Source organism: Sinohyriopsis cumingii, chromosome 2, assembly GCF_028554795.1.
Source record: "Sinohyriopsis cumingii isolate HCF-2022 chromosome 2, ASM2855479v2, whole genome shotgun sequence".
NCBI lineage: Eukaryota > Metazoa > Mollusca > Bivalvia > Unionida > Unionidae > Sinohyriopsis > Sinohyriopsis cumingii.
This window is the reverse complement of record NC_142962.1, coordinates 37,730,990-37,803,078: the sequence shown is the minus strand read 5'-3', so window position 1 is coordinate 37,803,078 and position 72,089 is coordinate 37,730,990. Positions and strand designations below refer to the sequence as shown.

The 72,089-nt window shown below is 38.0% G+C and overlaps 1 protein-coding gene across 2 annotated transcripts; it reads right to left on the bottom strand.

Moving 5' to 3' along the window:
* Positions 1-44,540: 44,540 nt before the first annotated feature.
* Positions 44,541-67,340, bottom strand: LOC149804664 (cysteine sulfinic acid decarboxylase-like). 2 transcript variants are annotated; one of them, XM_089942917.1, is made up of 11 exons: positions 67,174-67,340; positions 65,836-66,049; positions 60,051-60,184; positions 56,440-56,530; positions 56,074-56,180; positions 55,435-55,553; positions 51,558-51,692; positions 49,964-50,145; positions 48,251-48,329; positions 46,910-47,161; positions 44,541-46,580 (listed from the first exon to the last, which is right to left on the bottom strand). In XM_089942917.1, exons 1-11 carry the CDS (start codon positions 67,193-67,195, stop codon positions 46,317-46,319), a joined length of 1,599 nt encoding a protein of 532 aa, XP_089799043.1. In that variant the 5' UTR covers positions 67,196-67,340; the 3' UTR covers positions 44,541-46,316. The 2 variants fall into 2 exon arrangements, with proteins under 2 accessions (XP_089799043.1, XP_089799044.1); XM_089942918.1 differs by lacking the exon at positions 67,174-67,340 and adding an exon at positions 66,378-66,591.
* Between the last annotated feature and the right edge of the window lie 4,749 nt (positions 67,341-72,089).

The following is a 72,089-nucleotide window of genomic DNA, read 5'->3' as shown; positions in this document are numbered from 1 at the left end:
ATATACATAGGCATACATTATAATAGGAGGCGAAGATGAAATGTAATTATGTCTACTAAGTATAAACAATAACAGGAAACTAGAGCATGCTGGTTCTGACATCAGGTTTCACAATTTCTGCATATCTTAAATTTTTTCCTCAAGCAAGATTTCAGTAGGAGTAATACCAAAGAGACATTTAAGGTGCATTTGGCAATATCTGTGCAACATCTTATGTTATTCATTTGATAACTTGTTGAAAGAAATGTGTTCCATAAACCCGTCAACAGATATCTAAACGCAGGAACAAACATAGATTTGACATAAATAACATTGTCGATCCATCTTTTAAATCTAGACAGCTTCCTTAATGTAAAGATTTTTCATTTACGGAAATTCATGTTGCTAATTTGGATATTTAACGTGTGTTGCAAGAGATATTTTAGATTCACCGTCTGGATACTATATATCCAAAAGTTCTTAATCTAAGATTATATATGAATTTTATACATATTTATTATGTCACTTCTATTGCTATTGGCGTGATCAATGACTGGTTCGGTTGGGCTAAACCCGCTTTAATGTATTTTGCCCACAGTGGTTTGGGGTATTTTTTACATCTAAAGCAGATGGGTTATTTTAACTTCCAGCGAAGAAAGCAGAAGCCGATCGTGTTGTTTTAAACACTGGGATATATCATTATGCGCCATAGCCGTTAAATGAGCGAGTCTGATATCGGGTGATTTACTATCCAACTTAAGATATTATCCCTACGCCGACCAACTCCGAGGTCCCTCCTTCATGTTAAGAGCAACAAATTTGGCCCAAAGACGTGGCCCCGTTACTTTCTTAATTTTCACGACTTAATGAAATCAATCCATTATATCCCTTGGAAGTAATTTTAAACTAAGCACAATTCTTGTATTAAAAAAAAGTGTGTCAGTATTTGTTTTTGCAAAGCGTAAAATCACGGTTGTCAAATCTTGATGTTCAGATGTGAGTAATCTTGCAATGTGTAAAGCTCTTCAGTTTCGGTGGTAATTAAATTCTGGTAGTTCGCAATTTGCAAATGCGTAAGTATAAGTGATCGGTTTTGAAAAACATCGGAACATATGCTGTTTATATCAGTAGCTACTTGATTCAATTTACGGGTTGTGTGACAGAAACAGTAATGAGTCATTACATTATATAATTTTATTTACGTATGAGAAAGAAAGCCCAATAAAGGCGGTACTCTTCTACTTAAAGAATAAAAGAAAAAGAAAGAAAAAAAAAACAAGTCACCCGGAGAAAAACAAAAACAAAACAAATGTAATAAAGGGTACGCACTAATGTCTGAAAACTTAACAAAACTATTACAATATATTTTCAGAAATCTTCAGAAATTATTGTTCATATCTAATTGAATACGATTCATAAAAGGTCGCGGCACTTATGACAGGGGCAGATTTAGATAGGATCTAGGGGTTAGAGGCGTATATTGCTACCCTTGTCTGTCCATCAGTCCTTGATACCTTGGTTACCTTTGCGTTTAGGTCATTTCAGGCATTGTAGTGATGCATGCGTGTTCCATGAAAACATTTGTAGTTCAGTTTTATAAACAGAAAGTATGGTCATTTCAGAAAGAAAAAAATGTAAAATATGAATCCCCCAATGAAAATTCCTGGATCCGCCCAAGCTTCATTTAATAAAGTTCCCGAACGTTTCAAAGAGACGTGATATTGTACATGAATGCACAACTTGATAAAGTCTTTTTTCTTAGTACTCGGATATCATCTTTATGCAACCCTGAGTCTCTCACAAAGCGGAGTAAAGGGAGTGGGAGTTATGCTACGGGACACCAGAGAGAGAGAGAGAGAGAGAGAGAGAGAGAGAGACTGCGAACATAATAACAAACATGAGGGCATGCCGCAGGTCTGCATTAATCTGACTTGCATCAAATAGTCAGTGCACAACTTGTCACCAGGAAATCACAGGCACTTGTATACAGACGGGATTCATTTTAAAACAATTAAGAAATTAGATCCATCACACACACACACACACACACAACTACAGAGAAGTTGCTGAGATTGGCGTTATTTTTTGTGGTGGGGATTGGTTTACTATTTTTAGAGGGAACAAGTCTGGGGTTTAGTGGACAGGCTGTCTGAGGGAAACGGGTGTACGTCTTAAAGCGTCTCATACTAATATGTGGGCAGTAGTTTTCCTTAACTCAGCGAGTTGTTGTCAGTGTCGGACTTGTTATTGTACATAATATCAACAGTTATTGGACCATCAGCCATATAATGCATGAATATAAACAATAAAATCCTACACAATGCACACTCAGTTATCAGTCAGTAACCTATACAAGTACTGAAAAACATTTTCGGGAGTATTTTGACCTGTGATTCCATTATGTTGTCTTGCGTCGTTGACATTTGATAAATCCGGAGTAGTCTAGGTCGCTGAAATACGCAACCTAAAGTCTTGCGGCGTAGAATGCCTAATTTCGTAAGAACGGAGTTAGCCTGTACACCTAAATTCGTTGGAAAGTGCATGGCGAGCTGCAACAAACGCAGTAACATAAGTTAAAATTCCCCTTGACCGTTTCTTACAGTTTCAGAAACAACAGATTACAAAAGGTCCGTGTGATCTTATGAATTCACATCAAAGTTGCATTTTAAAGTTGCATTTTAAAAAACCTGTATTAATAAGTAATTACGATATCCGCAGAGCAGGTGTGTCCAGCTCACCGGTATTTATCATGTGTAAAAAAAAAAATTAAAGAATATATGTCAGTATGTTCTCAGGCATGTAGAGTCGACATCTTTTGTATCATTCGGAGGCGATTCTAACCCACGACCTCCCGCTTCCGATGTGGACGCTCTAACCACTAGGCCACCGAAGCAGTCGAAGGGGGCAGAAGGACTGCGAACATAATAACAATAGTCGATGCACAACTAGACACCAAGAAATGACAGGTACTTGTTTACTTTCGTTTTTTTTTTTTTAATTTTAAAAATTACTAAATCCAATCCATCATTTGATTAAGATAATGCTCTCACGTGCTTACCTGTTTAAAACTACTTTTGGGACATACATAATCTGGTATCGAGTAAAAGGCGACCAAGATATAAAGGTAAATTATATGCGATAATTAAGCTTAAATGGGGCAATATAAACCGAACACTAATATAGGGACTTACAACAAAGAGTTAACCAAAATATCAACAAAACACTTTACGATATATACGAACAGTGAAAAACATAGTCCGTCCTTAATGAGGAGAAACAGCAATTATACATAATCCAAGTCATTCTCCCAATGCAGTAAATATATCTATAAGGCCACATAATTTTAATATTTCCTCGTTTATTATTTAAATTATTTCCTCCCTCAACACACACACACACACACACACGAGCGAGCGGCCCAAAAAAATACAGTTGCAGAGAAATTGCAAAGAAATTGCTGAGATTGCCCTGTTTCGGATATTATCCCTACGCCGACCAGTTCGGAGGAGTCTTATGTACGTTAAGAGAAACAACTTGGTTCCAAACACTTGGCACCATTACTAAATCAATTAAACTAATTCGTAAAAAATAAAACAATGAGCTTTTGCCAAGCGTATGAAATGTCCCTGCTTATTAAAGCACTCTGTTGTTCAATCTTCAGTCTCGGAGGTACATAGTTTAACAGGTTGTCAAGTTTTTCAGTTTTGGAGGTAATTATGTCTTACATCTGGACATAGTACACAATTAATTTTACTATATGTTCTCTACATTTGTTTCTCAGTACTGACCTTTCCACTGTGTGACAATCAATGCAAATCATATGTTAATCTAAAATACCTTCAAAGATGACTTCACGGTGAAGTTCTTGTCAAAGGTTGACCTGCTCTTGTTTTAGATGCTGGACTGTCAACATAGCAGCATGTAAACAGAACACAGATTTCACTTCCGGATCATCACCAAGGCCTTATTACTCACTGTGCACTGTCGCCAAAATACATACAGACAACACTACCCTGGGCTCATATTATCAAGAATAAACAGTTACCTTTAAATCCCTACCAAAAATGCATAAATAAAACTCTTCTATCACCACCAAAATGAGAGAGGAAAAAATGTTCTAAAAATAGACTAGAACTACATTCGTGGGTACTGAACTGGAAGTATTAATTGTGACGTAATTCCATCTATCAACCGGTGCAAAATATATACTAATGATAGTTGTAACTTAAATTATACTGAAGCGTAAAAAGGCAATTTTTTTTCCACCTGGCGCTTATGTGCTTCCATAAAATGTTATGTTCGTTATTTGAAATCATCATCAGCACTTCAAACGTGTTCATGTTTGTTTGTTGTTTCTTTTTTTGGGTGTGTGTGTGTGCGTGTGTGTGTCTTTGGTTACAATTTTTACAAGGAACAAACTTGGGTTTAGTAAACAGGTTGTCCGAGGGTAACGGGTGTACGTGTACAGGCGTCTCATGCTATTGTGTTTGCAGTAGTTTTCCTTCACCCAGCGATGTTTTGTTGTCACTGATCGGACTTGTTACTGTACCTCCCATCACCAGTTATTGGATCATCAGCCATATAATGCATGAATATAAACAATACAATCCTACACAATGCACACTCAGTTATCAGTCAATAACCTATACATGTACTTAATGCATTTTCGGGAGTATTATGAACTGGATTTCCTTCTGTTGTCTCGTATCGTTGATATTTTCTAAATCATGAGTAGTCTAATTATAAGCGGAAATACACAATCCAAAGTCTTGCGGCGTAGAATGTCCGATTTCGTACACTCAAATTCGTTGGAAAGTGTATGGATATCTGCTCCAACAGATATATTGTATACTCAAATTATAACTTTTGTTTGGAAAAAGTGATAACTACAAATATATACACCGATAAGAGGTAGCCAAACGAAAATCACAAGTTAAAATTCACTTTATCCGTTTTCTTCAGTTTCAGTAAAAATAAAAATAAAAAAGATCGGTGTGATCTTCTCGATACATATAAAAGGTTGCATAAAAAACTGTTAATAAGTTATTACGATATCCTAAAAGCAGGTGTGTCCAGCGTACCGGTATTTATCAGCTGTAAAAAGTTAAAGAATATATGTAAATAAGATTTCTGGCATGTAAAGTCGACATTGTGGAGAACGCTTGACACATGTGAGCGCTAGACCTTTTTTTTATAAGCTCCTCTCCCTCAGTACCCACCTGGCATAGTTCTGTTGGCTTATATTAAAAAAGATCTAGTAGGTATGAACCCACCTGGACATGATCTGTTTGATTATAGTAAAAAAGATCTAGTAAGTATGAACCCATCAGGCCATGTTATGTTTGCATATAGCAAAAAAGATCTAGTAGGGGTATGAACCATGTCCAGCTATTAACATATACGTACAGTTGTCATGTGACAAGGAAACATTAGATTACTTTGAGGAAAGAATGGGACAATTTGTAAATTTCAGGAACATGTAGGGAAAAACTAAATTCCTTTTGGAGGATAACATATAGCATAGATAAAAAAAAATTTAGCGAACAAAACAACCATGAGAAGTTTAAGTCCTAACAATGAAAACAAAAATGTTATGTCATTTTGCACGTATTTTGAGTGTGTCTTCTACCAGAGTACTTTTATCAAACATATACTAGTACAGTGCTATGTCTTAATGTTGATTGTAGACTTCGATCATAAATGCAAGATTTTAAATATGCATTATTGAACATGTATAGATGAAATACCAATCAAATTTAGTTAACATTTTTATCATTGTTCTAAAGGATAATGATTTAATCGATGAAGAATTATCAATATTTGAATCTACACACATATATATATATATATATATATATATATATATATATATATATACATATACATATATATATATATATATATATATATATATATATATATATATATATATATATATATATATATATATATATATACATATATATACATATATATATACATACATACATACATATATATATATATATATATATATATATATATATATATATATATATATATATATATATATATATATATATATATATATATATATATATATATATATATATATATACAGTGGAGCCTTGTTAATCCGGACACATTCGATCCCAGCGAATATGTCCGGATTAACGAGTTTTCTGGCTAATTGAATCATGCACATTTTTTATTTTACGATATCATCACACCGTATATATGTACATGTATATGCTAGCTTTAAATGTAATGTACTGTATATTCAATAATGGTTGAAATAAATTAATGAATACATCTATTAATTTGTATCTCTACTCGTCTGCGCTTGCTTGATGGTGTCGCCATAATATATGTAAAAAGTACAACGAATACAAACTGTTATCTCCCAGTTAAATGCGTAATGGTAAACTAATAAAATGCAGTCATTTTTATAAGTCGTATTTTACAGTTGCTAATGATTGAAGTCCCCATTTTATTCGAAAATGAAGCCCTATACTGTCCACAGCTTAAAAATGTCAACTGTATTTGCACAGCAAACAATAAACTGTGATTGTTACATACAATTGGTAAACAACAAAGAGGCTTAATGACACTTTTAATTTATTTATCATATGTTATGTCAAAAAGCGTGGACGATTTGATCCCAGTGTGTTTATTTAATTATTAACACCCCCGTCGGCGACTAGCTAAAACAGACATTGATTATACAATCGCTGGTTACAATATGGTCACGCTACTTAGTTATTGATAGTGGCCATAGATTCTCAAGGGCTTCACTACTGTGTTTTATGTATTATTCTTCTGATTGTATTTTCGCATACGATTTTTCGAATTTTCTTATTTTTGGACAGATTATTTCCGGATTATCGAGACAAGTTTTAATGTAATTTTACACTTTTGTCCCCGATTTTGATTTCCGAATCCGGAACGCGGATTTCTTGATTAACGGAGCAAATTAACGTTTAGGAATTCCGTTCCCGTTGAATTATGTCCGGATAGCGAGGTTTCCGGATAAACGGAGTCCGGATTAACGAGGCTCCACTGTATGTATATATATATATATATATATATATATATATATATATATATATATATATATATATATATATATATATATATATATATATATATATATATATATATATATATATATATATATATATATATAACTAGCAAGTGAAAATTTAGTCTCGCCTAGGAGGATTGCTGAGCAATATCGGGGTTACTCCAAGGAAGCCACTTGTAATTTTGCGGTAACATTTAGACAGGAAATTCTAAGGAATAACAAAGCTTCGTAAACGAAGTTTTTTTGGGAGAACAGAACTTCCGGTTAAGTTAAATCCCGAATCTCTAAGAGGCGAGACGGAAGTGAGACTAGCAGAGCAGTCGGAGTCGACATGTCTAGTCTGTGAAGAGAGTAGAGGAGGAGGAGGAAAAGGAATCGAGGAGGAGAAAGTGGAAAAGGAGGAGGAGTATAGAAAAGTCGAAGATCAGAAGGGATTTGGAGAAAATCGTGAGGAAGAGGAGAAGGAATTGGAGGAATAGGAGAGAAGAATACACAGATGAATAGAATACAAGGACAGGTGGAAAGCTACTCAAACTACTAATCAAATGATGCAATAGGCTATCACAGGGTCTAGCGGAATGAGAGTACCTGGGAAATTGTAATCATTGGACGATTGAATTGTCATTAAATTGTTATACATCGGATTTCACTTTTTTGTATTTTCATTCATTTGACCGTCAGCATTGCTGACTAGGGGCTCGGAGCTTTACATCTTTCACTAATTTCACTTCTAACCAAAATCGAGCCTGGGTGGGACTTCTATAATAATTTAAGTAAAATATTTGAAGCACCCCACCCACACCTACCACAGTGACGACATAACAACCCGTCACGTCACAGTGGGCGGCTTCGTCCGGGATCTGAATCGGACATAAATATTATCTTTTCGACCTAAAGTATTATTTATTAGGAAGTATTAGTGAACAGTTGTGAGAGATTTTCCATCCTGTGTATTTTGAATTTTTATTATTTTTCAAGTGGTGTATGTTATATTTTGATATTTGCATGATTGGTAGATTCCAGTTACTTCCAGTAGTTGTGAAGCAAAAAGCGGGCAAAATATCATACCTGAGCGAAGTTACTTATTGTGGGTTAGGAAGTGTAACATCTGTCAATTGTTTAGTAAATCGAGACAAGGAATAACTTACTGTTAGTATCATCGGAAAATGGCTACAGAAAGACAGATGATTAAAGAATATCGCGCTACATGGTCTCGGAGGATCTAGGGTTCGAGGGAGATCACTTAGCATCGTTCATAGAGGTGAGACTCAAAGAATGGAGGGCCGAAAAAACATTGGGTGATTAACGTCTCAACCTTTTTTGCAAGACGCAGCTCGCTAAGTTTACCATAACTTATCCGCAGAAGAATTTAACGACTACAACGCGCTAAAGAATGTCATTCTTTGCCATTATCGGCTGACCGCCAAAACGTACCAGAAACTTTTTCTGGACTTAACAAAAGAAAAAAGGCAACGGAAACCCACTCTCAATGACACACCCGTGTTTGAGGGTTATATGAGAAGTGGATAAAGATGGCAGAAGTCGAACGATCGTACGACGGGCTACAAGAGGTTATACTCAAGGAGCATGTCCTAAGTATTTACCGTCGCGAGTTGACAGTATTCCTAGCGGTGAGAGAGAGAGAGAGCACCGGACTCTCGAAGAGATCGCCAGCATGGCAGAGAAATACGAGCAGGCACACTGGAAAAGTGGAGGTTCCGAGGGGTACGGACCGCACCTGCCCCACTGAGTCGCGCCGTATGGCTGAGGAAGAGATGACTGTTAGTAACCGTCAGGGCGACGGGAAGATCGGAGGGGGATCTACAGGTAATGATGCCACCAAGATACCAGGACAGGCCTCACCTACGAAAACGGGCCCTGCAGGACAGAGAGGGCAACCGACGTGCTACAACTGCAAGCGCAAGGGTAGGGTAGACCAAGATGAATGTAGTCGCTAGGAAGGAGTGAGGCCCGAAGGCGAGCTGTAAACCACCAAACCTCGCATCCGCAACGGTCAACAGAGAAGGTTCCACCCTCTTGTACGACTCAGTGTGTAGAGTTCCCGCCCTTGTTGACATGAAGTATGCTAAGCCTGATGACTACACAGGATATGTAATTGAGGTCCAGTACGTGAACAGCACGTGTGACTCGTTGCCAGTGGATGTCATTGACCTCGATTCACCTTACGTGAACGGGATAATTGAAGATGCGTGCTTGGATGGACTATCACATGACGTCATAATGCGATGTAATTTGTGTTGCCACATCCGAAGCACAAAACCTGCACACTGTCACAGTTGAGTGCTGCTGTGAAAGCCAGGTCTAAGAGTCGACAGATGAAACCAGCGGAATCTTAGACTAGTATACTAACTTGAGAAAGATTAGAAGCAATCAGAATATAGCTTCCTGTTCGTGATGCTCTCGAACAAAAACTGCAAGAACGAAAAGAAGTACAAGTTGAATATGCAGAAGGTACAGAACAATTATTTAAACCCGTTACAAAGGTTACTGAAATAGTTGCAGAAGCTACTGAAGGTCATCTTCCTGCTCTAAAACAAACTGCTGAGCAAACTGAAGAAACAAAATAGCAAGAAGAACAAAACAGACAAAAAAGATTTTAAGAGAACTTCCGGCGAAATAGTTGCCGCTCAACCTCCTGGCAAGGAAGAAGTGATACTTGAAGGTATTGTTGAAATAAAAAAGATCTTCCAAAACCTAAAGTAAGAAAAGAAAATATTGCGTTGCTAAGTTTTGTTAGAGAAGGTGCTGTTGAAGAACTAAAAAATGTTAAGGAGGAAAATTTACCTCATGCTGCAATGATGGATTTTCTTCAAAAGAAATAACTTTTAAAACCTGTGTATGCTGGTGTAAATGTTGATAAACTTTTTAAATAGATGTATCGCATATATTACAACAAAGGACAGGTTAGAGACGATGACGTAATACATCATCAATATATTGCAGAGATAAATAGAATGTATGCAGTCACAAAAACAACAACCTCCTCAACCTACTAAACCTGAACCTAAAACAAAAAAAAAGACAACAAACAAACTGAAGTTGCTCTTAAAGATAAATTGACGATTAAAGGTTTAATGCTATCGCGAATGCAAGAGCAAAATAATTTTATGATATTGGGGCTAATTATTATAATACAGGGAAATACGAAAGAACCAAGCATGTTAAATCTTGGGCAAAGGATGATTGGGTTAGAGATGTATATCTCATCTTTACTAAACAAAGTTCACTCAAAGCTGATGATCTTGATTTTCAAAACTTAAAGAAGTGGCAGTGGCAGCTGCTCACAAAGTACCTGCTCCCAAAATCAAAGTCCAAGAGAGGTCGGGCATGTTAAAGAGTTTACTGGATTTGTCCAAGCAAGAACTGTCTCGATTTAGTCCGTTGCGAACCCCTCCACGAAGCGTGATGAATGTCATCAATTTGATACGACGTAAAAACAATCAGTGGCGACGCGTTCTAGTATAAAAGAGGCCCGCGACAAAGCATGGGTATTAGTGTTTTTTGTACTCCTGAAGACTCAAAGATGTCAACCCCCAGAAAACATCCCTCTTCTAAACCCAAAGGAAAGAAAAGGAAAGGACTGCCTCCTCGTTTAGTCAAACATGGGGATATGTTGTCTGTCCTGTCCAAAGCTTCTACACCCATGCGAAAAAAAACTCATTCAAACTGCCTCCAAAGATTCATCGGTACCGTGTGCGAATGTTGTTTGAACGTCTTGAAAGGCACGATACCACGATGTCTAAACACAAGAAACAATGCTTAGCCAAACATCGTCACGTTCTTCGTCAAATGGTTCAAAAGAAAATACTCATTCGTCAAAAGAAGAAGATGTTGGTACAACGCGCAGGAATTTTGCCTCTGTTGTTAGAAACCTTGCTGAAGGGAGTATTGGGAACTATGCTGCGAGAACTCGTGGGGCAAGATAAAGAGAACCTCTGAAGTCCAGTCATGTCAGACGTGACCCTTGAAATCGAATGGAAAGAAGAAAACTGGCTTTAGTGCCTTACAAACGATGGATGGAATACCATCGTTGACAAGAACAACGTACCCCACATTTGCCTCCCAATCCAAATTTGACCGAAATGTCCCAGTTACAACACGAATTGCAGTCATTGATGGATCGCCAGAATTTGTCCGAAACAGAAAAATCGCAAAAGTACGGTCAACTCTTGCAACGACTACAACTCTTTCACCAGAAAACTTTAGACGAAACATCTCTACCAACTCTGAATTTTTTTATGACCTTGATGTAACGTCCATCACCCACGCCACCAGCACCCCCAGTGGTCATGAGAGACGCAACCCCATGAAAGGCTGAGGAAGAAGAGGTACGAGAAGTCTTTCAAAAACCGTCAGCGGCTCCCATTCCTAGTAAGATTGCAGGTCCTTGTTGACCCCTTCCCCCACACATGCACCACTAGCTTCGACTTCTACTCCCGTGACCCAGCGGACACGTAAATCCGTTTCCAAACCACACTATCGCCCCGTCCAAAACAGCATCAGCGAAGTGTGGGTGACCTATTAACAAAAACGGAGAAGGTGTTAGACCACATTTACTACGATCCATCCTATCCTGCAGGTTACGGAGGAGTTCATAAATTGCATCGTTATGCCAAAACTCGACTGAAAAGTCTCCATTTACCTCAAGTGCAACGATGGTTACAAGAACAAACCACCTACACTTTACACAAACCCATTCGACGAAACTTTTCCAGAAGTCGCACTCGAGTGGAGGCTATCGATCATCAATGGCAAGCCGATTTAGCCGATGTCTCTCATTTGTCCGCCTACAATCGTGGCTACAAATATTTGTTTTGTGTCATCGACGTCTTCTCCAAATTTGCCTGGGTCGTACCATTGACTTTCAAATCGATCAGTGAATTAGTGCGAGCCCTCCAACTGGTTTTGAAACAAAGCGGTCGTCATCCGTTTCGATGACAAACTGACAAAGGCACCGAATTTCAACCAAGCTTTCCATAAAGAATTAAAGAAACGTAACATTCATTTTTTTCACCACTGAAAATACCGAAACCAAAGCCAGCATCGTGGAACGTTTTTGTTGTATATTGTGTCATCGGTGCGGTCATTGCCAATTTGAGTTTGCAACAAGGAGACAAACAATTGTGGACCATTTCATTGAGCATTTGCATGGGCTACCTTATCCCAATCCTTCCCTGAAATACTCATCGAACGGCAACAACGGGAATATTGTGTCCAGGGCCAGTCATCACTCCAACAACAACAACATTTTGAGCGGAGATACTCCTCTGACTTCCAGTGACATCTCGGACAGCCACAGAACTCTGGAATTATGAACAACAACAAACACTTTTACTTAACCTTACCCAGAAACAGTTCCATGGAGGTGTTTCCCCATAACACTTTGTCTTGTTACACGGCCAAATTACCCCAGGCCATCCAATTAGATCTCGAAGCCCATCAGGAAGTGGCTTTGGTGGAAACCACTCACCCTACACAGATCAAAAACATTACTGAAAATCAATGTACTTTCCAGGTCGAAATCCTGAACGCCCAGTTGCAAGAAGAAATGAATAAAATTGTTATTTTCAGGTGACACAAGGCCAGCAAACAATTCTTCCTTCAGCATCTACACGTTGAAAATTCCGCCAGGCTATTATTTTAGTGGTGAACATTTGGTGGACACCATTGCGGACAGGTTCGAGTTAGCCTTTGGCAAAGCCACGAACAAAAGAGTCAAAAGAAGTATTAAGATTGAGTACCATAACGTGGCTTGTCGCCTACTGATCAAATTTCAGGATACCGATACGTTGTCCCTCAGTTTTAATCGTGACTTGTTTGACATTTTAGGCGGAGACACAAAAATGACTCTGAATTTCAACCCGAAGATCAACAGCAATATGGAATTTTACAAGTATTTTCGTTTCCTAGTAGAACTGAACCAAGGACTGAATTAGATCTATGTTTACTCCGATGTGGTGGAGGATAACGTGGTGGGACAGACATCCATGCCGTTATTACTTTCCGAGTAGATTCTACCGCGGTCAATGACCAAGAAGGTGGAAACACCTATCACGTTCACTGCGAATTTGTACATCCTCACTATTTGCCCGTCAGTAAGTCGTTTTTTGACATTGTCAACATTGCTCTAAAAGGACATCTAGGATAAAATATTCCATTCTTCAAAGGAAAAGTCACGGTGAAACTCCATTTTTGAAAACGATTCTCTAACGAGTTGTAAATCATGTATCCAGTGTACCGAGGTGTCGCTCGATAGCGAGGACATGGTTTAGGAGATATATTGAAATCAGCCTTTTGTTCGGTGGCACCTGTTTGAAACCGATTTTGACACAAGGATTGCATGCCTTGAAAGATGCCATATTGACGCACGGCAAAGAATATTTCCAAAATGTCATCATCGACAAACAAAACGCTAAAGAAGCTTTCTTGAGAGCAGGCAAAAATATCTTGCTTCAGACGGGCAAAGACATTTTGGGCCGACGAGAAACTCCTATAAATGCCCTGAACGCTACTGAGTCAGGCATTCCCGCTTCCCTGACTTCACAGCAAGGACACGTCAGAAAGAGACAACGAAAGCACCCCTTCAGAAGGCTTCACACTCATAAAGCTAGAAAGACAAAGAAAAGAAGAACTGCTCGAGTCTTAGACGTTTTTGATTATTAAATTATAGAAATAGAAATGATACTCTGAGAGTCTTGCGCCTGTTCCAAGTCGGAACTGGATCTGTTTGCCATGCCACCCACCATGATGACGATGCAAGGATCCCAATGGGTCGAATTTCATCCCGTTTCCTCCTTGACGGATTCAGCTCCCACTGAGTTTGAAATCAAAGGACAACCCGAAGATTACATCGATCTGAATAGCAGGCTCTTGTACTTGAAAGTCAAAGTGATCAAAACGGACAACACTGCTCCAGAAGCCGATGCTATAGTAGCTCCTGTCAACAATTTCATGCATTCCTTGTTCAGTGAAGTGGATTTGTACTTGAATAGCAAACTGGTCAGCAGCAGCATGGACACTTACCCTTACCGAGCGTACCATGGAAATATCTTGACGTACGGAAAAGGGACCAAGAGCACTCATCTGGATGCTTGCGTGGTATGGAAAGGTGAAAGAGCAGGTGAGAACACGTTTAACGCCACAGCCCTGACAGCAGATGTCGATCCTCACAATGTAGGCTTTAACGACCGTAAAATAAAAATCCTGCAAGGACGAAGTTTAGAACTGATAGATCGTTTGCATTTGGACATGTGGTTGCAAGAGACGTATTTGCTGAACAGTATGGATATCCGCCTGAGACTGAATCGTAGCAGTACCGCATTCCATTTGATGGCCGCTGCTAACGAATACAAAACCATCATCCAAGAAGCCAGGCTCTACGTGCGTCGTATGGAAGTGTTACTTAAAGCAGGAAACGACATCAGTCACACTTTGAGCAGAACGACCGCCAAGTATCCGATACGACTCACTGAAGTGAAAATTTTCACCATTGCCTCTCGACTCCGATCCAAGATCGAAGATCATCTGTTCCAAGGACAGTTACCCAAATGTTTTATCGTTGGCACCGTGAGCAATGCAGCACTCAACGAAGCCCACGATCAAAATCCATTCCAGTTTAAGCACTACTGAGTGTCCAAAATCGAAGTCAGTCGCGATGGCAAGGCCTTGTGTACCAGACCTTTCAAACCTACCTTTACCCAGAAGAATTACTTGAGATTGTACTTGTCCCTGTACGAAGCCACGGGACAGTTAGGGACCAACAACATTCACGGCATTTCGTAGAAAGATTTTGCAGGAGGTTACACTTTATGGGCTTTTGATTTCACTCCAGACCAAGGCAGTGACGAGGGACATTTCCACCCTATAAAATCTGGTCAACTGCGTGTGGAACTTCAGTTTTGAAGTAGCTCTACCCCAAAACGGTGAACGTCATCTTGTACGCCGAATTCGACAATACCATATAAATCAACAGTTTGAGAGAAGTCATTAAAGACTATTAGAAGCTATGGAAGGCTGTTATCCCTCTTTGCATAGTGGAGAATCTAAGGACATGGAATGGGAGGAGACCGTGGAAGCAGACTCCCAAGGACATAGTGATGAAGTCCAGATTGCCAGAACAAGAACAACATTTAGTCTCCTGTTTTGCCAAACACTTGGCAGAAATAATTACGGAATTGATCAAGAAAGATTGCTATGGATGTCAAAACGACCATCTCAGTCAAATTCAACACGATAAATGTCTGATGCTGAGTCAAGGAGGAGTATCTGGGCGAAGCTTGGAGTCTCATCTCGGAAGAAGCCGTGTTGCATCAGTAGTATAAAGGCTTGCGTGAACATTCCTTTCCTCCGTTAATGACTCTAGAGATCTATCGCATCGAAGCTCTCTTGGCTCAGAGTGCAGAGACAAAACGAAGAAACGGTTACTTGTCAGACAAATTCAAATGATCACTTAGCATTACCTGTGAAGAAAACAAGACAAAAATGGATACCTGGGAACTTTATTACCTTGTGAACTACAGTTCGTACACTGCTTCTTGGAGTCCTGTCGTGTTTGCTGAAGATGAACTACCTCATCGCAAACCTCAAGACCATCAAGCTTATGTCATCAACACTGATGACAGTCATCTCCCAGGAACCCACTGGGTAGCCGTCTACTTTCCCCGTGATGGTTGTGTGGAGTATTTTTGATTCGTATGCATTACCCCTTTTGGAAGACGATATCATTGACTATGAGAAGAAATGCTCAGACAACACGATTCAATAATGTAAAATTACAAGACACAGATTCCATGGCGTGTGGACAATATTGTGTGTATTTTCTTCATCAGCGCAGTCTTGGATAATCTTTAGAACATTTAGTGACTTACTTTGATCGTCATTCTTCTAGAAACGACGAAAAAGTAGATCGATGGTTTTGTGACCATTATGGTTATCTTTTGTCTTTAGCTAGGAAACGTAGTGTAAATCAATGGCCCAATGACTTTCAACAGTTGAAGTCGAACTTCAGTTCACAACGTTGTCAGTCTTGTCCGAAATAGATTGTTATTTGAAAGAAAAAAATGTTATTTGTATTTTGAATTGTTAATTAAAAAATTTATTGATTGTTGTTGTGACTTAGGTGAATAAAAATGTTGTGTTTTGAAAAAAAAATGCGTTTGTCTTTTGTTTGCCATTTGTATCATGAACCATTCTCTTTGACTTTTCTCTATCCCTCAGATCAACATATTTTATCATTCCGATTCTAAACAGTGTAGGTATGTTTTCTATTGCGTCCGCGCTTGAACTATATAAAGTAGTGTAGTCTCCAGTTTGACAATTTCGTCAAAGAGACCAACCTGTTACTGAGACAAATGGAAAGCGAATACAGTATAATCGAATTTATGTGGGTACCATCCCATATCAACATCCCAGGAAAAGAAAAAGCTGACCAAGGAGCTAAAAACAAACTTCAAGAAAGCAACCATATTATACTCCAGTACAGCTGCAAAGAATACTATAGCATAATCAGGAATAAAATTCTAGGGAAATGGCACCAGGAATGGGACAATAGTACAAAAGGTCGCACGCTTTACCTCATATAAAAGAAAGTGTCCAGGAATATAAAAGCGCCGACTCTGGCCAACAAACAAAACCAGAAAGTTATTAACAGAATCAAAACTGGAAATACATTATTGGCCAGCAGTTTCGGAAAATACATGCATATTAACAAAGTTAGAGGCGTGAATTGCCCGCATTGTCCCACACCAGAAGATTTACACCATGTATTTAATGAGTGCAAAAATTATCAAGCACAACGGAACATCTTTAAGTCAAAAACACATAGGATCCGAACTGCCTACCTGTCGTCCAGTAACCGTAACATCAATTCTACACATAATAATATCCTATTTTTCTTGAAAGAAATTGGAAAACAAGGGAAAAATCAACCCTTTATGATCATCCCCTCACTCCACGCCACTTAGAGCCATAAACTATCAAATGATACAAATAAAAACCCTATGAAAATAAACTAGAACTTAATGAAAATAAACTAGAACTTAATCACAAACAAAACAATTCATATTCAAAATTAAAAATAACATATATATATATATATATATATATATATATATATATATATATATATATATATATATATATATATATATATATATATATATATATATATATATATATAATTATTATTATTCCTTTCCTTCTTTTTCACTATATCCAACAGCACATATACAATTTTAAAAATTCAGCCAGACGCTATTTACTCGGGAAATTGTGATCAAAATTAACTCTGGATGTCAGAAACAGCTCCCGTCCTATTTATACCCCTACCTTCCTACCCTCTACCAGACATTCAGTCATACTATGCTAGCACATATTAAACCTACTACTCCGATGAACATGCCATCGTGGTACTGGGGTAGCGCTATAAGTCGGGTGTAATTCCCCAATAAGCGAAGCAATTGATACAGACTAAAAACGATGAGCTTGGGTGCTCCTATTCCCGCTCGTCGTTTGTCCCGTGGGATTACATTATCCCGAAATCGGACACAACTAAGTAGCACACTTTGTGTGCATTAAAGCGTTGGGGGATGAGGCTCTTTTTCCGTCCCACTCGAACAATTAATTAGTCCGCTATTGCGGAATTTAAATCGTCGCGCATGCACTATGTGCGCAAGTGACGCTAATAAAATCTCATCATCATCATCAGTCTGACCATAGTCAGCAGCGAACAGAGCAGCGAACAACCACGTATCAGAAATGGAGCTAGCGACGGAAATTACCCCCACTCCAGCAATGAATGCACTAAGGGGTCTTGGCCTCATAGAAGCCTCAGGCTGGAGCCTTAGAGCACAGGAGAAACGTACGACCCGGCTCCTAATATGGGTCAACAACGACAGAGAAGAAGAAGCATAAGAAATGGACTACAACAAAAGACTCAGAAGACGTAGAGGAGGAAAAAGGCAGCAACAGAGGGAGCGTACCCCGCAGACCCAGACTATCAGCCCACCCACTACAAATCATCAAAACAACCAGCAGCAGTCGACAGGACCAAAAATAGATACAGGCACCAGTCCTATTAATCCGGCTGCCCAGGATAAATCGATCAATGACTCGATCGCACAAATAATAAAGACACTGGTGACGTATGCGAGCAAAGTAGCCCACACCCCAGTTAGATCACCAAGGCAGGAAACCCTACATGACACACTGCTAGCTGACTTGGAAATGTCTTCCGCTAGTGAAGATGAAACGGAAGAAAAAATAGAGGAAGAAACAGAGGTAGGAGAAGAGGAAACTGACCTAGAACTAAAACTGTATAAACAGGTGGGACTGGAACCAGCGCTAGACGATGTGAAAAAGGCAGGGCACTTTGTCAATGCCGTAAAATACATAGCCCGGAGATCACTAGACACGAACAGACCCCGACCGGCACAATGGTTCTACGGTATAAGAATTCTCTTTTAATACTACGAGATTGCTTATACGCAATATCCAACCTACCAGCTTGTGGAAGCGGCAAAGTACGTGGCACTGATACATGGCTACCACTTCCCAGATACCATCAAACACGATAAAAGAAGTGGGGCGAAAATTTAAGAAGCAGAAGACCGCAGGGGAACTTTCAACTAGCCTGCCAAAATGACCCTTCTTAGGGCTTTAATTGCCTATTTACAAAGTGATTCCACTTTGGCTTGGAATCACGATTCGATAAAACCACAAAACTAATTTGAGCCTGCTGACCACCGCTTCTAAATTAACAATTACTATGCCCAACAATGACTACAAAAATATATTCTTTTAAGTCGCTAAGACACAGTAATTAATAAAATTTCTTTTAGGATATTACAATGTACACTACATACTAGATTTCTTTGGAACGGTTAAGATGTAGGAAAATTCCGAAACTCGAACAATTTGACACAATGACAGAGGTGGCTTACACATGATTGGATTTATTTATTGTCCACTAGTACAACTGCACTCGATATGAAATAAAATAAGGCGTTTCAGGGCTACAAGAGTGCTGTGCTTGGTTGTACAACTAAAATCGGGCCCAAATTGAAACTGTTTGTACTTTTGTAAACTTCAATCTGATTGCCATTCGACTCCTCTGCATTTGAATCCCTTGGTAGATTTTGCAACTTCACTAAGTAAAAGGATTGAAAACTGAAAACTCGGCTCGCACCTTTACGCGGGAGAACCAGGTTTGTTAAGCCGAGTCTGATTGGCAGCTGAATCCCTAGCTGACTTTCTAACTTGCTGAAAACTAAACGGATTGAAAATTGAAAAACTCAGCTCGTATTTTTACGCGGGAGAACCAGGCTTGTAAACTCGAATCTGATTGGCAGTTGAATCCTTTGGTTGATTTTCTGACTTGGTAATATATTCGGTGTTAACTATGTTAATGCTAATTGAATTTAATAAAACGCTCTTATTAAATGGCGGATTGGAAATTGTTTGTTTGGGTTTGTGCGCCTTTTCCTGGATACATTTCCACCTTTGCCACTTCTAGACATACTAATTAAGAAGTGTGACATTCACACATAAACAAGGGTGTGTAGGTTCATACCTACAACCCCGATTAATTAAGAATCTCGACATTTGAGACTTGACCAGTTGCAAAAGCACATGTAGCATAGGCGACTTTAATCTTTTATCATTCATTCATTCAGTCTGACCATCCATTGTTAACTCATCCTCCTATGAAGATGTGCTCAAGACTAGCCAAGCTGAACGAAGCTTACGTGAATTTACATCGTTTCAGGCAAAGCCTGATACCGAATCCTGCAGAGACAGAGAATGTCAGAATGTTAAAAGTAACTGAAGAACTGATAGAAGAGCTCTTCAGAGAGGAAATCAAGAAGGAGAAAGAAGAATGGACGGAGAAGTACAGACTTCAGAAGAAGCAGAGAGAGCAGCAGCAGCAGGAACCAGACAGAGGTTTTGTCGACTGCCGTGTAGACACCAAAGAGTTCTCCTTCTCTTTCCGAAGAAGCAGACCCTATCCTGTGGGAAAGCCTGCCGCCAGACGGGGACGCAATCCTAGACCATAAAAGATTGCCATAGGTCCTCATCCACAAAAACAGCCCTTTTCAGGGCTACCCAATACTTTGGAAAAGAAATACTAATTCGATTGCCAATAATACGTTAGTAAGTTAGAAAAAAAAAACAGAAGTGCGTCTATAAGCACGTTATTTCTTTATCTTTGTTAGAAGTGCGTGTATAAGCACTTCATTTTCAGTAGCTTCTCAAAAATTTTAATAGTAATAGTCAGTAAAAATGTGAGTGAGTGTTTCTTTTAAGTCCGCGCGTTCCACGTTTCTTTGGGGTAATTGATTGTTTGATTAGTTGGATTATAGTGGTGTGCGCACGTTGAGCATGTACCACTGTTAACGGTCGCACAGCGACCTGATAATTGATCCTGGGGAAGGAAAAAGAGCCTCATCCCCAGGCGTTTGTGTGTACAAGGTACACTGGTAATTATAGCCTTCATCCGCGGGTCCTTTTGGTTCCCATTGCGGTCTGATTGGAGGGCTGTTTCATGAGTGGGAATGGACCCACGCACTCATGATACTAAAATAATTTTTCTGTTTACCAATCACTGTGGTGTCGACCAATGCAGTTGTAACGTCAGTCGCGATTGGTTGGTGACAATGACGTCACACTGGGACACCAATTTTAGGCGGGTGGAAATCGTTCCACATCTCCGCCCTTTGTACGAATGTCCGGACGTGGGAAGTGTAGAGGAGTCCCGGCATCAGACAACCCGCCCGTACTTAGCCAAATTATATCCAGTTGTTTGTAAATGGACCTAACAACCAATATTTTGTGAGCCACCTGTGCAATTGAGTCCAATTCAAATTAGTCTGATAATGTTCCTAACTCTTAACAATTGAAATAGTACTAGTACATAGTGTACATAGTGAGATGCCCTAACAATTTTGCTTTTCTAATTGTCAAAGCGACAAATAAAAGTTTAGTCACTGTTAGGTAATTGGTTTTAAATTTTGATGCAGGCAACCGAAACGATCAAGTCAGTTTTGTGTGGTGTTATCGAATTGGGAAACCAAGCCAAACTGATCCCCTTAGATAAATAGCAATTTGTAGCCCTAAGAAGGGCTGTTATTTCTCCCAAGGCGGGAAGGTGCCTCGGCTAACTTCTTCCTCGCATATTGCTTCCGCTGTCCGTGTTTCCCTTCGCTTTCTGGCTGGAAAACCTTCGAATCTATAGAACCCGCTTAAGACTTCGGCTGCTTCTATCAGTGTATTCACGGGATGTTGAGTGTCGGCAACGTTGAATCTTTTCTTGCCGATGTGACGACCTGTGTGCCGTTGCTGCGACGTGGGTTTTCTGTCCTTAATTGACCTCCAGCCTTTAAATATAGTTGCTTTTATAAAATCGTGCGCTAACGTGATGTCAGCTGGAGCCATTTGAAGTCCCAGTGCATTTAGTCGCTTTATGTTTGGGTCGCTTTCATCCTGTGTTGTTGCTACCTCTGCTTCCATATGGGTAATGTAAGTTTTGGTACCAGGGAATATTTTCCTTTACGTCCGTGCTTGACCCTCGTCAGTCTAGCTACCCCTGTTGATTCGTGAACAACGAAAAAATGAGCAGCAGGCTAACGAAGCATCTGGAACTTCAGATGCACCTGGAGTACGCACGACGCCTGTTGGATGAACTAGCCATGAAGGCAATTGAAGAGATAGAGAGAATATAGAAGGAGGAGAGAAAAAAAGAAGAAGAGGAAAAGAAAAGGCCGGTTTTGCTCACCTAATCATGAGGCATACAAGTGAAGTTAAGCCTATGGTGAGGACGCCTCCACAGGTACCACCAGTACCAGCACCAGCACGACAGCCACAGCCACAAGAGCCACAACAAACACTAGCAGCAATACCACAAGCTGTACCAGTACCACAAATTCGTCATCCACGGGTGTGGCATAGAAGACAAGAACACTTCAGACCTCCAAACGGAGGATTGGGATTCTGAAGCCAATCAACCAGCCTCTGCGCTCCCAAGAGCAAGACTGAACTGGGAGCATGATTGGAGTAGGAGATGTGTTTGTGGTGCCAGGCCTGGGAGATGCGGGCATTAGTCAAGTGAATTTGAAGTTATAAAAAACAGCCCTTTTCAGGGTTAATCAAAACTCTAGAAAAGAGATACTATTCAAGTTGCCAATTTGTGTGAAGTACTGTAAATATAAACACTCACTCCTTTTACTGATGTTATTGTGTGTGTGTGTTCTGTATGAGCTCAGGTACGTTTGTGTGGTTTGTAGAGTGTGTGTTTGTATAAGTGAGCATAATCTTGCGTGGATAGTAGATTTGGGTTTGTTTTTTCTCCTTCCCGTGTGTGGATAGTAATATTGTGTTATGATTTTGCTTCTTGTGAATAATATATTTAGGGGGGTTGTAAGCGTTCGCGTACGTTTATGTGGATAGTAGATATTATGGTTTTCTTTCTCCTTCCCGTGTGTGGATGTATATTTTGGTTATGTTTTTGCTTCTTCCCGTGTGTGGATAGTAATATTGTGTTATGATTTTGCTTCTTCCCGTGTGGTGGATAGTATATTTTGGTTTTTGATAGTATAATTTGGGTTTGATTTTTTTCCTTCTCGTGTGTGGATAGTATATTTTGGTTTGTTTGTTTGTTTTTTTTTTTTTTTGGTCCTCACTTCTGTATTGGTAGTATATTGCGGTTTTGATAATATATTTTGGGTTTGATTTTCTCATTCTCGTGTGTGGATAGTATATTTTGGTTTGTTTTTTGGTCGTCACCTCTGTGTGGATAGTAGATAATATGTGTAGTGAATGTAATGGATGTTTTCCTTCACGTCTGTGCTTGACAAATATAAAGTCAAAGCGTTCGTTCGCACCATTCTACGGAATAACCAAAGACGAAGATGGCAGCAGCCTCAGTTTTATTTAACAACTTGAAGGACCGTTGGTATTGGATAGTGGATGCCACCTATGTAGTGGAAAGGCTTGAGAAGGAATGGTGGAGTTATCCAGTTACAAATTACTTTGTAACAAGACAAGTAACAAGCCTAAAAGTAGCCATGGATCTTGTGAAAGGCATGATAGAGGAAGAAGTGAAGAGATTAAGACGCTTCATTCACCCTCACTATGTGAGAGTGGGAACATTGAAGGAGGCCCTAGATACTGTAATGAAAGTCAGGTGGTTTTGTTTACAAGATATATTGAATTTCACAGTGGTCTTTCGTAAGGTAGGGAGTGGACCATCTCAAGAAAGCAGAAGAACTAATGAGAAATGTGTTGACAGAAGAAGTGAAGAAGATAAAAGAAAGGTGGTCAAAGGAAAGAAAGGAAAGAGAAAACATAAAGAAAAAGGAGGAGTTTGAGAGACTAAACAACAATTGGATGAAAGTCTAGGAGAAATTCAGATTGATGGGCCATCGTGACTGGATGCCAGAAGATGAAAAGAAGAAAGGAATGTTGAAAAAAGCGAGGAGATGGTGGAAGAAGTAGAGAAAATAGAAGAAGCAGAAGAACCCAAAGGCCTTTTTCAGGGCCCCTCATATGCCTCGAAAAGAGTTGCTTTCTTGCCTAAAAAAATTGACTGTATGTTGTATGTGTTATATAAATCTAAGTCCCACTCTTTATTCTCGATTGAGGTCAGTCCGGTACACACCTGCACACACACACTCTTTACTCAGTACTGTGACGTCCTGCATTGTTGCAACATTGTTACCTATCTCCCATACCGTGACGTCAGACGCTATACAGACTCCACTTTCCCTTGTCCCTATACAGGCCCACGAACCTTTTTGACTAGATTTTCCATTGTCCCCCTATTGCCCCACTATACTACTACTGCCATAATCCTGACAAAAATTACTCCTCTTTTATACTGTTCTCGCTATGGGAGCTCATGCAATGTCCAATTTTACATATACTTTAATCAAGTTATTCCTAGATAATAATTATTTTTGATTAAATGTTGTCACAAGTTAGTAGTAAAGTTCATAATTGTTAATAACTTTATCTGCCTAATTGTTTCTCGAACGGTGAACCTGGCAGAAAAATGCACATTTTGTATAGGTACCTTGATTCATTTATGCAGTATAGATATTGCCCTGAAACTAGTTATGCTTATTAAATCACTCTATGTACACAGTACGTGGCATGTTGTGCTGCACGAGTTGCATGAACGAACGTTAGCACGAGCTTTACATATAAAGAGCTGACTTGTACAACAGGGCATTCTTGCTGCAGAATTGCTAGACGTCGAAGCAGAATACGTATATGCCAGTTGTTTAACCACGAAGAGATGAACAATGAGCTAACTGTGGCTTTCTAGCTTGGTTATCAGGGTACCAGGATGTTGATTATATATACCCGGACAGTCTAGCTGTTGTACTACACCATCTTGAACTGGACATGCAAGTACGAGGTATCCTGTGTGGACATGCATTTGTTAGATATGTGGATGCAGATGTCTAACGTGTGGGCAGTAATGATCAAGTCGTGTGGCTGTGTGGGCTGACATATTCCAGTTCTGTGTGGACATGTAATTGTTCAGTGTGTGAGTGCACATATTTAACATTGTGTTAGCTTGCATATTTTCATCATGTGTGGACCAGTCTTGTTCTGTGTGAGAACATACATCTGTCTTTGTAGAAAACTGAGACCCTGCGGTGTAGATCCGTTATATTCCCTGTCTGTGTAAAGAATAGTCTTTGAGATAATTTTTTAAGGAAAAAGAAATTGTCATGTTTCCGTTTTAATTTAGCTAGATATTTAGTGGTTTATTGATGTAATACTCCTGAATGAAATGTTAACGATGTGAATTTGTATATGATTTGATATAGATTAAATATTATTTTTAAACACCTGTATTTGTGTGCAGTTGTTTCTTACCCCCTAGTATACAGGCACATAACGCAAGCCTGTTGTAAACTGCAAGTCAAGTTGTGAGACAATCACATTGTCCATATAGGTTCTTTTTTCTCATCTTTTTATATTCATCATAAATGTTTGTTTTCGATGACGTTTATTTCGGCTTGCCATATGTTTATAATGAAAAAATCCGTACACGAGAATTCAATACATTATTCACCTGTTCCATAATCATAGCGATATCATCGCTGTCAGCAAAAGTTCCGGTATGACATCCCAGCCCCACCCCCCCAAAAAAAACGAGAGGTCTAGGGTGGGTTCGAGATCCTTCCCTTGTATTTTCACACAACGGCATATACATAATCGTAAGCATCAAATACGTTTTTATAAGTAGGTATAATGACCATTTACTCTTGGCTTCATTAGTATTGTTTCCAGATCAGTTTATTTAAAAGCTTTTCCAAGATAGTGATAAAAATGCATTACAAATTTGAAATTTAAAAGAATAACAACAAAATATATCCTTTCGTTTCGAATTTCTCATAGTAACAAAATATAAAACAAGTCATGACAAGAAGTTCCAGGAATTCAAGATGGAGGCCATTTCTCCCTTTCCATTATCGAGTGTTTAAATAATCTCCCATATTCTTCAGTCATAACAGATTTTCAAAGTAACTGTTTTGGTACACGTACTGCTGGGCACCATTTTCATGCATAACAAAGAGGACAATATAAATCTTTCGGTGAAACCCCATGACCATTCATTATGGATGATTAGCGAGACGATTTTAAAACATTACCATGGCAGCGCAAACGGTTGTATGAATAACGCCATTTTCATTTAGGACCAGTTGGGGTATCATAAGCCTAGAGATGCTGCTCGTATTTTATCTAAAGCGTGACGGGGGGGGGGGGATCTCCCCCTTGTCACAAAAATAAGTAGATAAACAGAGGGTGAGGAGTAAACCGTGCCCTATTTACCTAACACGTCAATAACTATTTCTTCCTGCTCCACTTTGTTAGAGCTCTGATGAAATCAAAATCTGGCTGCTCTGTTGGCCTTAGTGGTTAGAGCCTCCTCCTTGGATGCGGGTTCAAAACCCAGCCAAGTCATACCTAATACTTTTAAAATGGTACTAACAGCTACCTCGCTTTGCGCTGAGCATTAAGAGGTCAGTGTTAGGACTGGTCGGCCTGGTGACAGGATAATGTGACTGGGTGGGACATGATGCTACATGTCTGTGCCTCAGTGCTAGACATCACTATAAACTGACACAACTGCAGACATCGTAGTGAAATGACTGAAAATGGTTAAAGCTACAATACAAATCCAAATCACACACACACACACACACACACAAATCAACATGTTTTAAAAATGTCGCTTATATTTGTAAAAGAAAATGTTGAATGTTGTTGTAATCGGTGCCATATCTGTGCATGAATACTACAATGTGCCGAGGACGCACCCCCACCCCACCCCACCCCGTCACAATCTGCTCTGTGAAGTGGCAAGTACATAGCTAGGTAGCTAGCAGGCTTGAACAAACTGGAAACCTATTCTTAACGGTTATGTACAATTTTCCACAGCTCATAGGTATTGTCTTTTAGATAGCACTTGCTCCAAAATAACAAAAATACACAAACATAAGCTCGGACCAAGTTTCACTTTATTAAATCGGTGCTATGTGGATTATTCCATATTTATTGTGCTTATCAATTTTTTAAGCTCATCAATGCCATACTGTCCATTTTAATTCTGAAAAATATCTTTAGTGTTTCATTTAGATTTGTATTTATTCAATCTAGCTTAAACCTTATAGGGGTATATAGTTATGTAGCGCAACATCACACAAAACTAAATTGTTTGACAAAGGAAAAAAAATTGAACAATACTTTTAATTTGCCTGCATTTTAATTAGGTTTGGTAATCTGCTTTTTCTACATTTAAGTTTCAAAATAGCGCTGATGGAAGCGTTGACCTACATGCAAGATGTTTTTGACCATCCAGCATACATCCGGCTCCTATTCAATGTCATTTCCGGGTTCAAAATAACTCGCTATGGTATCTCTTATTAACACTTTCTCAGCTGCAATAATCTTATGGAGTTCATAACTTTAAAAATCAGTCATTGTCTCTATTATCAGCCATTTTATTCCAAACAAAATCATCTGAAGATGAACCACGTTGGGAAACATCCATTTCAGTGTTCTATGTAGCCCATATTTTAACAACGCATTTGCAAAACTTCTTTTATGCAGTTTTCAAACTAAGACATGATGCTCGTTCTAGGATCCAATGTGCCAAATTAACAACCATCTATGTGAAACCGAAATACCCAGGTGTGTAAACAGTTGGCTATCTAAAAAGTGACAGATGTCGCAACAAGCTCCACGCCAGCAACAGGACATATCACAACAAGCACTTAAAAGGTGGAGTTAAAAAACAGAAGATTGTATACTGCGCAGAGTACATTTTTATATGTGCGGTTTTTAACTAATCAAGTGTGTGAATTCATGCACGTTTTGCCAAATTCCCGCATTCGTCTCCCTGGCAGCATCTCTAGAATTCTACTGGAGAAAAATCCATGTTGATATACCAGCCATTTAAAGGAGAAGAGATAACATGTTCAATTGCTGTGGCAGCCATAATAGACTTTATATCGGTACCATTTTCATTTCAGATTAACTGGACAGTCTTTGGTGAACTGTGAAAATTCCATCAATAACTTTCTGTTCAAGTAGATAACAGTAGCTTATGGGGCCACCGTAGGGTCAAGGAGACTTTAATGTTAAAAAAGGGTATATCCAATATAGGGTCTATGGGAATTTAACATGGGGAATTTTAACATGGATGGGATTGTAGAGCGTCAAGGGCAAATGAACATGGATGGAACTGTATAGCGTCAAGGGAAAATGAACACGGGAGATGGAGATAACACAGACAACAGACAGGAGACAAACACTGATACAACATGGAAAAAATATTTTGAGGCAAGAAAGTCATTTCTTTTCGAGACCTATGTGGGGCCATGAAAAGGGCCTTTGGCTTCTTCTTCTTCTATTTCCTCCACTTCTTCAACCATGTATTAACCTTTCCCCTATTCCTGTCTTCTTCTTCTTTTGGGACTCTGGCATCCAGTCAGGGTGACCCATGGCTCTAAACTTGTTCTGGATTTTGATCCAGTTATGGTTCAACCTCTCAAACTCTTCCTTTTTCTTTATATTTTCTTTCCTCTCCTTTAACCACCTGTCCTTGATCTTCACTTCTACATCTATCACCTTTTTCATCTGTTCTTCCGCTTTTTTTAGTTGTTCACCACCCCTTTTGACAAAGGGCCACTCTGACCATTGCTCTGGTTCTTTCAAATAGCATCTGACTTCTATTACCTTATCCAGAGACTCTTTTATTGTCCCCATTCTGACATAGGGGGGATTAATTAATCCTCTCAACCTCTTCACTTCTTCCTCTATTATCCCCTCTATCATCTCCCTGGCTAATTTTAGTTGGTTGACATAGGCAAGACTGTTTGTTGACCTCCATTCTCTTTCAATTCTTTCAACAGCATATTCCCCATCCACCATCCAAAAGTAAGTATTTCTTAAATCATTGAACAAAACTGACACTGCCATCTTCTCTGCTTATTCCGTAGAATGGCGCGAATGACGAACGCTTTGAGTTTTTATATCTAAAGCACGGACGTGAAGGAAAACATCCCCTTTTTTTCTCTTCTCATATTATTTACTATCCACACAAAGGTGAAGAGACAAAAAACATAACCAAAATCTACTATCCACACACGCGAAGAAGCCAAATCAAACCTAAAATCTACCATCCAAACACGGGAGAAGCTAAAAGCATAACCACAATTTACTATCCACACACGAGAAGAAAGAATCCAAATCAAACCCAGACTATACCATCCACACACTGGAGAAGCAGAAACATAACCAAAATATACTATCCACACACGCGAAGAAGCCAAAACATAACCACCAATATACTATTCACACACGCGAAGAAGCAAAACGAACTCTTACTTTACTATCCACAAACCCTATTATATACTATCCACACACGCGAAGGAACCAAAACTAAACACTCATCTACTATCCACACACGCGGAGATGCCAAATCAAACCCAAAATTTACTATCCACACACGCTGAGAAGCTAAAAACATAACCACAATCTACTATCCACACACGAGAAGAAGCCAAATCAAACCCAAACTATAAAATCCACACACGCAGAGATGCCAAATCAAACCACAAAATATACCTTCCACACACGGGAGAAGCTAAAAACATAACCAAATGATACTATCCACACACGCGAAGGAGCAAAATCAAACCAAAATATAATATCCACACACGCGAAGAAGCCAAATCAAAACCAAAATATACTATCCACACACGCCAAGAAGCAGAAACAAGTACGGCACAAGGGAAACATCAGTTATCCTTGGCAATGGTGAGGTAACACGGGATGGTACAAGTCAGTGGGAGGCAAGACTTTGCACTTGATCAAACCTTCGTATTGTCGAATGTGGTCCAGGTCGATGTGTTCCGTCAGCAATTGTGGGTGCCCTGCAGAAAAGTGACAATATTTGCACACGTAAGGATACAGAGAGCACACGTCCAAGTATTTGATTTCTTCTCCTTTCTCTTCGTCAGCGTGGTACAGCAAACAGGTGGGATTTGTCCTTCCTCCGTACAAACTGTCCCTCGGGTTCAGGGGGTGCATCAACTTGTAACTTTCCACGATGCGTTTAAACTCAGGATCGGTTTTCAAACGGCGATCGTATTCGTGTTCCCACATTTCCAACACTTGCTATTCTAACTTTAAACGCCTCTGACAAGTGGTCTGGTACAAGTCTTCCATGGTTCGTTGTAAAATTCGAATTTTAGTGCCACGTTCAAGGTAGCAGACGGGACATCCGTGAAATAAGCAACCGTTAAACTCGTACACGATCTTGGGGTTTTCTAAGTACTAGCCATCCATCGAATACGTTCCAATGGTCTTTTCGCCCCCTCCGTTGCCGGCATGCTGAATCCATTTGTCTTCCTTGTCACACAAGTAATGTAACCAACGTAGGGCTTTGACCGAGTTTTGACGTTTGACAAAATTGGTCGTTTGAGGACTGATGACAGCCAGGGTGTTTTCAGGCATGAATCGTTGTTGGTACACTAATTAACACGCTTTGGCAATGGTGCAGGCTTCTTTCAAATGATCGACCCCTCCGTGTTTCATGAATGGTTCTCGAAATTTTCCACAGCAACGCCGTAAAATGTCCACGTCGGAACGACAATACTTTAACATTTCTTCCTGAAAGTCGAAAGGATACCAGGCATTTAAAGCTTCTCGTTGTTCGGTACGCATGTTGTCGGGGTCGTAGTAATGAGCCTCAGGCAAATGAATGGCATGTTGATTGGCTTCCGTATTGAAAAAGTGTGGAAAGTAGCCTTTGGCCATTTCTGTCATTCCAAACGTTTTAGGCATTCGACCCAAAGGCATGGCCAAATAGCTCATCGAATCTTTAAACTGTACTTGTCCCACTTGTAAGGAGTTGATTTTGGCTCCGTTCAAAGTGACTTTAGGACGTTCGGTGCCTTGTTCATAGTAACTCAAAAGAAACTGTCGATCGTATCCCGAGAAATTGTGGGCCATCGCCGTGGCATGACGATGACAATCTCCGTAACGTTCGATGTCCTCTTGGCTCCATGTCTTGTCGATGGGGTCTAACACCCATCGGGCAAAATCGGCCAACGTGTTCGATCCTCGAAAGATTTTTCACGTCCTCCAGGAATCTTGATGAAGTGAGGGCAATAACTAAAGATGTGCTCTTGAATGCACTTTTCACACGCTCGATGAGCCACTCATAAGTTAGGAATGTTAATGCCAGTCTCTTGCATGCATTCGAGATCGAAAAAGATGAAAATGCCTTTCTTCTTGTGGTCCTCATCTTCCTCTTGTTGGGGTTGGTATTTTTGAATGTACCATTCGTGTTCCAAGTCTTTCCTGGACGTACGTGTGCCTTGGCATTATTGGTATGTATGCCTTGTCCACACGTAGGGCACAATCTCAAGAGTTGACAAGCACATTTCTGCTGTGAACCTTGTGTCTTTAGATGTTGTTGGTAACAGACAGGGCTGACAAAACTGCGCTGACAAGCTGAACAATGCACTCGTTCTTGTCCTTCGTCCAGACAGGGTTGAGACGCTAAACATCCTGAGCATTTCGATCCACAATGTTTGTGTTGCTCTCGATTGTTATAGATATAGTCTCACTTCTCACAGTAACAACCGTATCAAAGGAATCCGGTGATACTGGTAATAGTATCATCGAAATTTTCGTCGTGATGACAGACGTGAATGTATTTTCCATCTTTTAAAATCTTGGCCTCGAAACAACAGAGGTCCGCGCACTTGTTGAGGGTGCACTTTGAAAGTATAGCGTGGAGCTAGGACATCTTTCAATTTTTGCATTTCAGGAATGCCACCGGGGGTGTCTTTGGACAGGCCTGCTTGTTGTAACAGGAGTTCTGCTTCGTTTCGTTGTTTGGCTCGGTCCGATTGTCGAATGTTCTCCCAGGCTCTTTTCCATTCTACCGTGTCGTTCTTGTTGGCATAGGTTCATCCCACCACGATAGCCCTGGCTAAACACATCTGGTCTTGAGGGTTGTTAGTTCGGACGAGGCTACGCTTAATGTCGCGAAGGTCGTCCACCAAAAAGACCTTTTTGCGTCCAGTCCCTTGAGGAGGAGAGACGTGGGTCATGGACAGTGTCGCTTTACCATCGGTGATGTGAAACTGGTCATTGGATTGTTGTACCTGTTGAATCTTGTCCATGACTTAGGAAGGTGTCAATTCTGCGGAGCTACTAAACTCGATCCAAACAGGGGATTTCAAGCTGTCATGATGTATGGAAAATCTCAAGCGATCGTCTTCTTTGGCTTTATATTGTCGCTTTAGTGTGGTTAACAAAGAATCCCACATCTCGGTGATGAACCCTTCTGCTTTCTCCAACGGTACGTCGGACTTGAAATCTTTAAACTTCATCCTGTAAGTGTAAGCAGTGGTTCTAAATTTTCTAGATGAGCGCTTTTCCGTCTCTCGAATGTGATAGTACTTTTCAGGGTTTACTGGTGAACTTTGGCTAGGTGCAGACTCTCTGGGCCTGGATTCTGGTTCACTCATATCGTCTTCAAAATCACTGGCATGAATTTGTGCCAGGACTTCAGCTATTGTACGAGGCGACAGATCACGTTTATGCCTTTTACTTTCATCTCCATTTTGCACGAATGGATGTGATCGTTTCATCTTGATTGCAAAAAGTCAAATGACTACTTGTTAAACACCATGGGTCACTTTATATCCATGACAGCCCAGCGTAAATAAAGGGTGTGTGTCTTACCTTTCCACTATTCATTTCACTCTCAAACCGAGCAGAACGATGGAAGAACCTACCCAGATCGAACTTTTGATCAGATACTTGCCATATCTGTAAGAAGAATGGACATTGGTCCTCAGAGTGTCCCGACCGTCAATAAAGCAAAACAGGGATTAGAAGAGACAAAAGTCAAGATACCTGTTATCATTGTCAGGAAAAAGGACATTGGTCTTCAGATTGCCTTAAGAAACAACAGAAGTCGAAGAAGAAGATAATGAAGAAGAAGAAGAAGAGAGGAGGTATGGATAGGAAGAAAAAGAGGTATCCTCCCCAAGGAAGAACCCAGACACGTGCAGAAAGAGAAACAGAAGAAGAAAAGAAGAAATGGAGAAAGTGAGGAAGAAGTGGAGAAAAAAACTGTGACAGTAAAGAAATTTCAAAAACAAAGACAGTAAAGAGGGACACAGAAGAAGCTCCTGAACTTTTTAAAGTGATATGTTGTGATTTGGAATGTAAAATTTGGACCAGAATATCCCGGCATAAAACGTAAGTGTCTCTTAGTTTTGATTTTTAGAATAAGAACCTACACTCACGCACTCATACATTCACACATACCATAGGGGTGAAAAGGGGCTTTTGAGTTTTAATTGATGTTGGCAATTGAAACACTGTCTCTTTTCGAAGAAAGTGGTGGCCCTGAAAAGGGCCTTTGGGTATTTGTTGGTTTAAATCAACTTTAACTGCATTTAGCCTTTGCCACGGCCATGGCCTACTTGTGGTTTGCCTCCTGTCGATGATGATTGAGTAGAAATCAATTGGGGTGGTACAGCAGGCGTACTCACAGGATTGGGATGTTTAGCTCGGGAAGGTCTTTTTCTCTTGGGTCGTAATAAAGAAGTCTGATACATTTGTTTCAGACTCCTTACCTCTGCTAAAATGTCTAAGAGTACCGTGACCGTTTGACTTTCACACCCTTGTTTCTTCGCTGCTTCTTCCTGTCGTTTCCTTCTTGCCTCTTCTTCTCGCTGTTGTTGAAGAAGAAAAGCTTGTTCTGCTTCCTTTTGCTGCTGTATAAATTTCTCCAATTCTTCTTTCTGTCTCTGTTTGAAATGATCAGCGAGTGATAAAGAAGGAGAAGATACTGGCAAAGGTACTGGTACCGGAACAAATTCTTGAGAGGTAAGAAAATCCACAAAATCCAAATTAAAATTAGCCTCTTCTGGAAGTAGGTCCGTGTTCACTTGGGTAGTCGCTACTATTCCATCGCTTCTCATCTCCACGACTGGTGCACCCCCATTCATTGTCTTCTGAGTTTCCGTCCTGATTAAAAACGGTGTCGCATTGACTGACTGCACACAAACGCTAGCGACTCTATATAGGGGATGGGACGTCACAGGCTGCTCTCTTCGGATTGGACGTGTGGTGACCGAATTTTGTAACACATGTTTGGATTGGTCAATCCGCTTCGATCCTCCCTTCCCCTATAAATAACCGCAGTTCGCTGCATTTCTTCACCTGTTCTCGTCACCAACATGTGGACCGACGTAGAATCCTCTATTCTCGTATCGTCAATACTGTTCCGTACGGACTTACCCATGTATGTCAGATCATCGTGGGTCATTGTCAGGAGGACGGATACAAGCGTTTGGAAAAGAAAAATTCATGTGGAGAGACAAGGCTGTTTAAAGAGATTTATGATCTACGGACCAGAAGTCAAACAAAGTTTGAGGAAAAGAAGAAGACCAATGCCATGCCCTGTATGTGAACGAAAGGATGTTAACATGAACCCAAAGGCCATTTTCAGGGCCCCTCATATACTTCGAAAAGAAATTGCTTTCTTGCCTCCCCATGTTAAAAAAATGTTGTATCAGTGTTTGTCTCTTGTATGTTGTCTATTGTCTATGTTATATAAATATCCCATGTTCAATTCCCAGTGAACTTGGAGTAGTGTAAATATAAACACTCACTCTTTTACTAATATGACTCTGTGTGTGTTTGTTTTTGGCTTGTTGGCGTGTGTGGATAGTATATTTGGGTTTGATTTTGCTCCTTCGCGTGTGTGGATAGTATATTATGGTTATGTTTTTGCTGCTTCGCATGTGTGGATAGTATATTATGGGTTTGATTTTTGCTTCTTCTCGTGTGTTGATAGTATATTTTGGTTATGTTTTTAGCTTCTCCCGTGTGTGGTAGGTAGATTTTGGGTTTGATTTGGCATCTCTGCCTGTGTGGTTAGTAAATTATGGTTATGTTTTTAGCTTCTCTCGTGTGTGGATGGTATAGTTTGGGTTTGATTTGGCTTCTTCTCGTGTGTGGATAGTAGATTGTGGTTATGTTTTTAGCTTCTCAGCGTGTGTGGATAGTTAATTTTGGGTTTGATTTGGCATTTCCGCGTGTGTGGATAGTAGATGAGTGTTTAGTTTTGGTTCCTTCGCGTGTATGGATAGTATATAATAGGGTTTGTGGATGGTAAAAAAAGAGTTTGTTTTGCTTCTTCGCGTGTGTGAATAGTATATTGGTGGTTATGTTTTGGCTTCTTCGCGTGTGTGGATAGTATATTTTGGTTATGTTTCTGCTTCTCCAATGTGTGGATAGTATGGTCTGGGTTTGATTTGGCTTATTCTCGTGTGTGGATAGTAGATTATGGTTATGTTTTTAGCTTCTCGGCCTGTGTGGATAGTAGATTTTGGGGTTTGATTTGGCTTCTTCGTGTGTGTGGATAGTAGATTATGGTTATGTTTTTAGCTTCTCCCGTGTGTGGATGGTATAGTTTGGGTTTGATTTGGCTTCTTTTCGTGTGTGGATAGTAGACTGTGGTTATGATTTTAGCTTCTCATCGTGTGTGGATCGTATAGTTTGGGTTTGATTTGGCTTCTTCTCGTGTGTGGATAGTAGACTGTGGTTATGTTTTTAGCTTCTCAGCGTATGTGGATAGTAAATTTTGGGTTTGATTTGGCTTCTTCGCGTGTGTGGATAGTAGATCATGGTTATGTTTTTAGCTTCTCCCATGTGTGGATGGTGTAGTTTGGGTTTGATTTGGCTTCTTCTCGTGTGTGTATGGTAGATTTTGGTTATGTTTTTAGCTTCTCGGCGTGTGTGGATATTATAGTTTGGGTTTGAGTTGGCTTCTTCTCGTGTGTGGATAGTAGAGTATGGTTATGTTTTTAGCTTCTCTCATGTGTGGATGGTATAGTCTGGGCTTGATTTGGCTTCTCTGTGTGTGTGGATAGTATATTCTGGTTATGTTTTCAGCTTCTCCCGTATGTGGATGGTAAATTTTGGGTTTGATTTGGCTTCTTCGCGTGTGTGGATAGTAGATTATGGTTATGTTTTTAGCTTCTCCCTTGTGTGGATGGTATAGTTTTGGTTTGATTTGGCTTCTTCTCATGTGTGGATAGTAGATTGTGGTTATGTTTTTAGCTTCTCAGCTTGTGTGGATAGTATAGCTTTTGTTTGATTTGGCTTCTTCTCGTGTGTGGATAGTAGATTGTGGTTATGTTTTTAGGTTCTCCCATGTGTGGATTGTAGATTTTGGATTTGATTTGGCTTCTTCGTGTGTGTGGATAGTATATTTTGGTTATGTTTTTTGTATCTTCACCTTTGTGTGGATAGTAAATAATATGAGATGAGAAAAAATAGGGGATGTTTTCCTTCATGTCCGTGCTTTAGATATAAAAACTCAAAGCGCCATTCTACGGAATAAGCAGAGAAGATGGCAGTGTCAGTTTTGTTTAATGATTTAAGAAATACTTACTTTTGGATGGTGGATGGGGAATATGCTGTTGAAAGAATTGAAAGAGAATGGAGGTTAACAAAAAGTCATGCCTATGTCAACCAACTAAAATTAGCCAGGGAGATGATAGAGGGGATAATAGAGGAAGAAGTGAAGAGGTTGAGAGGATTAATTAATCCCCCCTATGTCAGAATGGGGACAATAAAAAGAGTCTCTGGATAAGGTAATAGAAGTCAGATGCTATTTGGAAGAGACAGAGCAATGGTCAGAGTGGCCCTTTGTCAAAAGGGGTGGTGAACAACTGAAGAAAGCGGAAGAACAGATGAAAAAGGTGATAGATGTAGAAGTGAAGAAGATCAAGTACAGGTGGTTAAAGGAGAGGAAAGAAAGAGAAAATATAAAGAAAAAGGAAGAGTTTGAGAGGCTGAACCAAAACTGGATCAAAATCCAGAACAAGTTTAGAGCCATGGGCCACCCTGACTGGATGCCAGAGTCCCAAAAGAAGAAGAAGACAGGAATAGTGGGAAAGATTAATAGATGGTTGAAGAAGTGGAGGAAATAGAAGAAGAAGAAGCCAAAGGCCCTTTTCAGGGCCCCTCGTAGGTCTAGAAAAGAAATGACTTTCTTGCCTCAAATTTTTTTCCATGTTGTATCAGTGTTTGTCTCTTGTCTATTGTCTGTGTTATCTCCATCTGCCATGTTCATTTTCCTTTGACGCTATACAGGCCCACGATATATTCTAATGTTCATTTTCCCTTGACGCTATACAGTCCCATCCATGTTCATTTGCCCTTGACGCTCTACAGTCCCATCCATGTTAAAATTCCCCATGTTAAATTCCCATAGACCCTATAGTGGATATACCCTTTTTTTAACACTAAAGTCCCCCTACGGTGGCCCCAAACACTGCTGATAATAAATAAGAGTTTTAAGATGGTTGCCATGGTGCAGAGATGCTCCTAGGATTTCATCCTAAGTGGGTATTTCCCCCTGGTCACAAAAATAAGGTAGGAGTAGAACCAAAATTAGGGGGAGGAGGAAAGGGCCATAGTTCAATATTTACATGTAACTTTAATATCCATCTTACTTTCTTCCTGCTCTAATTCGTAAGACCCTGATTGAAATCAAAATCTTTAAAAGATGTTGCCTCTAGATCTATAAGCATTAACATGTTGATTGTTTTTAGCTTAATCTGTTCCTTATATGTGTATAACATTGTTCTGTACTGAGAACCCCCTTTCACGGTCTGCAGAAAGGGCATATACGGTATATAACTAGCTTAGCTACCTGGAACACGTTTTGAACCTGTTCTGTATGGTTGCTGATTACAATTTGTCACAGCTCACATGTATCGTCTTTTTGGATACATCTGCTCCGAAATAAGATTTGTCACTAACATAAGCTTTGCCAAAAGATTAACTGTTTTGAATTAACGATCTTCCGACTAATATGCTAGACTTACCTTTCCATAATGCTGTATTAGGTATGTAAGTCCATTAGTGCCAGTCTACTTGTTCAAAAAGAGGTATTTTGATCAACTAGACTGCTTTACTTCTTAATTTCAATTTTATATTCTTATTTATTAGAATCATCATAACCTTTCTAATAGGATTATATGGTTTTGTAGCACAAGATCCCTCAGGGCTAAGAGAAAAGAAAACGTAATCTACTTTTATATTGTCTGGATTTTAATTTGTCAGACAGCCTTATCTATATTTAATATTGAAATACCTCTGAAATGAGGGGCTTACCATCATGCCGTCTGTTTTTGTCCATTCAGAATGTACACTGGACTCGTATACAAGGCCATTTTCGTATTCAAAATCAATCACTGGTATCTCCAACAACACTTTCCCAGCTCCATCAGTAGTGAAGGGGGACGATAGAGGGACAATGGTTCTTGCCATTAAAATACTTTCTGGGACGATATAGGAACAATGGGAATTGAACATGAGGAGTTTTAACATGGGTAGGACTATAGAGGGACAAAAAGTATTGGGACTGTATAGGGATAATAGAAATGGAACAGGTAAGATGACGTCATGGTACTGACGATTAGCAACAATGTAGTAAGGGGCTGACCTCAATCGGAGCAAACAGCAGGAAGAAAAAAACTAGAACGCGTGGCGGGAACGGGACTGGCGGAACAAGGACAGAGATAACACAGACAATAGACATTATACAAACAACCATACAACACACTAAAAGAAATTAGGCAAGAGAGCAAATCTTTTCGAGGTATATGAGTGCCCGATAATGCACAATCTAATGTTGTATGGATGTTGTTTTATTTGTCCTATTTATAAAACTGTGTCTTAAACTATATTTCTTATGTAATTGCCCTAGGCATCCGGTTGGTCTGAGTATATGGACTTGGTTGACTTATAATTTATTGATTTTGTCAGTTTCCTTAAGGAAGATTAACTTGGCATCAATTGTTTGATTGGGGTTGGGGTTGGTTTGGTAAAGAAGTTCGGGGTAGATATATGACGAATTAATTTTCTTTAATGTATTGACCAATCTTTTCCTTTATTCGTCATATTTCGGACATATATTAAAACATGCCGGAGGTCTTTATTATCAACGCAATTGTGGCATTTTGCTTCAAATCCACAATTAGCCAGGACATATTTCCCCATACTGCTTGCAAGTAACGTTTTTCCTGTACTGATTCGGTTAATGGTCCATTAACGATGTTTGATATTGGTTTTAGGTGCTTTGGTATTGCGACTCACTGTTTTTATAATCGAGTATAGCGTACGTCCTTTGAGACATGTATCCCATTGTGTTTGCCATTTACAGACAATTGTTTGGGTTGTCATGCTGTACAATTCTGTAATCGACGATAGAAGCAGCCGAAGTTTTAAGCGGGTTCCATGGATTCGAAGGTTTTCCAGCCAGAAAGCGAAAGGAAACACGGACAGCGGAAGCAATATGCGAGGAAGAAGTTAGCCGAGGCACCTTCCCGCCTGGAGAGAAATAGCCCTTCTTAGGGCTACAAATTGCCATTTATCTAAGGGGACCAGTTTGGCTTGGTTTCCCAATTCGATAAAACCACACAAAACTGACTTGATCGTTTCGGTTGCCTGCATCAAAATTTTAACCCAATTACTTAACAGTGACTAAACTTTTATTTGTCGCTTTGACAATTAGAAAAGCAAAATTGTTAGGGCGTCTCACTACTAGTACTATTTCAATTGTTAGGAGTTAGGAACATTATCAGACTAATTTGAATTGGACTCAATTGCACAGGTGGCTCACACAATATTGGTTGTTAGGGTCCATTTACAAACAACTGGATATAATTTGGCTAAGTACGGGCGGGTTGTCTGATGCCGGAACTCCCCTCCACTTCCCACGTCCGGACATTCGTACAAAGGGTGGAGATGTGTAACGATTTCCACCCGCCTAAAATTGGTGTCCCAGTGTGACGTCATTGTCACCAACCAATCGCGACTGACGTTACAACTGAATTGGTCGACACCACAGTGATTGGTAAACAAAAATTTTATTTTAGTATCATGAGTGCGTGGGTCCATACCCACTCATGAAACAGCCCTCCAATCAGACCGCAATGGGAACCAAAAGGACCCTCGGATGAAGGCTATAATTACCTTGTACACACAAACGCCTGGGGGATGAGGCTCTTTTTCCTTCCCCAGGATCAATTATCTGGTCGCTGTGCGACCATTAACAGTGGTACATGCACAACGTGCGCACACCACTATAATCCAACTAATCAATCAATCAATCAATCACAAGCCCCGCCGACTATTTTGACAAGCTACGGAAACGAAGTGTTGACAGACACACTTCTAACAAAGATAAAGAAATGAAGTGATTATAGGCACACTTGAAAAACTTACTAGCATACCATTGGCAATTGAATTAGTATCTCTTTTCTAGAGTATTGGGTAGCCCTGAAATGGGCTGTTGTTGTGGACGAGGAGTTGTGGCGATCTTTTATTTCTAAGATTGCGTCCCCATCAGGCGCCAGGTTTTCCAACAGGATAGGGTCTGCTTCTTCAGAAAGAGGGCTCGCACTAATTCACTGCTCGATTTGGAAGTCAATGGCACGACCCAGGCAAATTTGAAAAAGACGTCGATGACACAAAACAAATATTTGTAGCCACGATTGTAGGTGGCCAAATGAGAGACATTGGCAAAATCGGCTTGCCATTGATGATTGATATCCTCCACTCGGGTCCTATTTCTGGAAAAATTTTCGTCGAATAGGTTTGTGTAAAGTGTACGTGACTTGTTCTTGTAACCATCGATGCACTTGTGGTAAACGGAGACTTTTCAGACATGTTTTGGCAGCACGATACAATTTCTGAACTCCTCCGTAACCTGCAGGATGGGATGGATCGTAGTAAATGGTGGCTAACACCTTCTCCATTTTTAATAAGTCACCCACACTTCGCTGATGCTACTTTGGATGGGGCGAGAGGGTGGTTTGGAAACGGATTTAAGTGCCCGATGTACCACAGGAGTAGAAGTCAAATGTATTGGTGGATGTGGTAATGAAATGGCTTTGGTCTTCTTTTCTTTTTTCACAAATTGTTTCTTTTCTTTATTTTTCACTGCTGTCGAAGGAGGAGTGGACATGATCTTTTTAAACCAATCTTTCAGTTCTTCTCGTTGGGGTGTGGAGGAAGGGGTCAAGAAGGACGTTGCAATCTTACTAGAAATGGGAGCTGCTGACGGTGTTTGAAAGCCTTCTTGTATCTCTTCTTCCTCAGGCTTTGGTGGGATTGTGTCTGTCTTGACCGCTGGGGGTGATGGTGGTAGTGGACTTTTCATCAGGGTCTCAAAATCTTTCAGAGTGGGTAGAGCTGTTTCGTGTAAAGATTTCTTGCTAAAACTATGGTCTTGAGGGTTGTTAATTTGGATGAGGCTACGCTTGATGGTCGTCGATCAATAACACTTTTCTGCGTTGTCTAGTCCCTTGGGGAAGAGACACGTGGGTCATAAAGTGTTGCTTTTCCATCGGTGATGTGAAACTTGTCAATGGATTGTTGAATCTTGTCAAGGACTTTGGAAGGTGTTAATTCTGCTGGGTTACTAAACTCGATCCAAACGGGGGATTTTAAACTGTCATTATGAATGGAAAGTCTCAAGTGATCGTCTTCTCTGGCTTGACATTGTTTCAGTGTGATTAACAAAGAATCCCACACCTCAGTGATGAAGCCCTCTGCTTTCTCCAACGATACGTCGGACTTGAAGTCTTTAAACTTCTAAATTTTCTAGAGCAGCGTTTTTCCGTCCCTCGAATGTGGTAGTACTTTTCATGGTTTACTAATGGTGGTGAACTTTGGCTAGGTGTAGACTCTCTGGGCCTGGATTCTGGCTTACTCATGTCATCTTCAAAAGCACTGGCATGAATTTGTGCCAAGACTTCAGATACTGTATGAGGCGATAAATCACATTTCTGCCTCTTACTGTCTTCTCCTTTCTTCACGAAATGATGCGATCGTTTCATCTTGACTGCGAAAAGTCAAATAACTTCATTTTAAACGCCATGGGTTACTTTATATCCATGTCAAACCAGAGTATATATAAAGGGTGTGTGTCTTCCCTTCTAATATTCATATCACTCTCAAACTGAGCAGAACGATGGAACAGCTCACACAGATCGAACTTCTGATCAGAGCTTTGCGATGTGTCATAAGAAAATTTTCTTCAAACAAGCCGACGGACTACTCACCTCCTTTTGAGAAGTCAAGATACTTACTATATCTATAAGAAAGGACATTGGTCTTCAGAGTGTCCAGACCGTCAAAAAGCAGGACAGGTGCAAGAAGAAACAAAAGTCAAGATACCTGTTATCATTGTCAAGAAAAAGGACATTGGTCTTCAGAATGCCCTAAGAAACAACAGAAGCAAGAGAGGTACCCTGCCCAAAGGAAGAACCCAAACACATGCAGAATGAGAAGGAAAGAGGACGAGGAGAAAGTGAGGAAGAAGAGGAGGAAAAAACTGATAGTGAAGAAATTTAAAAAAAAAACAGAGAGTGAAGAACGACACAGAAGTATATGAACTTTTTAAAGTCTTGTGCTGTGCTGTGAATTGGATTGTAAAATTTGTACCAGAATAGATAGGCATAAAACGTGTCTCTTGGTTTAGATTTTTAGAATATGGACCTACACTCACACATGTACATCATGGGTAAAAAAGGGCTTTTTGAGTTTGATTGATTTTGGCAATTGAAATATTATCTCTTTTCGAGAGAAGTGGGTGGTCCTGAAAAGGACTGTTGCGTATTTGTTTGTTTTAAAAACAAACTCAGGAACAGGACGTAATGATCTTTAACTGCCTTAAGCCTTTGTCACGGCCAAGGCCTACTTCTGGACTGGCTCCTGTCGATGATGATTTGGTAGAAATACTAGGGGTGGTATCACAGGCGTAGTAACAGGGCTGGGTTGTTTAGCTCGGGAAGGTCTTTTTCTCTTTGGTCGTGATAAAGAAGTCTGATACATTTGTTTCAGACTCCTTAACTCTGCTAAAATGTCTAAAAGTTCCGTTACAGTTTGGCTTTCACATTCTCCTTTTCTCCTAGACCTTGTTTCTTCTCTGCTGCTTCTTTCTGTCGTTTCCTTCTTGCCTCTTCTTCTTCTCAAAGTTGCTGTTGAAGGAGAAAAGCTTGTTCTGCTTCTTTCTGCTGTTGTAAAAAAAATCTCCAATTCTTTGTTTAAAATCCTCGATTTTTAACATAACTTTAACAATTTTTCAGTCATATCGCTAACATGTCTGCAGTGTGACAGTTTATAGTGATGTCTAGCAATGGTGCATCATGCCACAGACATGTAGCAGGATGTCCCACCCAGTCACATTATCCTAACACCAGGCCGACCAGTCCTAACATTAACCTCATAATGCTGAGCACCTAGCAAGTCCGTATTTGTTGAACAATTCATCATCTAAAGATTAACCCGTCTGGGTCTCTGCCATTTTTCATCTTCTCGATAGTTGGAATTATAAACATGCATTGTAAAACTTCCTTGAAGCAAGGTTCAAACTACGACCAAATGCTTGATATGGGGGTCAATGTGCCATCAAATTTAGTTTAACAATCATACATATGAAGAAGACATCAGAGGTGTTAATAGTTACCCAACAAAATACACACTGCAACAAAGGTATTGTACAGTATTTCTACTGGCTTGATTTGTGTCGTGACAAGCACTTAAAGGGTGAAATGATGAATAAACCTATACTGCAGAGTACATTTTCTAATGCACAACTTGAAACTAAATTCATACAAATTTTGCATAAAGCACATAATAAATAGTGTCCTGGGAACAACTCTGATGGTGGCCATCTTTGAGGTCAAATCAGTACCAATTTTATCCAAGTCCAATCAGCATCATAAAGGAGTTCTTTAGTGAAAACTCCATGTTGATAGGACCATCCATTCTAGTGGAGTAGCAACAAGTTTTTCAAGATGGTCACTTTGCAACCACATTGGATTTCCGAGCAGCATCCTATTCATTTAGGACCAACTAGAACACTAGTGTGTGTCATGCTTCAAGGCAATCCTTTAAGTAGTTTCAGACTGGTAGAAATTTGTGCTCATGGATGATGGTCAACAGACCCTTCCACAAGCTCTTTTGGTCTATGACAGTACAGCTCATATAAAAAGATCCATCTCCCCATCTTGATCTTAATAGGTGTTGGTTTCACTGAACATGTACAATATTTCTTGTTCAGCTGTTGCCAAAATCATCTTTCTTTTTGCTTTACTCAATATTGTCCAGTTTTTTCTAAATATTCGGCTGGTACAAAGAATTGCAATACAGTTATACTATTTTTAATTATTTCACAAGTCTTAGAGTATATTCAGTTAAGATCATTTCATCCTTTTGTACTGCCTGTTGTTAAAACCATCTCTGGTATTTTTATATATAGCAATAACAAGATTTTCTAATTGGCCATGGTGGCAGCAATATTTGATTTAATTGGCAACATTTTCATGTAGGACCAACTAGAGATCTTTACAAGTCTTTCGGTGAAAATCTCAAGTTAATATGATTATCCATTCAGAACTATTAGTGATAACAAACTGGTCAGGAAGGCCATCATGGCAACCATGTTGGATGTTAGATTGGCAATATTTTTATTTAGCATCCACTAGATATTATACAAAGTCTTTTGATAGAAACCCTATGTCAATATGGCAGTGTATTAGATCATTTTTATTTAGGGCAAATTAGATGTGAGAAGTCTTAATGACAACTCTTTGACGTTATGACCGTCCATTCAGGAGGAGCAGCACTGACAAGATTTTCAAGAGGCCCTCTTACTAGAAGTCATATCAACACATCTTTCATTTAGGATCAACTTGAAACTGCCCTGCTTACAGAAAGTAATTAGGAGAGAGTGAGAGAGAGAGAAAGAAAATTATTACTTTGTATCGTTTATTTTCCTAAGTTTCTTCTGTAAGTAAATAAATCTAAATAAAACGTTCATATATACATATTAGTTTTGACAAAATTCTGATAATTTCATATACTTTTTTCCAAGTACATGCCTTTATTTATGCTTCTTTCCAAGATCAAGTTACATATTTACTACATGATGATATAAAACTATGCCAGATGATTACATATCACTGGAGAAATTCTCTCCAAAAGTTTGTGTCATGTTCAATTTCTTTAAAAACAACAATAAAATAAAAATTGAATGAATGTAACAAATGCAACGAAATTAAAACATCCACATGATCTTGGAGCTTGAAAGCAAAAACAAATACAATATCTAAGAGTATTACATGTCAATGGTAGATTTTTTCTGATGCCATTCTACACCAATATATAAAATCTGAGAATCTGAAAATAAATTCTCAAAGTCTATCTTTCTTAAAAGTCGTAGAAGTGCAAGCTGATTGGAAAATTGAACTTGCCTTTGGGAGATATGAGCTTGCCCAAAAACATAATACTATAATGAAAGTTAAAAAACAGAGATCAAATAAAATATGTTATGTTTTCTGTAAAACGTGTTATGTTTATTTGATAAAGAAAGAACGTTCATTTTTTTTAAATCTTTGCTAGAACAATAGAAATATATGCTGATAATTAAAGTCTTAAAAAAGATGCATGTAAATTAGTACAACTTTTACAATCTAGATCAAATAGATAAATGTATATAGTTTAACATATAGTACTACACAGAGGTTTTGGAGTTTTAAATCAAAGAATTTGAACTGAACCAAGAACATGATGGTATTAACATGATTTTATGCATGTCTTGATGTATCATAAAAATTTTCTTAACTGACTTTTCTGAAGCTGCCAACTTGAGCCTTTCCGAGGTTTTTGGGGTATCAGATGTGAATTTGTTATACGCTCATTTTTTAATAAAAACTTCCACCAAAAAAAGCACTATATTTTGACATCCAAATAAGGTTCATGAATTTGTATTTTTGCTGTCAACCTGAAAGTGGGGGTCAACCCTTTCCATTTATTTTCACAAAAGCAGAAAATAATATCTGCAAATAAATAAATATCCAGTACATGAACATGTGCTTCATTGAAGCAAATACTTTTCAATATACATTTATCATGAAGACTCAACAATTCACCTTTAATTGTAATTGTTCAAACAATTTATGAAAAAGTTGGAAACCAACCAAGGAATATTTGTCATAGATTTTACACAACAGTCTTGTACAAGCATTTACAGAAATGTTGGTAAAACACACACACATTAAACTTCCTCACATGAACTGAAACATACTAAATGTGGAGATCAATGTCAACTTGTAAAGGTATAACAATGAGTTCGTAGCAAGTAATGTTTGTAAACATACATACATAGTACAACAGTAAAATATATAAATATTAGAAAATTCACAGAGCTAAACAGGCAAAGTCAGATCCATGGTTTCATATTCAAAACAACACACACTCGGGTGACAAGATGTATAAATATAAGATGCACCTCAGAGAACCATTGCTTCTACCTGGCTCCGTGGAATCAACATGGGGCCCAGCAGGTTTCATTAAAATTTCTCCAAATTCCTCCTCCAATGTGAGACTTTGTAACATCAAACATTTTTTTCAATGGAAAATATACTGCTTTTACTCGAAATTTACACAGTAATTAAGACAGGATCTAATGTTTCATTTAAAAATAAAAAAAAAGAATAAATTTTCATTTTAACTTTTATTTGTTTATGAAATTTAACTTATAAAAATAGCAACTTGATTGATACAAGACTCACTTTGCGGAGGAACTTTCAGAAAATCTAATGAAACCATGGGCCTTTAACTATAGATCTTTACCAAGTCTAGTAATCTCATCGACCACGAAGTCCATGTCTTCTTCTGTCGAGTCCAGATTGGTGACAATCATTCGGAAAAAGTTGACATATTTTCCATCAGGCTGGTATCCAATCATCATGCTACCATTCTCCATCATCCTCTTTTTTATTGCTGGTGCAACTCTATGAAGTTTTTGCCACCATTCTTCAGTTTCTGGCTGATCACGCAGACTGGGTGGGATATACCAGAAGCATACATTGGTACACTGTGGCTGTAAAGGAGAACAGAAACATTCATTATGGTGTGAACATTGACAAGCAAAATATTTTCAACAATTCTGACTCTTACATGAAATGGATTAGTGAAAGTAATAATTAAACATCTTTTCAAGGGGGAAAAAGGTTGGTATTTTTTGTTGGGAGATTCAAATTTATGTTGTTTATTATAAAGCACAAGATATCTTGTGTTCAGATCTCATTAACTGACATGTAAATTTAAACCTACTGATATTCCACATCTATGTCAAGTTTACTGGTCTGATGCAAAAAAATATAAATAAATGCAAAGTTCATTTGTTTTAACCCAGTTAAAGCAACTCACCTCGTCAAGAAGTCTGAATCCTGGTGTTCTCTTGAGTTTCTGAGCCAGGTAACGAGAGCAGTGGAAAGCATTATCAATATCCTTTTCAAAGCCAGTGTCACCTTTTGCCTTCCACAACATCCAGAGTTTTAGAACGTCCACCTTACGGCTGCACTGGATAGACATATCCCCTGTGTCATACGACACATCATAGAATTTGTCCTGTTGGAATAGGTATGAAGCACAGGCCGAGTTGCACTGCTTTAGAACATCCTAATGTGGAGAAAAGGAAAGAAAGCACTCAAAATTCTGCAAAAAGTGGCTTATCAACAATGAAATAAAAAAGTAACTGTTCTGTCTACACTTGATACAGCAAAATTTGTCCTGAAAGACTAGCCCTTTAGCCAACAAAAAATAGAAAATAGTCACTCAAGTGGTCTCTCATAATAGGTCCGTTAAGGACAGCCAGTTTTCAATGCTAAAATTCAACTGGGTTTAGCTACAAGTATTGTATGTTATGTTTCATTCTTTACTAAAGTCAGACTGACACCATTTTCATTTCAGACCAAACTAGACATTATAAGATGTCTTTAGAGTAAACCTGATGCTGATATGACCATCCATTCAGGCCAAGTATCAACAAGATGATTTTCAATATGGCCACTGTGGCAGCTACACTGGATGTTTGAGTGACACCATTTTCATTAAGTCCAAATGGACTATGGGATGAATGTATGTACAGCTTCATGGCACACACACACACCCCCAAGTATTTAGCTGTTTGATGGATACATGATAGTCGATAGGCCATCTCATAATCTTTCCTGGCATATGACCAGCATAGCTAAAAAAATCAAAGAAGATTTACAAAACAATGGGTTTTTTTAGGGATGGAGAGGAAGTATCATAGATTTAGAAATCCCCCTCCAATGTGTGGAAATATGGCAGGATAACACCCACCCAATATATTTACGCATAAAATAGACAATTTTCTTTGAATGAAAATATTTTGGGCCAACACACTTTGTTTAATCCTTTAAAAGGGGCCTTGAGTGGCCAAGTGGTATAAAGTGCTCACAATTAAAGATCATTGCCATCTCACCTTTGTCTGTGTGGGTTCGAGTCACAGGTTCGGCCAATATGGGTATGTGAGAAAGCTTGCCATTAGCTTCTTGTGGGTCAGTGGTTCTTGCTGGGGTTTTCCCAGGTTCTTCCTCTACATTTATGCTGGCTGCCATGTATAGCCTATCCTGTGCTGAAAAATGGCATTAAACCCTACTACAACAACATCAAAGTCATTTCTCAACAGACATTTGAAACTAAGTCCCATTCACTGACACAAAGCCCCATTCATTTCCTTACCTTGTGCCTTGTTAGGATTACTGCACACTGCAATGGAGCTCCCATAAGCTTGTGAGGGTCCCATGTCATAGAATCAGCACTAAAGAAAAACAAAATGTGAATTCAGCTTCTATGTTCATCCTCAAAGTTGCTAACTAAAAACTAGGACTGTAGCAAATTGGAAATCAATGCCAGACCTGCCTACCCTGACAAGTCTGTCTCAGTAAGGCAGTTGATTTTTTTCCGTAAGACTGACCAGTTTTTCAGTAAGATGTAACAAAATATCAATAACTGCTATTGTAAAGCTGGAAAACGTAATTAACAGTTCAACACATTGACCATAAACATTATGTTCAACTAAAATGTTTGTAAAGTACGCATAAACTTTATTTACCACTAGTACAGTTGCACAAACTCATTACAGCTCAATGGCTTATTGCTATCTCTCAACTTGACATAATTCTTGCAAATTCTTTTCCATTTCACCTGATGACGGCAATCATATCTCCCGTCATGAGACATACTCAAATTGGCATGTGATGTCCAATAAACATAACTGTGTCCTTTCCAGCTTTTATTCACATGAATCTTAATACTCCTTTTTATTCTTCTGTGTTGATTATTAACACTCTTCTAGAAGTTTATTTTTCCTTTTGCCTTAAACATGCATTGCTTTCTGGACACCATTTTAAAAATTCTATAACAACAGTTTGATCATGCAGACGCTTACCATGAAAAAATAGGTGCAGTTTAAAGTGTCTGGGGTTCTGCTGTAAAGTTATTCTGGGTCCCTGACAAATTTCACTAATTCTTACATGAAACTTGGACCAGAATAAAACATGGATGAACCAATTATCTGGCAACCATAACTTTTCCATAGTTTTTACTAGTATGCCATATCTTAAGAGTAATTTTTGTAAGATTTTACGGCAAAATCGCAAGAGTTGGCAGGTCTGCAATGCACAGTAATGATTTTTCTATGGGATTCTGATAGCAAGAGTTCAAGTCCTGGGCAAATGTTCACAAATGAAAAATCCTCATTTCATTTAACAGTTTTATGCACTTGCCTTTTGTTTTCTTCATGATGTTTCTTTTCCAGATCACCATTTCCCACTTAACATTGTTATTACTTCCTCTTAGCATGTGCCAAAATGGTCTGCTGAAATGTGACCTTTCTAATATTGGCAGATGAGGCACTTACAAGTAAAGAAAGACTGTATTTAACAAGTATGGAACTAAATGATTTTAAAAAAGAATACACAAGTCAGAGACTCGAAAGTAAACATATCTATGTGTTGTTTCATTTCTGTCCAAATTCTGCGATAGATCCAAGACCATTCTTGCATCACAGCAATTTTTATTTTTTTATTTTCTTAAGAGTTTAAAAATCCAGAGAAAATTTTAACATTTGCTAGATGATGGTATCATCTTTACAACCAGTACAGAAAGTTTAGGCTAATGTTGATGCCTGAGTCATGAATGTTCCACAATTAATTCCAAGTTTTGGGTAGGGGATGGGGAAACTTAATTCTTAATTACAAATGTTACACTTAGACACTACATGAATCAAATATGTAAAAATGAAGAGAATCATGAAATTGAAAAAGACATGACAAAAGTAAAATAAGTTCCTTGAAGGGACTGACGCAGATAGTGCCATACCTTAACCCTCCTGGAGATAATACATTAGTTAAACAGTCTTAGAGTAAATGTAGGCTGACAAAAAGAACTCACCATTCGATCCCTTTGAGATAGTGCCTGTACGTCCTTGACATGAGGGCACTTCCACCCCAGGCCCCATCCACATGAAGCCAAAGACGGTGTTTCTTGCATACATCAGCTATTTTGTCAATTGGGTCATAGGCTCCCCTGACTGTCGTACCAGCTGTAGCATTGACAAAGAAGGGTTCCAAGCCCTAAGCAAAATGATAAAATACCCCATGTATAACTTAAGCTCTCCACAAAAAGACGAAAAATTTATGGACAATATTACTCCAAAAAATGAGTAAAGGCTCAAAATACCCAAATATAAACCTAAAATGTGCAACCAGCAACATGTAATAATGAAAAGCCATAAAATGATGAACATACATCTAACACCATAAAAGCATCCAATAGTTTAATAGGTATTTTAATGTAAATATACAATTTTAAGATGTTAGTTACTTTTAAATTATGTTTGGCGATGAAATTAATGGTATGCCTCAGACATACACAAACTATAATTACTAAAAATTATAATATTTTTCGCAACACAATAAATTCATTCCCATCAGTGTATTTAAAATATTACTTTACTTAAAACTTTTTATTTTTAAAATTTGTTTTGTTATATTTGTATCATATATTTTCTTTAGCGTCAACTTTAAGGCTGCAATGTTTACATCTGTGAACTACTTAGTTTAACTTATTATATGTAAACATTTATACACCAGTAACTGCAAATCGAACAATATTCAATGGAATGACATATTTCTACATCTTTACTTGTATAAGACTGCAAATGGAAACATTTCAATGGAATATACATGCATAACAGACTGTTCCGTAAGATTTTTCAGTTAATTATTTTCTTGGCTATGTACAATTTGAACACTGTAATGTTGCACCCCTAGGAATAATCCAAAGTCGACAAGAATTGGCCTTTATTGCTCATTAAGCATCCTGATGACATAATGACAGTATTAACCAACGTTTCTTTGAACTACATTTTTTTAGCTAGCTTAATAATATTTGTGAGTCTTGCTCATTGCTAAACTCATTTCAAACCATAATGACTTCGGCATATATTCCAAGCTTGATCAAAATCTGATCAGAAACAGGACCTCCAGAGTACTAACAAGGTAACCAAGACAACTTGATCAACATGCATGGCTCTTGCTCATTATCAAAGTTGTCTAAGATTTTGATGTTATATCTGAAACTGGATCAGAAATAGGGACTCCAGAGTGGCGACCGTTGACCGATGGACATGCGGCAATAACATAAGCTCGCTTGCCCTTATGACCATATGAGGTAAAATCCATCAAACACATTTTTTTAAACTAAAGTCTAGGGCCTGTATGCAGGAACTCTTTAAGCTCTACTGAACAACAAGTTCAATACAGGCTTAAAATTATGCAAGGAATGATGGCAACAGGGGCAGTGAAAAAAGTAATTAAGTTTTTACACAGATAATATACAAGTTCATCAAGAAAATGGTAGATCCTTTCCTTTATATCATCTCCACATTTTAAATGTATTACTACAATATCAAAACTTACATTATATCGTTTTTTATTATCTTATTCTGCATAAAAATGAAAAATAAAAAAATAAAAGTATGTACACTGTCATAGGCCTCTTCAATCCTTTTGTCAAGCTCTTCAGGTATCATGCAGCCTCTTGCATCGGTTTTTACGGTGTAGACATGATCCGTACCAATACCTAAAAGTATTGCTGCCTTCTTAATGGAAAAATGACACTGCAAGAAAAATAGGTAGGATATTATTGGCAATGATATGCATTAACATCTCTGAAGGGTTAAAAACCAAAAACAAACCGCTTTTCCAGTTCAGTTCACTGATGTATAAGTAAAAACAGATATTAAGATAAAAGTGCAAAATCCAGTGAATCTGTTTTCTATCTTCTGTGTTTAGCTCACCAATATAAATGCATACATTGAAATTTGACTGTGACCCACGAGGCAACTGTAGAGTTACTGGAGAAAAATGGAATTTAACCAAGTTTTAATGCTCTATCTTGAAGGCCATAAGGAAAAGAGTAAAACTGGGAAGGTAACAAATTGAACAGTGAATTTTACCTTGGAGATTAAACCTCAACTGTGATACATGATAAAGTTTTGAAATATTGTCGAACTTCTGTTGTTCACTGACAATTAAATGAACTTGAGCTGAGTGGGTCTGATACTATTCACAGTGGGTAAGGGGCCATCCATTTAGTACACATACAAATATCTGGCAAAGCTCAACCCCTCCCCTCTCCCTGTACACATGCATACTTTTTACCCCCCCCCCATAGAACGGCCTATATTTAATCCATGCAGAAACTATCAAGAATTAATAATATTAATGTGTTTAATAAAACAGTCCACCGACGTTGAATGTCTGGCTGCATCAAAGAAATAAGCTGCAGAACTTTAAGAAGTTTGTCTATTGTCTGCTAAAATTCAAATGCCGACTGAACCAGGTTACGTATTGGACAAATTATTATCGAGTCTTCACCCACTCCCCATTTCCTATGCGCACGTACATTATCAGTAGACACACACCCCACAAGCAAGCGTATGCATCTGGGTTAAACCCCCTACCCCTCCATGCATACGTACTAAATGGATGGCCCCTAACAAACAAAAAGCTTGAGATAGAGCACTAACTTGTCTTATTGTTATTGTGGCCTTATATACTTTATATATATTATCTCTGGTTTCATTTAAGACAAGAGTCTCTTTAAAGGAAATGTTCTATTGTCCAAAAAGAGTTTACAGAAATTCAAGTCAAGAACATTTTTCCCCCAGTTTAATTGAAGAGTGGTGAGGCCATGTCTGACATTCTCAACTGAAAACAAGATTTTCACCCTGGCTGCTGTGGTGGCTATACTGGATGTCATATCTGGATATCATAACAAGTGTTCAGGTGAAAACCCCATCACCAATATGACTGACTGGGAGGAGTACCAGATTTTCAGCAGCCTTATTACATGTTTGATCAGCAAAATTTTCACTTCAGACCAACTAGACATCACAAGTGTTTTGGTTAAAAAAAACTTGTGAAAACAATTAACAGCTGATTTTCCAGTTGTGGGCTTCAAAGTTCTTGTCACTAGCCAACCCCTGTCTTCCAACTTCATTATGGATTGCTTTACTTCGGTAAAGGTCATAATATGACGATATAAACAACCTAAGATACGGTGATATTGTGCCAGGAATGACATTGGCTGAGGGCACATGTAATGGTGGCTGAGATGTAACATGTTCACCACTGCAGTGAACAGTCAGTTAATTTGTACTGGTAAAGGTATTAAAAAGACACCTGTCCTGGTCAGTTTTAAGGTGCTGTGGTTTCGTCCATCTGCTTGTTTAGTGCATCAAGTTGCAGAATGAATATGACAAACCCAATACAGCTTCAATAAAATACAGTACAAACTTGTACTAGACAGAGTGGACATCTACCTTAAATCTCTTGCTTCTGTGTCTGCTGACTGTGTGGTCAAATCTCAAATCCAAGTTGTATGTACTATACCTTGTGTATAGGAATATGGAAATAAAAACATTAGACAGGTCAACACTGATTATGTATTCATCACACCACAGTGAAAGACGGATGAATTTTTTTTAAATTTTGAAGTCTATGGCAGTAATTAAAACGGATCAATTTTGCTGAGTTCTATTACAGGTCTCATAACCAGAATGAGTCCAGAACAGAAACCAGGATAGTACAGGTTTTGGACTAATTCACCTATTTTATGAGTAAATGCTTTATCTGCCTTTATTTGTTCTCTTGGATCCATTATGAAGGGGGATGACAAGTGGTGGGGACTGGATGCATGAGACCAGAAGCCGCTCCAAAATGACTTGGATTAACCAATGATTTTTGGGAATAAGGTTGGTCCATGCTTGGTGAATCTGAATATTCCACTTTTGAACTGTGCTTATTGTTCCTTACTCCTCTGAACTTGTTTTTGTTCACTGGATATTATTTCTAGAAAATGCTATAAAATAATAGCTTGATCATGCAGAAGTTTTGCATAAAAAATACAGGTAGTTTAAGGCATCTAGGGTATTCCTGTGATGTATCTTTGGTTCCCTGACAAATTCCACTGAATTTAATATGAAGCTGGATCAGGATCAAACATGGACAATCGTGTATCCAGATTTTACCACACTGATCTCCCCTTTAATTTGGCCCCCCCCCCCCCAAACAGAAGTGGGGAATAGAAAGAGAGGAAACAGAATTACTGCAAGATGAGGCTTGACAGAAGGTTAAGAGTGCATCTTTATCAAGTTACGGTTACACTAGGCCATTAGGGGATTTGACAGTTCATGGTGATACACATTACTACATCACGGGCATGATCATTCTGGCCTTTTCAGCAAGCAAAAGATTGCAAGAAATGTCATGACTAGTAGCGAGGAAGCCAACACACCATTCCTGATGAACTCAGATGAGAGGTTAAAGCGCTTGTCTGACCACTTTATAACAGACATAATGCAAGCAGTATTATTATTGTCTAGCTTAGGTATGTCTAAATAATAAAAATCTGAGTGCAATTTTGTACCAGCGAGGTGAGAAAATTGCAGGCAAATGACTCCAAAAGGAAGAGTCACAAGTTACCAGTATCATGATTTTATTAGAGATGCCCAATCTCTGATGATTGAGATAAAAGTTCTAAAACATGGCTGTTCATCATCATCTATATCTAACAAGGCCATTAGTTTTCAAGTTGTTGTCGTGGGTTTAACGCCATTTATTCAGCACACAAAAGGCCATATATGGTGGCAAATATAACTGGAGGAGAAAGAACCAGGGTAAAACCCAATAAAAACCACCCACCACTACTGGCAAGCTTTCTCACATACCAATATTAGCATAACCTGAAGCCTGAACCCACATGGACAGAGGTGAGAAGGCAGTCAGTGATCATTAAAGGAGAACACTTTATACCATTCAGCCACCCGGGTCCCATTCAGTTTGCAAGCAGGATTTCTGGGTTTGGTGCTTCAAGGCACAGCAACACAAGTAGGTTATTTAGTGCCAAGGCCAAGGACACACCAGAGTAGTTGACCTAGGCTGGTCCAATGGTCCAATTCTAACCAGTGTATTTTTGGTCAGAAGTCAAACACACTAACCACAGAGCAGTTCCTTCAATTTATTGTAACGTTCTACCCTTAAAAAATAACCTATAATTTCCATGGTTGGATCATAATGTTCAGGCATGTCTGTATCAATCCTTCATCAAATGGGTAGCATCCTCTGGCTCCAGTATGCGTTGGATCCACGATTATTGTTTTCCATTGGAAGAAAAACAGCTTCAAGAGTGATGATATAAGCATGTATTCCAAAACTGAATTTAGAAAAACTTCTTATAAATGGGTGGTATGACAAAGTTGTCATTTGGTAATAAAAATAAGTAACCATGAATAAGTGTAAAATATCTAGTGTGTCTTTAAATTACAGAAGCAAGTATTTCAACAATAGTTTAGTTACCTTTTCTGATGTCAAGAGAACAAGTGGCTTCTCCAGAGCAGTCATGCCTTTAGTCTTGATCTCTGGATGTCTTTTGTATCTGGCAATGTTGAGAGCATAGATGTTGGCCACTGAACCACCTGCAGAGAGGAAAATAAGCCCAGAAAATCTGAATTTTTGTCATGCTATTCATAAAAAAGATATACACATTTACCATAATTGTTTCACTTTAGAATGATTGTATTCATGTACCCTGGGAATGAATGCACACCATATCAACAACACCCACCACCAGTGCAAGCACTCTATTCATTCCTATAACAACAAAACATGGCATTTTCCACAGCTTTAGCAATCTGGAATAGTCTATTCTAGAACTGAAAATTTAGTGTAAAAGTGCACTCGTCCATCAGAAAAATAGTGGGGAACATGTCCCCTGGTCTTGCTTAAGGTGCAACACTAGGTATGTTTAACCTCCCTACATTCTGGTGACTTTTCTGTGCAACTCAAAAATAGGCTCTGTTTTTGTTATATCCCCAGATATAAATTTATTTAAGTGTGGAAGAAACCATAACAGAATGATGGATCCTAAAACTTCTCGCATTACAAGCTGAAATACCATTTTAATTTTGAATTACAGATGAGGTAATTATTTTGTACCTGGACAAAAGATTCCTTCACCATTCTCGAACCCAACAAAAGACAGCAATTTTTTATAGATACTTTTCTCCATAATGGTAAAAACTGGAGCAACCTCATAGGTGTATCTGTGAAAAATAAGAACATTTGCTATCAAATTTATCTCTACACTTAAACCAGTTTATTTTAAGATTTAATTTGAACAGATTAACAATACTGAATTAAGAATATTGTTTTGTACATAATCTCTCAAAAACAATGTTAACTTTATAAATACTTGATTTTAAAATTATGAAACAGAATCAGTAAAGTTTAAATTCAGTAATGAACAATGTGTTGATTCTTGCAATTGATGAACTATTGGAATAATAATAAAAATATACTCACTGGCTAGTGTTCAAGACTTCTGTAAGCCAGCTACCAGCAAGGGAGTATTCATCCATACCACCAAAGAGCTGGTTGAAAAATCTAGGATGTCCTATTAAAATGGGGAAAATAATAATCCATCAAAGCAGTACTGATTGAGAGGGATTTATTGGCACATTAGTACAATACTGGCTAAACGGTCCAAAATAAGTTAAAAAATAAAAAGTAAAGAATTGCAAAAGATAATAAAACCTTCCAAAGACAAACCTCTTATAATTCTGTAAAATGAATTTAAAAAAAATAATAAAGAAATAAAATCTAAAATCCTTAAAAACATGGTCAAACTTCTTCCCTGGTAGTAAATGCTCATACAGGTTATTCATTAAGTCACACTGAAAACTGGTCTAAATAGATCCCCTCCTCCTACAAGTAAATCCCTTTGCAAATAGGAAAGTGGCCTTTCCAGAGGTGATCCAAGGTTGTAGTACATGCTCATAATATTTGTTTTAATGCCATGTTCAGCACAAGATAAGTTATGCATGGTGCCAGCATATTTGGTAAATAAAGAACCACTGACCCATGGGAAGCAAGTGACAAGCCTTCTCACATACCCACATTGCTAGGGAACTGAGCATTTCTGGGGTTGACAATTCTGAGCAAGCTAAACTGACAATTTACAGCAAGACATTTTGGATCAAGACAATTTTGAGAAATTTAAACAAATTAAAACCACTTCAATTTATCTTTATATGAATTAATATCAGTGGTTCAACTTGATATTTATCTATTAAACTATGATCTTGCTTTTTATTTTCATTTGAACGGTTTCATGTTCCTTTAGGCTTTCTTGCAATTATCTGTCTTCTTGAAGAGTTCTTGTGTATGCCTAACCACTGTTTCAACCAAATGTGTATCCTGCTCGCACTGCTTGCATGAATAATCATAATTGTATATAATTATCATCATTGTGATGGTTTGACTCACTACTTGGGCATGTACTAACCTATCATGAAAATCAACCAACCAGAATAATTTCCAACAAAACTTTATGGTATACAAGGTTCAGAATGATGGCAATCATGGGGCTTCTGTTTGCATTATATTGGAGAATTGTAAATCAAATTATACCACATGAATCTTTTATCACAAAGAAAGTAAAAAGAATGCTTGTGGAGGATTCATGTACACAACTGAACAATCTAACAAGAAGAAAAAAATCTGGATATGCTGTGATCGCTTCTGTAAAGGTGGATGTCATCTGTGAGATCATGACTATACAAACTCTACCACTAATCTTCAACTATGGATAGTCTGTAAGCTCATACAAAACCAAGAATGCAGGAATTGGAAGAATTGGCATGCACTGTGGTTCAAGCAATGATTGCCAACTTGAACCAAGCAGTGCTTGAAAATCTGCCAAAATACAACAGCTTGAAATGGACTGGTCAACTTCCAGCAGCATGTAAAGGCAAAATCTTCCTTTGCTAGACGGTACACTGATTCCTTGCCATGCTGTATTATAAGTCCATTAATGCAACAGTCAACTTCTTCAGACTGGTATTTTAATAAAATTAATGTCCTTGCTTCCTAATTTCATTTACTGACTCCGCTTTATTAAATTTATCATAACAATTATGCTAAGGCTATATGGTTTTGTATTTTATTTTATTTTCCATTCTGAATCATCCATTCCAAATTGCCCTAGCACCCAGTGGCAACCAAGGCTTAAACCCATGTGGAAATAGGCGAGAACTCAGTAATCTGTAAGACAAGCATCTTGGACCACTTGGCCACCAGGCCTCTTGCTTAACAAGGTTGAAGTTTACATAATAAATATATTTAAATTCAATCTCACAAGGTGGACAAATCTTTGAGGGGTACCAGTATCAAGTTCTGTTGGTAAATATCCAGATGCAGCTATCTCCCTCCTTTAAGACCACAACTTCTGTAGCAGGGAAGTGGCCTCATGAGAGTGGCCTTTTTAGCTAGGGATGTAGGTAATAATTACAAATAAAGTAAGAAAGTCACAATTAATTTTTAAATATTTAATATTTTATTTAAAATAGTTATGAATAATTGTCGTTCAAAGAGCAAAACTATTTGAAAACCTTGTCAATAAAATCAGGTACAAACCATAATTTTTTTTGTCCAATCCATTTTCCCAGTGTTGCACAATGTAAAATTGATGATCTTTATTTTAATCATTTTGACATTTCATTTGTCCCAAAACATTATTCCTACAATGGCAACTATACAACTTAAAAACTCGCTATGAAGCTTTTATATTCTTGAACCAAAAATTCAGGCACAAATTTCCTTCATTCATATGTGAAGGGGGAGGGAGATTTCCAACTAGTAGAATTTAAAAGAAAGTATTTTTTTCTTCTGCACAAGACTTGAAATTTACACAAGTAATACAATTACATGTCCACACTGATAGGCCACTTAGTTGCCCAATTTGCCAGGTAACATGACCCCTGCATAGTATTTAATTCAACAGAAATAATAATGTATCACACAAGTGACTAACTCAGGGGACTGCTGATCAAGTCTTCTGAGAAACACAACGTATAGCTAAGATGCAGTGTATAATATGCCTATGGCAAGTTTTGTCTGAAAATAGGCATCCCATCAGAAAGCACTTGACTACTTTTTATCTGCCTTAACAACCCAGTCAACACAGCATCCATTCATGCACATCATGTATTGCTTTCCCAAATGATGCTCAGTACTAATGAGCACATAATCGACCCAACGTTGGATTACAACTTCTGAATTATCGGGTTTCTAGATTTTATTTTTCATAAAAACAAACAAAAGAAATTTCTATTTTCTTTTGTATTATTTACCTTTATCACATTTTTATCAGTAAATTAACATATTCTGATAAATGTATTACTTGCAAAATTCAAGCACTTCTCCATGATTTCTAAACATTTTCAAACACTTTCCCAATATGTTTTGGAGCCGACCCCAACCTCAAGTACTTTTCTGGTTAAGCAACAAAATTTACAACTTTGTAAGATTTTGTCCACTCACAAAGACAAAAAAAATTGCATTTCTGGTTGGCCGACCATCCCTGCTTTAGAATGAACCTAATAAAAAGGATTGTTTGTGTATGATTGTAGTGCTTGCATTTCTTCACTAACAAAGAACTTGTCTAGCTTTGAAGTAAATGCCACTGTTGAAAAGCTTGGAATTTTTCTTATATTACTCATCCGAAGTTGACGGTAATTGCATTTTTGGTGGGGATCGCAAATTTCCCTAGTCCCTCAAAAATTTTGAAAGGTCATATCTTGAAAAGTATTTGACCGATTTACATGATTTTTTCAACATTTTATTTTCATATTAAGGTCTTAAGGATGGTAACAACAGCTTAGTGTTTTTGATTGTATTTGTTGATATCCTAAAAGTTCTTGAAATACCTACTATAAAAAGGACAATTTAAACACAGACTAAAGCCTTCAAATTGTTTTTGCAACCTAACCATAACATGCCACCAGAGTGAAAGATTTGTTGCATCTGTAATGGGAGGTGGGTGGGTGTGCCAACAATGCACTTTATAGTGCTCACTGAAGGCTCGATAAACATTAACACATTTTTACAGGTGATGAAAAATTCCAACTATTTACCAGTCTTTACGCTGTACTTGATGATGTCAGCACATGCGTCCAGTAGCTTGGAATCCTCTGTGCCTTCCCCCGAGATCTCCAACCAGTCCAACCTCTTCTTGAGTTCTTTGGGGTGTACAAATTCAATTACTTTGCTATTTGAATACAGAAACAAAAACTAATGATTCATTTATCTTTCTTCATTTACCAACAGTAACATGTAAACATCATACAGTCTTGAGAAAAGCATGCTCCTTCAATCTGCATACTCTTGGTAACCACTACAGTGGGCAACAAGACTAAACATAAAAGTGGCTTTTTCTGTACACTGTTCAGATGTTAGTTTTTTTTTTTGAAGTTGACAAGGAAATTGTACAAATCATGCTACTGTCTGACTCATCAATGACCATTTCAAATTGTAATGCTAAAAAAGTACAAATATTTATTGCAGAAGTAAATAAATCCATGACCAGAGCTTCTATGATGATAACCTCTTCTGCAGAGAACCTGCCATACTTGGATCTGAATTGTACTTGCTCAAGATCATATTCACCTCCTAAATCTATTTGGACATACGAGTCTGCATTTTTTTCCTCTTTCACACTATTTGGTATATAAATAAAGCAGTGTTTCTGCTGAAGATTTCCTCTTTACATTTTCTATCAGTGATCATAAATCATGTGCTGTCATTTGGTGCCCATGCTAATGAAAAGTCAGTAAGAAATTTCTGTCAGCCATGAGCACACTATTCAAACAATTTGAAATGTGCTCAGTTCAGTCTAAAATCAACAGTAAGAATTTTTATCTATATTTTCTTTAGCATTTTTCATGTGACAGATGAAAAAGTGTAACAAGTCCAAGAGTACAACACAGAACTAGCCCCAAAATTGTCAGCAGTTTTAGATGTGAAATTATTTAGGCATCAGTACATATCGTAATTTGAAAAAAGTAAAGATCTCAAATTTTTACTTACTAAGTTATTTTCAAGTGGCCCATTAGCTTTTTGTAAAGATGTCCATGTGTACATAGGTATCTAATCAGAGGTAAATGGGAGACAAGAGTACTCTGGTCAGCATGCCAAACCCATAACCAAAAGGGTGCAAGGTTTTATCTTAGTCATCAGTCTGGGTTAGCTACCATGAGTGTTCTTGGGCAATGCACTTTAATCCAGCTACCTTGGCATTAAACAACCTACAGCGTGACCCGGCTATAATACGGTAGTTGGGAGCCATAGAACCCAACTGTGTTATGGACCGAACATTGTTATAAGCAACCAAGTCAGCTGAAGAAAATGATGCATGTTATCTAAAAAAAAATTGCATGGGGAGGGGTAGGTAAAAAAATGTAGGGGGCCAAATACGTGCTTCATTTGCACAGTTACCATCGTAAATCGATGCAAATTAAATGAGAAATACACCTGTAGTGAAAACAGATAAGGCATATATAATATTTTACTTTATTTAGAGAACCAAGAATTGGTACATATATGTGTATACTGTTTATATATACATGTCTAATGTATAGCTTAAATAGAGTATCAACACCATGTACTCACCCGTAAATCTCATCACATACACTGAATGCACAATAAAAGTAATTCCATGGAAAATATGCACAAACAGAGATTTAAAATATTCAGCAATGTTGTCACAGGTCATACAGGTATGAATTCAGTGGAAAAACATGGCACAGTCATTTAATGAATGATGAAGCACATTTACTTTTCAGTATGCCCTAAGTTGGTAAAAGTTTGCATTTTAAGCCACCATTGATAGCATTCATAAGCAAAAACTTTTTCCCTGCAAAAAGGAAACTTTCACAGCACAGTAAACGTGTTTCAGTCACGTTGGAAAATGAAAAAATCCATCAGATTCCATTGCTTTTACTTAAGTCTGGTACTGACTTCCTCTGAAAAAGAGCTCATTGTTTTTATTGAAGATCGTAGTCAGCTTTCTTTGATGAAAGGTGCATGCTTTATTGAAGTTACCACTAAAAGACAGCTTTTATAGAACCAAACAAATGTCCGTTTCTAATTGTGGCGGCAACATCAAATAATTGTACTGGATGAGTGAGACTGATTTTTTTCTCCATTTGCTTAGTACGTTTTCATAACAATCAATGCTTCAAAGGTAATATCTTTTCTTTGAAATTTCAGCAAACTATTTCATCTGGGTACATTTTTAAAAAAGGAATTGGCTGTCATTTGGTCAAATGTAGTTACTGTTCCTCCCTGCCTACTGAACAGACTAACAAGTAAGATGTTTGTTTTTTGTTTGTTTTTTTTTGTTTTGTTTTTTACATTTTTGCTTGCAGAGTGATGCTGTCTTCCGTGCATGCGTCAGAAATTTAACAAAGACTCAATGGACGATAGAGACACAGGTGTTCTGGTCTGATGACAGGGGATTACTACAGAAAATTACACAGGTGCTCTGAAGGATTTAATTCTGAGTGAAAAGATGAGAATTTTACTTACCATCCACATACAAATGTCAATCTATGTAAATATACTAATTACTACAGAGAGGCTGAAAATACGAAAGGTAGATTACGAGACAATGCCTCGTCCGGTTGATCTCCGCTACCAGAAATGTCAACAACAAAAAAGCGGATATTTCACAACATACATCACTCATGCTAGATGTCACTATAAGTGGGTTGTGATATAACAATGCACTGTTAAGATGGCGTTTCAATATGGGAAAAGAATTTATGTAACAATAGGTAAATTTCAGTGCATTTTATATCAAATTTGCGGCTTCCTTTCATGGGGTCTCTGAATTTCTCCACTTGTTGTATATACAAGTTTAAACAGCCAAATATGTTGCAAATAAAAAAAAAATCGCCAGATGATATATTTTGCCCCAATAAGGAAAAAAAATTGCAGTTTGTGACATTGGCGAAGCTATACACATTATGTTTTGTATATCTAAGAATAAAAAAACTATTTTTTAATGTATGAGAAAAACACATAAAAACTTTCAGGAGCCACGCCATGATCGCCTTGCATTACTCGTGAAGGATCTCTTCCCCAAACTGATAATAAACCTTTTACGTTTTTTACATACTTTTAAGAAAGATTTTTTTTTTCATGTATAACAAAAATAACACTTATATAAAATTTCGGAAGCCACACCATGACCATGTTATATCCAAATTCATGTTATAACAGAGCGTGCTATATCGAGGTCACACTGTACTTGTATTTCTGTACCACAGAAGTAGTCGCTCAATGGGACTGATGCTCTCTACTGGCCAAAATATATTTCCAGTAATTCAAGATAGCTCATTTCTTCATTTTTGAATGAAGACTTCTGGTGAAAACCATACAGTTATGAATTTCTGTTTGTGAGGAGTAGCAATATGAAGATATTCTGGATTGGTTGCTGTGGTCGCCATACTGGATGTCAGATTGGCACCCTTTTCATTCAGAACCAACTAGACATCACAAATCTTTTAGTAAAAACTCTCTCCTGAAACAACCATCCATTTGAGAGGAGTAACAACAACATGAATTTCAAGATGGCTACAGTGGTGGCCATAGTGGATGTCAGGCAGCACCATTTTCATTTAGGACCAATTAGATATCATAAAAACTCTTTTCATGAAAAGTCCATGCCGATATGACCATGCATTCAGGAGTGTGTGTATGATTTGGCTTTTTAACATAGTTTAACAATTTTTCAGTCATATCACTATGTCTGCAGTGTGGCAATTTATAGCGATGTCTAGCTCGAGGGCATAATGCCACAGACATGTAGCATGATGTCCCACCCATTCACATTATCGTGACACCAGGTCGACCATGTGAGGCAACTGTTAGTACCATTGTTATGTCTTTGGTTTGACCCAGCCATGGATAGAACCCATGACCTCCTGCATCTGAGGCGGACAGTCTAACCACTAGGCCACCAGAACAGTGCATTCAGGAGTAGTAGCACTAACATTTTTATGAGGGTCATACTGGATATTTGAGCAGAACTACTTTCATTTGGGACCAAGTTGAACTTGCGATGAATGTTTATGTAGTTTCAAGACAATCCTCCTGGTAGTTTAGAAGTAGCAATTAACAAATCTGTGCTAATGAACAGACAACAGACCATCCCATAAGCTGCACTGGTGTTAAACAAAACAAGTAGGTCTCCACCTTTTCTTTTTTCTTTCTGACAGCGGAGACCAATGTTGTTGGGCAATATGCCATACTGAAGTTTTATGCTGTTTTAACCTCCCCATCAGTTCTATCGAACGCTTGCTAGTAATAAATAAATTTATTTTGACTGACCTTGGTATGCGGATGGGAACTAAAATCCCTCTTCATTTGACCCATGGCATTAAATCCGTCAGAACACTCACTTTTTAGTAATAATCCCTGTCAGAACAGAACCTCTATGTATACATCTGTTAATGACCCTTTTAAATTGCTGATGCATGCATGGAAAGCAGCATCACCCCAAGGCAAGAAGAATGTCTGGAAAAACTTCTTGCAAGGAGTAGGAACTGACAAATACTTGGAATGGAACTGAGGTTAAGTCTGACCATCATGGCAGAATTTTGAGAGACAGAGACAGACATGTCAAAAATTCAAGACTGAGAGAATGATAAATTTTTTAAAAAAAATCAAAACTGTAATGCTATTAATAACAATAACAATAACAAATAGTATGTATTATTATTATTCAGTATATCTTTACAGCTCATCACAGTTTTGATTTTTTTAGGTCAGTCGAAATAAATTTATTAATTACTAGCGAGTGTCCGATAGTTAGAACTGATGAGGCGGTTAAAACAGCGTAAAACTTCAGTATATTGAATATGGCCCAACAGCATTGGTCTCCGCTGTCAGAAAAAGAAAAAAAAAGCAAAGACCTATTTGTTGGTCTACACTGGTCTGTGACCAGCAGAGCTAAAATTAAGCCCATGAAGTGATTTCCAGTACCATCAATACAGGTTTTTTACTTGAACAATTGCTCTCTGTAAGTACTTTCAGCACAACTTGGACCTTCAAATGCTAGTCTTTAGCTGTCAATATTCATCCTACAGATTCTTAATAACTATCCCTGAAGCCTTCATTTTACAAAACATGTAACTGATGCTGACACCCTCCCACCCCAAGGTCAAAAAATGAAGTGCATGAAAGAAACAATAAATTTTCATTTTTAAACCATGAAGATAAAAGGGGCAATGTTAATAAAAACTAAATGATGGTAATAGCTATAGAAAATATATTATAATACAAAATGAACTCACTAATGACTCAATTCCCACAATAGTTCATCTGTCTCAGCATCTCCATATAGTTAGCGGAATGGAATTTCAAGTCTCAAAATGTAGATACAATTTGTGAATTTGTTTTGTGCACAATTTCATAACAGTTTCAGAAAATCCTCTGGTGAAGCAGAGCTGCAGCCAAATAAAAATATGTGGTCCTGGATACACAAAATGAAAATTAAGATAGGTGGGGTTTATTTTAGTGCGTGTGCTCTGGACATATTTATATGAAGTATCATGTAGAAAATAAATGTCAATTGCATCCTGAATTAAACTTCCATCATAGCTACATCCCTTTGATAATATTTTTTCTGCCCTAATATTTTTTTTATACCCCCCACCCGAGAAAAAAAAAGGGCTTTTTTTCACTACTGGACAATACATTTTCCGAGACATAGTACCAGTATCAAAGGCCTATGGTCTATGCACCATCCATTTTGCAATGACTTTTAGGTAGAGTCTCATTAGTGGTTTTTAGATCTATACTAGTCACACAATCCTACTCACCATATACTGATCTGATTAATAAATTACCACTTACTTGTTTCGCTTTCGTCCCTCTTCAAGTCCATCTGTAAGCATCATGGGGATCAGAGACTTTAGGAAGGGGAATGGGGTGTCATCCAATGGCAACTTGTCATGGTTTTCCACCAGTATGTTCTTCTGGCAGTTATCATCAGTCTCGGATTCACCAACTTTCCTGTTGTCAACCATTGGTTCACTGATTTTCAGCATATTGATCTCGTCAATTTCATCTGAAAAGATGTCAATATATATATATATATATATATATATATATATATATATATATATATATATATATATAGCCTTTGACACACTATGACATTACACATAAACCTCTGATGATCTTTCAAGAAAATAAAATAAAAAATGAACTACAATCGCTTAAAATACATTTTAGTGTCAGTCAATCATTTCAAGTGGGGGGATCAACCCCATGTAACAAACTAAATGTTTGTCTTTTTCTTCTTACTATAATCATCAAGACTGCAGCAAACAATAATCATCTAATTTTCGTATGTAAATTGTAATTATAAATTCGAGGATTAAACCATACCGTACCTTTTGCAAATGACTCCATTATCTTTACCGATGCTCACTTCGATTTGAAATAAAGCTTGTGAATATTTTAATTCTAATTTTTCCTGGCACTATACATAATCCTTGTCACTGTATAGTAAGATGGATCAGCATTTGCTCTTCAAACGCGAGTGCGTCAGCCTTGACTCACAAACAAGCCGGCTGGTGATCCTGTTTTATGTGGCCAACATCATCTTCTTGGAAGCCCGATTAACCAATGAGATCACAGCATTGTACTTACTATGCGCAAGAAATGAACACGCACGTATGTTTACCAAACCCGGCTATTACTATGTTAAGGAGTGCTGGACAAGGTCAGTGGAAAAGGTACATTCCGTGCAATGGAAATTTCCTGTCTACGGAAAATAACGGTTCTTACCGTAGCTCACAATTCACCCATATATATATATATATATATATATATATATATATATATATATATATATATATAATGCCATTTATATATAGTATATAATTTATAGTAAGCAACGAAACGAGTTTTGTACACAAAACATTTAATTTGTAAATTCAACAACGCCTATTTTTGAAGGTTAAAAATAGGTCTTTCTGAACATGTTCAGATCAAATTACTTCCACTGTAAGCCGACATCTTTTTTTATAATAGGCCACGTAAAATTTTTGCAACAAAAATTATTCTACTCTTGAGACTCGTAAACGAAAATATATTGTACTGGAGTATATGTAAGTAGAGTATTATCGACAACTCTTTCTAAAAATAAACCATTTTAGTTTTTTGTGATTTAGAAAATAGACTCACCTTCAGTCATTTTAAGCGACATATTTTTTCCTTTTTATAACAAATATTTCTTCTTGAATTTATACGGTTTGGTTTGTCCTTTCTTAAATTTGTTACCGTGGTATCTTTACGCGAGTCAACACTTGCATGGACACTACGCCTGTTTTGCTGATCGATCTTGTATCCTGTTTTTTACCCGCGCAAAGAGCAGATTCAGCCAGTTAATACAGGATTGATCTGAAGAAAAAAAAATTGTTAAGCCTGTGCGTGACTACCAATGTTTGTAAGCCACTGGAGACAATCCACAGCAATCATTTAAAAGAACCTTGGAGGATTGTCTCCCATGGCTGTAACGATATGCAATAATGTGAAAAGGGTGATTTTTATGTGCAATATTAACACATCATTGGCTATTACAGGCCCGGGAAAGATGAGCTATGTTCCTTTCCTAGGACGCATAGAGGCAGTAGCGAGTGAGGACGAGTCTATTCGGACCGTCACGGGAAACCTGACACTTTAGCATTCACAGAACCACCCATTTGTTTGTACATTATTGTTTTTTAAAAACAAAAAGCGTCAAAGATATAAAAAAATAATGCAAAAAGACTTTAACCGAACAAAAGCACTTTATGTAAATAAGCTGACTGCTTACTGTCCATTCAATATTTCTAGAACATTCCATTTAAATAAAAACTGTCGTCTGCATCCAATATTTGCAATGACTGTTTGTTTTTTATTTACAAAAAATGTATTTAAATAATGAACATAAAGGAAGAACTTTTGTATACATGTGTTCAAGGGGGTGGGGTGCGAATACTAATTTTATTCACCTGACACGCCCACCACTCTCTCCAGATTATTTGTAATTAAAATAAGCATCGAGGATATGAAAGAATGTACAAAACTTAAGTCACGCTGACAGAGGTGAGATTTCAGTGATCGGTATAGGCGATGGCGAAAGTGATACAAAAATTGCGTCAACTGGCAATAACGAAATATCATTAAATCATTTATTTCCAGTGTGACACTACCGGATGTTTTAATTGTATTTGTTACAACTATGTCAGTTTTAAGTACTGAGTGTTTGACGTATAACTTTACAGTGTTGTCATTTTTAGCCATTAGGTGTGTGTGTGTGTGTGTGTGTGTGTGTGTTACGGTGAGATAATGCGCAGATGTAGGTTGTGCTTTAATTGTCAGAGAAGATTTATTTCCATTAAAGTTTTATGGAGTGTGTTTTACTGTTATTTTACATTAAATTTCAATATATTAAAATATCCCGACTTTCCTGTCTTGCAACATTCTTGTATATTAACATGCATGAATGGAACAGGTAATAGGTTCGGAATGTGTGGGATTAGGCTGGTAATGCAATAGATACCTACTCGTAAAATCCTTAGGGTGTACGAAGGGGGGGGGGGGCTAATACATATACTCATATTACGGCTTGGTTGATTTGCAAATGCTTCCCGTAAAGCACTTTAAATATGTGTCGGCTATCGCATTTCTTAGTTTGCTTTAGACTGTCTGAAAGTCACAGTGCTACTGTTGATGGATAACTAAATAAGCATGCACGTTATTACGTATGCTCTTATATGTAGTTTGTAAACATTTTACCAAACATCTTAATTATGTTATTTTTATCCGTGCCTATTACAAATGAAAAGGCTATCACCCAAACAAAAATATGACTTTGTTCGTAACGTATTTGGACAGGGTTTTTAGGGGTGGTCGTGGTGGGCCATCGTCACCAACTCCTCATGAATCCGTTCCCTTATGCCTGCGACGTTCGTATTATTTACATGACGGGAGACGCGGTTGCCAGTTTCAGTTGGTAGAGCGTTGTACTCGTAATCCAGTGGATCCGTGTTCCAGCCCAGGTCGACTACCATTGGTGTGTTGGGAAAGGCATTTAGCTCCCATATCCTCAGCATGATATGGTCAACAAAGTGTTCAAAGTGCCGTTAAAGTAACAAATAAATATAAATAATAAAGAAACAAAAACAATTATTTTGCATGACGCTAACTAAATACTGTTTAGCGTTGAAACCGGTCCAAGACTTAGATATAGATGCACCCTTTGGCCTACATGTCGTTCATTCTGGGTTTGAGGTGAGTAAACTTGATGATATACATTCCATTGAGGAAATGATCATGCATAAAACAGAAGAGAACAGTTCAGTATCTAATCCGTATTACGAAATCAACAGCACTAAAAAGTCGACAGATTTTCGTTCATATATGTAAACTTTAACAGTTTTAAATTTAAAAAAGATGTAAAAAAGAAGCAGCAGGAAGGGCGACCCGACCTATAGCATTCGTTAAAAATAAAACTTTATTTAAAACTATGTTTCGTAGAAGGTTTTTATTTAACAAATAAAAGCTTCCTGGGAGGGTTTCTTCGTTGTTGGTCTCAACCTGATGAATAAACCCTTGGTCGATAACAGCTGCAGACACAATACTCTACATACATTTTATTTTATTTTTTTTTAACTCGTCGACCAATCTGTCAGATCGCCCTTCCTGCTGCTGTCGTGTTTAAATGAAATTGATTTCAAGATATAAATTAAAAATAATAATTAATGGACGTAGGAGAATCACTAAGAGCCAGAATATCACGAGAACGAGAAGAATTCTTAAAAAAATATATACCAGTAAAAGAATCGGTTAAACGAAAAATACAAGCAATTCAGGATGCAAAGGAAGGTTTCACTGATTTCTCAACTGAGTTATTTAAACCAGTAACTGAAACCAAAGAAAAAGTTCTTCTAGGTGATGTAAAAGATCCTGATGTGAGAAAAGAAGGTATCCTTCCTGTGTTGAAAAGAATTGAAGAACAAACTCGAAAACAACCTCCTGCTGCGCCTATTGCACCTGTATCTGGACCATCTGGACCTAAAAAACTTAGAGGTAGAAAACCTAGAATCAGATTTAGACCTAGAGCTGGTGTCGCAGCTATGGTACCAGCTGAAGGAGTTGAGGGTGAAGAACCCATAGAACCTGGAGATGAAGAACTCGAAGAAGTTGACTTTGTTCCATATAGAAAAAGATTTACTGATCGAGGTGTAGATGAGATGATGATGGGAGAACCATTAAGTAATGTTGAGGACGCGGTTAATTTTGGTAAGTTTGTAAATAAAAAATTTTCATCTAGAAATATATATTTACATCCTGATTATCATGTTACTAGTCGAAAAGAATGGAAAAATCTGGTATTTAGGGCAAGACAAAATATTAGTCGAATAGATACTAGTGATGAAATATATCGTGCGTTTAGTGAAGGATTTTTGGCTGAAACAGAAGCTCAAAAGGAAGAAGCTGGATATCGAAAACAAGCAGAAGAAGAACGTAAAGAGCAACAAAAAAGACTAAAACAGCTTGAAAAAAAAATAAAAGAAAATAAAAAAGACAGAAAGAGGAAGAAGCTCAACAAGTATTTCCTGTTCCGATATATCACCTTGATGAAGGGGAAGTACCAAGTAAGAGAGAAATAAAAAGATTGAAGGAAGAAAGAGAAAAACAGATTGAACAAGAAAGAAAAAAACAGATTGAACAAGAAAGAATTCAGCGAGAGAAGGAAGATCAGCAAATGGAAAAATTTCGACAGCGTATGAAAAGACTAGAAGAAGGACCAACATTATCTGAACAACAGTTACAAGAAATTATGCGATCAGCAGCTGAGCAAGTATTACAACCAGGGGTAGGATTAAGATCGGTATTCCAAACCTCAAATTTAGAGTATTTTTCCAGAATACTCAGATCAAATACTATAGATGATATTCAAAATGAGAAAAAGGCTATTGAAATAGCTGCTCACGGATATAAAAATAATTTTTTTTATGTTCGTGATGAAGAACTCCACAGAGTAACAGAATCTATGTGGCCTACGGTAATATATGTTGTTTCTAAAAAAGTAGAAACTTTTGATCCTAATAAACCAGATTACCAAGAATTTATTCAAAAAGTAATTGAATTAAGAAATAGAAGAAGAATTCTCTCACCAAGACCTCCATTGATGGATCCTAGACCACCTCCCACAGGTAGCGGATATAATATCTGTCCTGACAATGTTGTTAATGATGTATCTCGATTAGAAGTTCTTATTGGGGGAAAACGAGCTGGAAATAATTCGCACGAAATAATTAATGAGGCAACTGATATCTGCCGAAGATTATTTCAGGGTAATGTTATTGATGCGTCTATTTATCGTGATCTTATTGATGAAATCGTCAACGACCACAGCGATTAAACAATTAAATAATAAATAAAATGATCGTACATAAAAGTCATCAGAGACCGGTACAAATTCGCGTGGTAAATTCGAGGTTACCCGTATATGAATTTAAACACGGATCATGATTAGGTGAATTATTCACCAGAATAGCTCCTAAAGTTGGTCCTATTGCTAAGCAATTATCAATGAAAGCAATAGGAGTTATTCGCGATAAAGCCACATCCGCTGTTGGTGCTGTTGCCAGCAAAGCATTTGACGCCGTCAAAGACAGAATACTAAGATTAATAAGACCAAAAAAAAAACCGTCAAGATGCAAAGTACCACTGAGATGCCTAGCGATATTAGTAAAATAATAAACAACGCAGCTAATCAAAAATTAGCGTCATTGGTTCAGCAGGATGTGATTCAACAACAACCACATTATGACATAGTACAACCACAGCAGGAAATAATTAATACTAGCGCATACGGGGCTGGTCTTTGTTTTAGAAGATAAAATAATTTATTATAATAATGTTTTCACTAGCATCCAATGACGCCTTCAAGATAGAGGAACCCATAATGAAAGATAGATCGGTACGAGATTATCAGTATTACTCGTACGATGCAAGAGAACCAAATGCCTATGGCAGAATTGAATTACAGGTACACGATCAACTAGATATTTTTTACCATGTAAGGCGTTTATCGAGGTTGTTGGTCA

Bases quoted from the DNA above. Each gene is read 5' to 3' on its own strand.
- LOC149804664 (XM_089942917.1), bottom strand. From the start codon at position 67,195: ATGTCGCTTAAAATGACTGAAG. The intron at 56,181-56,439 runs GTGAGTATATTT...TATTTTTCACAG, and splicing joins GAAGTCTTGAACACTAGCCA to ATACACCTATGAGGTTGCTC. The intron at 55,554-56,073 runs GTACAAAATAAT...TCCTCTCTGCAG, and splicing joins TGAAGGAATCTTTTGTCCAG to GTGGTTCAGTGGCCAACATC.